Genomic DNA, 59,981 nt, shown 5'->3' on the forward strand with positions numbered 1-59,981 from the left:
AGCCTTGGATTGTGCACAGGGGTATTGGACCATAAAGGTGAGTGAGGAAGACCAATACAAACTGGCCTTCAGTTTTGGGAATCGACAATATTGTTGGGTGAGAATGCCTTTCGGATTCATAAATTCCGGACATGAATTTGCTGTGTTCATGCACAAGGCCATGCCAGACGCCTTCGAAAGGGGGACGTTGGCATATGTGGACGATATCCTGATCAAAAGTACGGATATGGCCAAACACATTACAGAACTTCAGCATGTCCTGGGCCAATTAAAAGCAGCAGGAGTTAAACTGTCCTTACAAAAAGCCCAGTGGTGTCGCACGAAGGTAAACTTCCTAGGCCATGAAGTTACTGCTGAAGGTTTGAACCCACAAAAGAAGAAGGTTGAGGCGGTTCTGAACTGTAAAGTCCCTACTAACCTTAAAGAATTGAGATCATTCCTAGGTATGGTAAACTACTCGCGTAAGTTTATTGATAATTACGCCGAGATAAGCAAGCCACTGCTTCACCTACTGAAGAAGGATGTCGAATGGTCGTGGGGTAAAAATTTCTATCTAGAGACAGGGTTTACGCAGGTAAGTATGAGTTCTGTTCTTTACCAGAAACGTGATGATGTCAGTAAGGTGATTGCCTATGCCAGTAAAACTTTGTCCCCGGTTGAAGTAAAGTTCAGTGACTGTGAAAAAGCTCTATTGTCTACCGTGTGGGCATTACAGAATTTTCGCAGTTACATTCAGGGAGAGAGAATCATTGTTGAAACGGCACACCAGCCTTTACAGTATTTAAAGAGTGAACGTATCAAGGGAGGAAATGTGTCTAATAGCCGCATCACTGCTTGGACTTTGTCTTTGCAAGGGTGGCCTCTTGAAATTCGGTACAAACAGAACAAGGAAAGTCCAGTAGCCCAGGGCCTAGCCGAGCTCCATGATTGTTCCGCAACTACGCCTGCTATGGAGGGCCCGGACACTGACTTTCTGGAAGAACAACTGTTCTCTCCCTACAAGGTTTACGATGAAGAATACTGTAAACAGCTGCCGTGTGTATATGTGGATGGTTGTGCTTTTCATCACAAGGATGGGGAACAGCTCCAACTAGTGGCAGGTATTGGAATCGTTTGGACCCAAGGTGTCACCCCAATTTCTGTGGGATACAAACTTGGACCAAAAAGCAGTCAGGTTGCTGAACTTACTGCAATCCTTAGAGCAGTTGAGATGGCTATAGAGTTCAGCATTAAAGAGTGTGCCATCATAACCGATTCCAATTATGTCAGGAATAGTTTTGTGGAGTATTTCCCTAGGTGGAAGTGAAACAACATGAACAAGAGTAATCACAAACCCGTGAAACATGGTAAGCTCTTTTGTCACATCGATGAACTGGTAAGGTCCAATGATCTCACCCTGCACTTCAAGAAGACCAAAGGCCACTCCAAGGTTCTAGGTGCCGAGAAAGAAGGGAACGATCTGGCCGATTCTCTAGCCAAGGAAGGGGCAATCACCGGTGAACTGTTAGACATTGATCAATTTTTAGGTACCGTACAGGTTGAAGCGGTCACCAGGCAACAGGCCAGAACAGCTGGTGATCCAAATGCATTACAGTGGAGTCACGATTCTCCTAGTGAGGATTTAATTACTGCCCAAAAAGAAGACCCAATAATTGGCTTGTTTTATAGTCATATAGAAGATCCCAACCAAAATCCCATAAATAAGGAAGTATGTAGTGGGAAGGAGGATTTACGTATCTTAATGAAATCCAAATCCCAATTCTCTTTATACCAGGGATTGTTGATACGAGCCTCAAAGGGTGGCGTACAACAATGGGTCGTCCCACTTAAATTTAGAGGTTTGATGCTACAGCATGCCCATGATGCTCCCACTTCCGGTCATCGTGGAGAAAAGATCACGTATGAGATCCTGCGGGATTATGCCTACTGGCCTCATCTGTTACGTGATGTGAAGGAATACTGCCAAGGTTGCCTAATATGTCCCCAATTTCAACCTACCAAGCCAACTCACAGAGCACCTCTCCAGAAGAGGGGGATATGTATGCCTTGGTCAGACCTTCAGATGGATTTTATTGGGCCCGTAACAAAATCTTCACGAGGAAATCGGTATATGTTAACAGTTACATGTTTATTCACCAAGTATGTCGAATGTATACCAGCACCAAATAATAGCTCCGAGACATGTGCTGCATTGCTAATAAATCATGTATTTTCTCGTTTTGGTCTCCCACAGAGGATAGAGTCTGATAGAGGATCGCACTTCACTAGCGAAGTGATGGCCAAATTGTGGAAAATTTTGGGGGTTAAAAGGAAATTGCATATCGCCTATCGGCCAGCCTCTAGTGGTGGTGTAGAACGATACAATCAGACCATCGTTAACGTCCTTAAGAAATTTGTTAAGGAAACAGGCAAAGATTGGGATGTCAAACTCCCGCTGGTCCTGATGGCGTTGAGGGCTACTCCGAATACAGTTACAAAAATGTCATCTTTTGAACTGATGACAGGTAGACGGATGGTACTGCCCCAGCACTTATTGTATCGCACTACAGATCAAAATTTGATCAATGCCACCACCACACACCAGTACATAGAGGATTTACGTAAACATCTGCAATATGCTTTTGCCTTTGCCCAGCGAAATTTGGAAAGAGCTGCAACTAGTGCTAAGACATACTATGATCTCAAAACCTCCAAGAAGGAATATGAGATTGGTGACAAGGTCTATCTATACAACTTTGCAAGAGACCAGATCAAGGAACGGAAACTCCTTCCATCTTGGAAAGGTCCGTTCTCTATCATTGATAAAATCTCTCCGGTCGCATATAAATTGCAGGTTACCCGGTATGGTGAAATCAGTGATAGATGGGTGCACATCAATCAATTACGTGCTTGCCATCCAAAGTCTCAATTGCAGTTGTTGGAAGACTAACCCACCAGTTCCTATCTGGAGATATTGAGATCATTATTAAATTTCCTTTGAACATATTACTCATCTTTTGCCTTACAGGATCCAGTAATATAATTTTATGTATATCCAATACTTAAACTGTTCATTTTAATAATTTAGAAAGGAAGGCCCAGACAATGACCATACCGGCGATCGGAGGTGTCAATGACCAGACCCTAGAAGGAAGCTATAATATCCTGTGGGAAAGACCAGATGCCAGAGATCGATCCGGAGACGATAACCTGACGTCCCAGGCCACCAAGGGCCAGTCCAGAGGAAAAGACCCGCCTAGGAGACCGTCTAAGAGACCTGTCGTGCGGAGGACCCATGGACCCCAAGGTGGATGTGCCAGGCCAGGCCGGCCTCATCACAAGACCAGGATCGTCATCAGAAGTGTCCATCTAAAGATGCCGAGTCAAGTTGAGGACCAACCAGCATCACCGCTGCCATTTTATTATAAAAAAAAAAAAAAATTATTTTTTTTTATAATTTCATTCACTTCAGCGGAGAAGACGAACGATCACTCTAGCCAAAAGTCCCACTCATGTTTTTCGATACAGACACCCCTCTACACGTGCCTGTACCCCAAAAAAAGGGGGGATTTGTTGTGGACCTTTTGAATTATGTCTCAAAAATATGACTTTATCAAGACATAATATTATATGACAAACAGCTCAGTATAGCCGGATGCTAAGAGTTAATTTTGTCTTGGTTGAACCATCAAGGATTCTAGTTAAAGAAATGGAGAGAATGGGGGAAGTAAGACTTTTCCAAGACAATAAGACTGTTTGGACTGTCAACAAGGACTATTTGTATATTGAGGTTGAGAAGAATGCATATACAGAAAGTCAAACAAATAGCCAGATAGGACTTCGACTTTCAAACATTTTAACAATAATGAGACGGGAACTCAACTGGTTGAAAGCTTAACCAAAACTTGCAGAGTGTGATGAACTAACAGACCTCTGAAACTATTACAATATACTATTGTTCACCAAGGGTGAAAGCATTAACAGTTGTTTACCATGAGTCCAACACAAGAGCCAGGCAAACAGAAAGTTTTTTTTTCCTACACATAGAAAATGTTGATTCTAAAACAAAGAGGTGAAATTCAGGACATTTAAGTCTAAAAGTTGACTGTATATAATTACAAAGATATATTACAAAAACATATTATAAATGAGATGTTATGGATTTTACACACCACTAAATATTCAGAAATGGGAACTATATATCACTAACTTGAGTATTGAGATGATGGGAAGTAAGATGTATTATAAACTAGCATTAGTTACATGTCTTATCAGGAAACAAACAGGATGGTATTTCAAGAAGGAATAACTGAATATACACCTATATTCCATGGTCCCTATTTAGAATATTATAGGTATGATCACTTATATCTGGAAAAAGACGTATATTTGATTCCTGAAATTACCTTAAGATTCCACCCAAGGTATGAGTCATCTCAAATACTCAAATTGTTCTGTGATACATGACCGCCACCTGGCGGGCAGGTGAGAAATAGCTTATGTACACACATTTCTCAACTAGCCAATCAGGAAGCCTGGTGGGAAGGTATCTTAGAACAATGGATTAGTGGATATAAAAGCCCTTGTACCTTTAACGAAAAGAAACCTCATCAAGAAAAAGCTCAAGAAGAGACCTCATCAAAAGAAGACCCTGACATCTGAAGAAGATCTCTGCTGAATAACTACTCTTCCATCCTTTCAAACTTCCTAAAACTTTAACTAAATTTCTAAACCTCTAACCTTATAACTTCCTACATTCTCCCCTACTGAATATCTATCACTTGCCCTATAATATCAGTCTAAAGGCGTTCCACTGCCAGCTAAATCCACAGGAGAGTTGCCTAGTCTGAATGCCGGGTGCGGTGAGATTGTTTATTTGATTTTGTATTACCTATTTTCTCTGTTGTGTGGAATCATAAAATTACCTTAGTGTATCACAACAATATTGGGTAGTTAGATATATGTAGAGAGATCCTGTTTTACTGTTAAAAATTGTTTGTTGCCATATTATAAATTTTTTTCATATTTCATAATTTATTGAATATTAATAACCAGAGTATCATATATCAAGGGCTTGCTTCTTGCAATCCTATGGCCACGGCTTGTGAGAATATAACCTTTGAGATATTCGAAATTATTAATTATTAATAAATTTATTAAATAATCAGATCATTTAAAATTGTGATATTGATGAAATTAGTTAGAAACCTTATTATTGTGTCTTACATTGGTAGGATATATTTTTGATTGTGTGTACCAATATTCATTTATCACCAGTCTTTTGCGTTTTGTGTTAATATATATATAATTTTTGTACATAAATAAATTTTTATATTTATCTATTATAAGGCAAATTTTGTGTGTATGGTACGAAATCATATTGGCTAAAAGAATTCAAGGTATAATAATAAGTGGTGATCAAATTATCAAGGTGTCCAAATTATTGGTTTACTAAATATTTGCCGTATTTTAACGGCTGGAGGCACTGTAATATTTCATCTAAGGGAAAGGGACACGCCCTTTATAAATAATATATATCCTTACATAAACCACCACAGTCCGACTATTCTCCCCAACCGCCCTGAAGATTGCTGTGATATACCGGCCTCCTGGATCCATACCCCGCTTCCTGGATGACTTCTCCTCCTGGCTACCCTTCTTCCTCTCCTCTGAGCTACCCACCATCATCCTTGGGGATTTCAACATCCCTGTCAACCTCGACAACCCGGACACAGCCCCTCTCCTCCACTTAACCTCCTCCTTTGCACTTGCACAGTGCATACAATCCGCCACCCACTCTGACGGTAATATCCTTGATCTTGTCTTCTCCAACCGCTGCGATCCCCACAACCTCACTAACACCCTTTCCCTCTCTTTGACCACAACCTGATTACCTTCTCTATCTCCTCGTCCTCCAACGCCTACCCCTCCAAATGTCACATTACTACCAGCCGTGACCTCCGCAACCTTAACCCTGCCTCCCTCCACTCTGCAGCTGATCAACTCCACGACCGCATCCTCCCCCTGTCCTGCCCCGACTTGGCTATGACCGCCTACAAGAACGCGCTCTCAACAGCCCTTGACTCACTAGAGCCTTTAACCACACGCAACATCAGACCCCGACCGCTCCAGCCCTGGCAGACTGATCACACCAAAACCCTCAAACGACAGTCGTGCCCTGGAGCGACTATGGCGCAAAACCAAATCTCAACAAGCCTTCACCCGCTACAAATCTGCCTTCCACACCTACACCTCCTCCCTCCATGCTGCCAAACAAGCCTACTTCCTGACCCTCATCAAGGCCCTCTCCTCCAATCCTCGCCGACTCTTCTCCACCTTCAACTCTCTACTCTCTCCACCCCCACCTCCACCCAGCACCTCACTCACCGCCCTTGAGATTGCCAATCACTTCAAAAACAAGATTGACACAATTCGCAAGGACATTGCCACAACTCACACGCCCTCTCAACCCGTCCCCTCTCACACAGCTACCCCCTCATCCCCCCTCCCCCTCGACATTACCCGCAGGGACTTCGTCACTGCTCAAACTCCCTCCAACCCCGTTCCCCCTCACTCAGCTACCCCCTCATCACCCCTCTCCCACGGCCCCACCACTGCTCTGACCTCCACTTCCACCCCACCCTACATTCCTCATACTGAAGCTCCCCCAACAATCCACACCTTTGACCTTACTACCATCGAGGAAGTCTCCAAGATCCTCTCTGATGCCCGCCTCACCACCTGCCCCCTCGACCCTATTCCCTCACAATTCCTATGACCTCCCTCCCCCTCCATCCTACGCTCCCTCACCCACATCTTTAATCTCTCCCTCTCCTCTGGCACTTTCCCCTCCCCACTGAAGCATGCACACATCACCCCCATACTTAAAAAGCCCTCCCTGGACCCCAATGACCCGAACAACCTCAGACCCATCTCCCTGCTCCCACTTACATCTAAACTCCTCGAGCGCCTTGTCTACACCCGCCTATGCTCTCACCTCAACGACAACAACCTCCTCGATCCCCTACAGTCTGGCTTCCGTCCCCTACACTCCACCGAAACCGCCTTACTCAAACTCTCCAACGACCTTCTAACCACCAAAGCTAATGGCCACTATTCAGTGCTCCTACTCCTTGACCTCTCTGCGGCCTTCGACACAGTTGACCACCCCCTCCTCCTCAAAATACTACACTTCCTCGGCCTCAGAGATTCTGCTCTCTCCTGGCTCTCATCCTACCTGTCACAACGCTCTTTCAGCGTTACCTATAATGCTACCACCTCCCCCTCACTCCCCCTCTCTGTTGGGGTCCCTAAAGGCTCTGTCCTTGGGCCCCTTCACACAAATCTATCTCTCAACCCCCCACCTCACCCCCTCGGTCTCTGCCCGAATCACACACCTACTGAGCGACATATCAGATTGGATGTCACTCCACTTCCTTAAACTGAATCTCTCCAAAACCGAGTTTCTTGTCTTCCCCCCCCCGCCCGAACCCCACCCCCCATTGACTTCTCCATCACATCCAACAACGCCAATATCAAACCCGCCCTGCAGGCCACTGTACTTGGTGTCATTCTGGACTCCAACCTATCCTTCCAGCCCCAAGTCCAATCTTTAACAAACTCGTGCAAACTCCACCTCCGCAACATCGCCAAAATACGCACGTTCCTAACCCCAGAAACCACTAAACAGCTCATCCACTCCCTCATCATATCACGACTCGACTACTGCAACTCCCTCCTCACTGGCCTGCCTTGCCGCTGGCTATCCCCGCTTCAGTCGATCCTGAATACGGCTGCCAGACTCATTCACCTTTCCAACCGCTCCGTTTCCGCCACCCCCCTCTGCCAATCCCTCCACTGGCTTCCGATTGCGCAACGGATCAAATTTAAAATCCTAACACTGACGTACAAAGCTGTCCACCATACTGCCCCGAACTACATCACCGACCTAATATCCAAGTACTGCCCAGCACGCACACTCCGCTCCTCACAAGACCTCCTTCTCTCTAGTTCCCTGGTCTACTCCTCTCATGCCCGCCTCCAGGACTTCTCCAGGGTGTCACCCATCCTCTGGAACTCCCTTCCCCAACCCATCAGATTATCACCTCCTCTCCTTTAGGCGCACCCTGAAAACCCATCTCTTCAGGGAAGCCTACCCCCTGCTAACTTGACCGACCTCCTCCACTCTTCCTACCACTCCATCCCCCACAGCTATCTCCTCCTGTACCACTATCCCGTCCCTTCTAGATTGTAAGCTCGAAAGAGCAGGGCCCTCGATCCCCTCATGTTTTGCAACGTATTGGTATTGTTCTGTCACAGGTTCTGTCCCCCTTTGTAATGTACAGCGCTGAGTGAACTATCGGCGCTTTATAAATACTGTATAATAATAATAATAATAAAATAATAATCTGTTCACTGTAATCACTGTCCTGCTGGAAACAAATAGATAGACTTTTAGTTCCCACTTCTGTGTCTTCCTATTATAACAGGAAGTAGTTCTGCCCTCTTGTGATGATACAATAAAAATTCAATCATGAATATCTTCTATTGACAAAGATAGATTACTGTTATATTAGGTATTAGGCTTTGGATTTTAATTTTATGGGGCTGCCTATTTTCTACAACTCTTACAATGACAGGTTTACACCATGCCCAGAGCTGAATTGCACAAGAAAGCGCTCTGCATTCCTGTGCGGTGTGAATTCAAGGCCATGAATTGTGAATGGGCTAAAGTCGCCTTGCACTGTGCCACACTGGGGTATATTTACTAAAGCTTGGGAGTGCAAAATCAGGCTCACTTCTGCATAGAAACCAATCAGCTTCTAACCTCAGATTGTTAAATTAAGGTTTGGCATTAAAACCTGGAAGCAGACTGGTTTTTATGCAGAAGTCAGCCTGATTTTGCACTCCCCAGCTTTAATAAATAAGCCCCACTGTAACCAGATCACATGGTACAAACGTACCATGCAATCTGGTGCGCGCAAACGCACTTCATTTGCGACCGGCACTTGGGGTGTCATTAAATTTCTATTGACACCCGCTGCAGATTGCAAAAGATGTATGTTTTGCATCTAGGTTTAATTGCAAAGGAAAGCACAGCACATTCCTGCGTGATTCAGATGTGGGCATGTGAGAACCGGCCTTAATAGCCTGTTTTTGGTGTATAATATGTATAAATTCTAGGTCAGCCGGACAGTAATGGTTATTACCTGTACAGAAAGGTCAGTGCGGTAACGCACGTTTGATGTTACAGTTAGAGATGAGGGCTTCTCAAAAAAGGCAAAAGCAAAATTCACAAATATGGTCACATACAGGATCCTTAAAAAGTAAGCAATAATAGATAATAAAATAAAGAAATACAACTTTACAGCAGAGATGTGTTATTCATTGGAGGGATTAGATAAAAGTCAAATGTCCCCAGACATCCCAGGATGTAGAAAACACCTCCAGAGGCTTTGCTTCTGGTATTTAAAATAAAATCCAAGGACAGGCAGAAGAGGCAGTTCTACCTTCAACCATGGACTGCACTACAGGGTTTTCAACTCCAGTTACTGGAAATATCCCACTTTTTATCAAATAAAATAAGAGTTAAAAGGCAAACGTTACCTGTGTCTTTTGACAGATATACCCAGTAAATATTTTACCATTGCAGTACCTCTAGCATCTCCCCTGCAACCTTCATACAGTCTATGGCCCCTTTAGAGTCTCCCTGCCTGCCACCCACAGATTATAGCCCCTCTAGTATCTCCCTTCGTGCCACCTACACCCCTATATACTCTCTAGCATCTCCCTCCATGCTCCATACACCCTCTATATACTCTCTAGCATCTCCCTGCCAACCCACCACCTTCAGGGAAGTTTGCCTGTCATTCTAAACCCGGGCCACTCTGCACTTCCTTCCCACCACCACCTACAGGAGGTCACACAGAGGATGGCTCTCTGATCCAGTTTGCCGTTGTGTTTTGCACTGCAGACCCTATGCAAATCCAGGTCTGCCAGGATTGCCTCCATGTAACAGGATTTGAGAATGGTGACTCGCTCATGATAGCAAATAATGCCTTGTGGGAAGGCAGGGGGTATAGCAATGGGTTTTTATACCTGGAAGTACTGGGATTTTCACTGGTGTGGATATGGGAGGTGGACAGGAACAAGGAAGGTAATTAACCACTTCCTGTACCGGCCCATGTATATAAATGGCCAGACAGGAGCAGTGCAGGGGTGGGTGGCCGATTATAAACGTCCTCCCCGCTCCCTGCTTGTGTGCACGCAGCACCGCGATCTTTGTACGGGACATCTGTGTGAGGTCCCGATCATGTGATCACTGATTGGCCACTTCTGACATCATTGCTTACTTTGACATCACTGCTTACTATGTGTAAAATCTGTGAATGATCACAGAGGTCACATGGCACAAGGCTATTCACAACAGCCTTGTACCATGTGACAAGCTGTGACCAATCACAGCTCACACAGTATTTCTCAATGGCTGCAAGAATGCAGCCAGAGAAGAGTAGAAATGATTGCTTTTACAGCCTTTATGGGTGTAAAAGCAATCAGTGTAAAAAAAAAAAAAAATTCAATTTTTCACCCCCCCCCCCCCCCCACAAGTAGTACAGTGTCACCATAGTGACACTGTACTATTTGTACTATTTGTGGAGGGTGATGAAGATTTTTTTTTTTTACTGCTAGGGTGACAGTATGTTGAAAAAAAACAAAAAAAACATACATAATAAATATAAAAAAATAACATAAAAATGTAAAAAATTTTTTTTAAAAAGGTATAATAATTTTTATTTTTTTTTTACTAAAAAGAAAACTGAATACATTTTGGCCAAGATTAATGAAGAAAGATTATTTATTTTTTCAAAATTTTTGGACTTTTTCATTTATATAGCAAAAAAAATAAAAATCCCAGTGGTGAAAAAACACCACCAAAATAAATTTTTATTTGTCTCAAAAAAAACTAAAAAATTCATATGGGTACAGTGTTGCATGACCGCGCAATTGTCATTCAAAGTGTGATAGCACTGAAAGCTTAAAATTGGCCTGGACAGGAAGGGGGTAAAAGTGTCCAGACTTGAAGTGGTTAAAAGGCATTTACCAGAATTTTTTTTTACTATTTAACTATTTTAAACTAGGAAAAAGTGTTACTCCTGCCAAAACCTTTTTTCCAAAGAAGGTGGGATGCAGTTAGGATCTCTGTCTGTGCCCACTGCAGGGGAGATTCCTCCACAATACATGTTCAAAGGAACAGGAAGTGAACGGAATCTCTCTAGGTACGCATCAGCAAATAAAACAACTTTATTCATAGAAGGGGAAGTGTTAGAACCTCTGTGATTTTTTTTTCTCTTGCCCTTCATATAGTATAAACGTTAGCTGGGTACACACATTTTTTTTTTAAGCAACCAGCTGGTTTAATGGGAAAAAACAAACAAACAAAAGGAAAACCAAAAGCCAAAAACCAACTTCCCAAATCCCACATGCACACAAGTGAGGGATACACACGTACTGAGATATGGGCAGTTCCTGCTGGACAGGAGGAATTTCAATACGCATATACCCTGCTTTACTCTCCTCATTTCCTATGTGGGTTAAGTGAAATTTCCTTGATAAATGTCAATAGAAACTCAACAGATGTCCTAACACTTCCACTTGCAAAAACAATAGAAAAAATGATTTTGTTGAAGATTCATCTAAAATCCATCTCATTTATTACTGTGCCGGAACCCACAGCCCACAGAGGATGCCAGTGACTAATGGAGATGTGGACATGGAAGGATTGTGTACCATGTATTGCCTATAGCCAACACACAAGTATTTATACAGCAATAAATGAAAAATAAAAGCTTACTTACTACTGGCACAGATCAGAATAATCCCAGCAATAGAGCTGCAGAGAATACAGATCAACACGATGGTCTATGGAGCGATTCTGCGAACAGAAAGAACACAGCCAGGTCATAAAATAAAGACTAACAAAGCATTCCCATTCCACCAATACAAAAGCAGTTACTCATACACATTCTTATAACCACTCAATGCCGTCATCTTTCTCATCATCTTAAAATATTTAGGGATGGTTACCTGCAAAAGACACCTGGCAATTAGACCCCTGATGTCTCCCCTGCCCTTCACTGAAGCCAATGAAGCGCAGATCACGCAGTGCGAGTCAGAGGTTCAAAGGTGGAAAACTGGAACCCGGGAAACATAGTGGGAGGTGGTAGGGGAATTGGATGGTGCATTAACGGGGGCCCATGAAAGTGATCCATCAGCTGTACATCCACCAGATCGCTTCCACCTGAAATTCGACTTGTTAAAGATACATGCTACAGCACCTGGGAAACTGTGTGTAAAACCCTCTGCTGCTGCAGACATATGCCATACATCAGTGGAAGCAATAGGATTCAATAAAGTCCTAAAAGGCTACGTTCACCTTTCTGACCAGATTTCATATTACAACTATATTTAACCACTTGCCCTCCTGAGGATTTACCCCCCTTCCTGACCAGGCCTCTTTTTGCTACTCGGAGCTGCACTAATTCAACTCATAATTGCGCGGTCATGCAATGCTGCACCCAAACAAAATTTACGTCCTTTTTTTCGCACAAATAGAGCTTTCTTTCGGTGGTATTTGATCACCTGTGCGCTTTTTATTTTCCACGCTATAAGACAAAAAAAGACCAAAAATTTTGAAGAAAAACAATATTTTTTACTTTCAGCTATAAAAAATATATAGTAAACTCAAAGTTAGTTATAAATTTAGGCCAAAATGTATTCTGCTACATGTTTTTGGTAAAAAAAATCCCAATAAGTGTATATTGATTGCTTTGTGTGAAGGTTATAGCGTCTACAAACTATGGTATAGATACTGCAATTTACGCCATTTTGTTGCTATACAGAGCTGTGCTAGTTTAGCGGACAATTGCGCGGTCATGCAATACGGTACATAAATGAAATTTACATCCTTTTTTTCCCACAAATTGAGCTTTCTTTCGGTGGTATTTGATTGCCTGTGCATTTTTTATTTTTTGCGCTATAAAAGAAAAAGGCTGACAATTTTGAGAAAAAAAACAATATTTTGGACTTTTTGCTATAAAACATGTTCCATGTTCAGTACAAAAAAAGGAAAATCAAATTTAGTCATAAATTTCTGCCAAAATGTCTTTGCTTAAAAAAAATCCCAATACGTGTAAATTAATTGGTTTACGTGAAAGTTATGGCATCTACAAATGGCAGGAAAGATACTGGGATTTTTTTTTTTATTATACTAATAATGGCGGTAATCAGCGACTTATGGCGGTGATCAGATTTATGACAGTGATCAGCGACTTATGGCGGGACTGCGGCGGACATTTTGACACTGGGGGGAACTGACTTGGGGTCACTGACATCATCAGTGACACCAATACAGTGATCAGTGCAAAAAAAAAAACACTGGGGAGGAAGGGGTTAACTTTTATTAGGTAAAGAAAGGGTTAACTGTGTGGGGGGAGAGTTTTACTAGGGGGCGGGGGTGTGTACTTCACAGGAACACGCTGATCCCCAGAGATAAAGTCTTCTCTCAGGTTCAGCGTGCTCTGAACTGACAGATAGCACGGCTGCATTGTTTACATTGCAGTTCTGCTATCTCTCAGTGATTACTGCACCCGCCGGGAGCCGGTGACGGACACCGGTGACGATCGGTAGGGCGGGCACGCGCCTCGCGTGCGCCCCCTACCTGTTTTGCACAGCGACATTAAAAGACGGTGCTGTGCGCACAGGTGCCGCCCTGCCGCAGTAAAAACACTGCGGCGGGTCGGCAAGCGGTTAAGGTGTAACATAACACATGGTCACATTCTCCAGCCCCCCCATCCTGAAACTGCACCCCACGTCACTGGAACCACAGGGTGCTTCTACCTGCACAAATAAAAACAAAGATACAAATATCCAGTGATTGTGTTTCCAAGCGCAATTAACACAATACTACGCACCTTACATTTCGGGGGGAGGGGCTCTAAGTTATTAAGGCAAAACATTTGTTTTTATACATTTTGGATAGGGTAAGGGAGGGTTATAATCCCTTTCAGATTGTTTTGCCATCATTGTCCAATTGGGGAGATTTCCCTTCACTCCCTGTCCCATAGCCAAAACAGGAATGAAAAGAAATATCTCCAAAATTAAGGGATTCCCTGGTTGCCACCAGAACTGGCTTCCCCTTTAAAATATGCCCCTCTACTATGTTCTGGGGACAACTCTTTCCCTTTCAGTGATAACCATAAATATGAGGATAAATAGAAAGGGTAAACCCTCTTAATGTAGGCACAGATGTCAGTAAAAACCTGACAGGTGTTCTAATCCCTAACCACTTTTTTTTTTTTTTTAAGTCTGCAAATGTGCAACTATAACGAAAAAAACCCGTAAGTGTTCACAAAAAAAGTGCAAGTGCAAAACACCACACGAAAAAGTGCACTTAGGGGTGTGCTTTTGTCCTACCCCTAAAGGGGCTGGACCGCTACCCTGATCCCCCGGGGCACGAAGCTCCTGACAGGGACAAGGTTCCCATTTGGTCCTCCTGGCCAAAAGGCCTGGTGGACCACCATTCCTTGTGTCCAGCTGAAGCTAGACACCCAGTACTTGGTCAGGGGGCTCTCCCGAAGAGAAAACCCCCTAGGGATCAGGGGAGGAAGGAACCAAAAGGCCACACATCCTCCCCCTAGACTTCAGGGCAGGCCCGAGGACCCACACCCTCCATCCTGTGGAAAACACACACAAAAGTAAGAAAAAGTGACAAAACGTGGGAGTGTAAATAAATTAAATAAATAAAGAAAATAAAAAAGTGGCCATCCCAAATTGTGCACAGACCAGGCCCTGAGGCCTGTAGCAAAAATTGCCCTGGTCCTAGCCAAAAGGCCTGGTCCTAAGGGCGCTTGTGCAAAAAGAGTGAAAAACAGTGACCTTGTGCCATCTTCACACTGTGGGGTCCCACACCCAGGTGTTACTAGTGGCACCCCTGAGGGTGTCTACTCAGGGGGCACTGGTTTGCGGACTTTCTGCCTTCCCGACCCCTGGCCAGACAAGGTAGATCCGTCCAAATCAGGAGGTACTGGGTCCTTCCGGTCTTCTCGGGGGAATTACTCACGGGCCTCAGCTTCTACTCGTGGGCACCACGCTTTCTGTCCCCCCGGTACTAGCCTTCCAGACCCCCATCATACCAGTGAGGGTACTATACAACAGCCATCCCCGCAAAAATAGAATGGCTGGGAGCACCCCCACTGGACACTGATAAGAACAGATACTACACTTGATCTTAGCCAAAAGGCCGAGAAGCGATCTAATCCCCAACCACTATAACGGGAAAAAGGGGGTTTTAAATACTTTTCTAGTTATAATTTAAATAGCTTCTAAACAAATTGGGTTTTTTTCAGTTTTCCTGAAACCCCATGGAGAGTCCTCTGGGTGATTAAAAGAAATAGACCAAGACTGCATGAGTGATGGTCAGTTTTACAGTCATTCATTTTACGGTATTTTAAAAAGTATCATTTTAGTTCATCATTAAAGTCCATTTTAGTGTAAAGTGATGGTAGGTAATGCAAACACTTAAGCTTACCGTATTTTCCGGCGTATAAGACGACCCCCTACTTTTCCTGTTAAAATATAGGGTTTGAGCTATACTCGCCGTATAAGACTACCCCTCTTCCAACACACACCAAATAAAAATGAAAAAACATCAGATTTGATTTCAATATGGTATGCTATTTCAGTATGGTATTCCAATGATGGGGTGCTATTCCTCCCACTGACACCAATGATGGAGCACTATTCCTCCCACTGACACCAATGATGGGACACTATTCCTCCCACTGACACTAATGATGGGACACTATTCCTCCCACTGACACCAATGATGAGGCACTACTCCTCTCACTGACACCAATGATGGGGCACTATTTCATCCACTGACACCAATGATGGGGCACTATTCCTCCCACTGATATCAATGATGGGGCACTATTCCTCCCACTGATACCAATGATGGGACACTATTCCTCCCACTGACACCAATGATGGTGCCCCATCATTAGTGTGAGTGTGTGAGGAATAGTGCCCCATCATTAGTCAGTGGGAGGAATAGTGCCCCATCATTAGTCAGTGGGAGGAATAGTGCCCCATCATTGGTGTCAGTGGGAAGAATCGTGCCCCATCATTGGTGTCAGTGGGAGGAATAGTGTCCCATCATTAGTGTCAGTGGGAGGAATAGTGTCCCATCATTGGTGTCAGTGGGAGGAATAGTGCTCCATCATTGGTGTCAGTGGGAGGAATAGCGGCCCATCATTGGTATCAGTGGGAGGAATAGCACCCCATCATTGGTGTCAGTGGGAGGAATAGCGCCCCATCATTGGTGTCAGTGGGAGGAATAGCGCCCCATCATTGGTGTCAGTGGGAGGAATAGTGTCCCATCATTAGTGTCAGTGGGAGGAATAGTGTCCCATCATTGGTGTCAGTGGGAGGAATAGTGCTCCATCATTGGTGTCAGTGGGAGGAATAGCGGCCCATCATTGGTATCAGTGGGAGGAATAGCACCCCATCATTGGTGTCAGTGGGAGGAATAGCGCCCCATCATTGGTGTCAGTGGGAGGAATAGCGCCCCATGATTGGTATCAGTGGCAGGAATTGCGCCCCATCATTGGTGTCAGTGGGAGGAATTGCGCCCCATCATTGGTGTCAGTGGGAGGAATTGCGCCCCATCATTGGTATCAGTGGGGAGAATAGTGCCCCATCATTGGTGTCAGTGGGGAGAATAGTGCCCCATCGTTGGTGTCAGTGGGGAGGAGGAATAGTGCCCCATCGTTGGTGTCAGTGGGGGGGAGAATAGTGCCCCATCGTTGGTATCAGTGGGAGGAATAGTGCCCCATCGTTGGTATCAGTGGTAGGAATAGTGCCCCATCATTGGTATCAGTGGGAGGAATAGTGCCCCATCGTTGGTGTCAGTGGGAGGAATAGTGCCCCATCATTGGTGTCAGTGGGGGAGGAATAGTGCCCCATCATTGGTGTCAGTGGGGGAGGAAAAGTGCCCCATCATTGGTATCAGTGGGGGGAATAGTGCCCCATCGTTGGTATCAGTGGGAGGAATAGTGCCCCATCATTGGTGTCAGTGGGGGAGGAATAGTGCCCCATCGTTGGTATCAGTGGGGAGAATAGTGCCCCATCGTTGGTATCAGTGGGAGGAATAGTGCCCCATCATTGGTGTCAGTGGGGGAGGAATAGTGCCCCATCATTGGTATCAGTGGGGAGAATAGTGCCCCATCGTTGGTATCAGTGGGAAGAATAGTGCCCCATCATTGGTGTCAGTGGGGGAGGAATAGTGCCCCATCATTGGTATCAGTGGGGAGAATAGTGCTCCATCGTTGGTATCAGTGGGAGGAATAGTGCCCCATCATTGGTGTCAGTGGGGAGGAGGAATAGTGCCCCATCATTGGTATCAGTGGGGAGAACAGTGCCTCATCGTTGGTGTCAGTGGGGGAGGAACAGTGCCTCATCGTTGGTGTCAGTGGGGGAGAACAGCGCCTCATCGTTGGTGTCAGTGGGGGAGAACAGTGCCTCATCATTGGTGTCAGTGGGGGAGGAACAGTGCCTCATCGTTGGTGTCAGTGTGGAGAAGGAATAGTGCCCCATCGTTAGTGTCAGTGGGGGAGAGAAGCAGCTGCTCCTTCTTCCAGTTCGGCCGCTCGATTTTCGCAGGGCCGCTCGGCTCCGCCTCCTCGCCGGTGATTGGTCGCCTGTGTGCCTTTCCAGTGCTGGCCCCCGACCCCCGACTTTTCAGATGATTTTCAGGGGTTGAAAAGTCGTCTTATACGCCGGAAAATACGGTAAGTTAAATATTTAAATACACTTAACTTATACAGTCATGGCCGAAATTGTTGGCACCCTTGATATTTCTCCAGGAAATCATGTATTTCTCACGAAACGTATTGCATTAACACATGTTTTGCTATACACATGTTTATTCCCTTTGTGTGTATTGGGACAAAACAAAAAAAGGGAGGAAAGAAAGCAAATTCGACATAATGTCACACAAACCTCCAAAAATGGGCTGGACAAAAGTATTGGCACCCTTTCACAACTGCGGATAAATAAGAATGTTACAAGCATGTGATGCTCCTGTAAACTCACCTGGGGCAAGTAACAGGTGTGGGCAATATAGAAATCACACCTGAAAGCAGATAAAAAGGAGAGACGTTCACTTAACCTTTGCATTGTGTGTCTGTCTGTGCCACACTAAGCATGGACAACAGAAAGAGGAGACGAGAACTGTCTGAGGACCTGAGAACCAAAATTGTGGCAAAATATCAACAATCTCAAGGTTACAAGTCCATCTCCAGAGAACTAGATTTGCCTTTGTCCACAGTGCGCAACATTATCAAGAAGTTTGCAACCCATGGCACTGTAGCTAATCTCCCTGGTCGTGGACGGATGAGGAAAATTGATGAAAGATTGCAACGCAGAATAGTCCGGATGGTGGATAAGCAGCCCCAAACATGTTCCAAAGACATTCAAGCTGTCCTGCAGGCTCAGGGAGCATCAGTGTCAGCGCGAACTATCCGTCGACATTTAAATGAAATGAAACGCTATGGCAGGAGACCCAGGAGGACCCCACTGCTGACACAGAGACATAAAAAAGCAAGACTACAGTTTGCCAAAATGTACTTGAGTAAGCCAAAAGCCTTCTGGGAAAACGTCTTGTGGACAGATGAGACCAAGATAGAGCTTTTCGGTAAAGCACATCATTCTACTGTTTACCGAAAACGGAATGAGGCCTACAAAGAACAAAACACAGTACCTACGGTAAAATATGGTGGAGGTTCAATGATGTTTTGGGGTTGTTTTGCTGCCTCTGGCACTGGGTGCCTTGACTGTGTGCAAGGCATCATGAAATCTGAGGATTACCAAAGGATTTTGGGTCGCACTGTAGGGCCCAGTGTCAGAAAGCTGGGTTTGCGTCCAAGATCCTGGGTCTTCCAGCAGGACAATGACCCCAAACATACGTCAAAAAGCACTCAGAAATGGATGGCAAAGAAGCGCTGGAGAGTTCTGAAGTGGCCAGCAATGAGCCCAGATCTAAATCCCATTGAACACCTGTGGAGAGATCTTAAAATTGCTGTTGGGAAAAGGTGTCCTTCCAATAAGAGAGACCTGGAGCTGTTTGCAAAGGAAGAGTGGTCCAAAATTCCGGGTGAGAGGTGTCAGAAGCTTATTGATGGTTATAGGAAGCGACTGATTTCAGTTATGTTTTCCAAAGGGTGTGCAACCAAATATTAAGTTAAGGGTGCCAATACTTTTGTCCAGCCCATTTTTGGGGTTTTGTGTGACATTATGTCATATTTGCTTTTCTGCCTCTGTTTTATATTTGTTCCAATACATACAAAGGGAATAAACATGTGTATAGCAAAACATGTGTTAATGCAATACCTTTTTTGTGTGAAATACTTGATTTTCAGGAAAAATATCAAGGGTGCCAACAATTTCGGCCATGACTGTATATTTAACCAAAATAAATTTCAAACAATGTTTCTACAGCTGGTGTTAATGAACACTTTCTAGGTTGTAGCAAAAAGAACCATACACCAAGGGTTACGTATCTGAGTGTAAAAGCCCCAGAGGACCCAGGTAGATGGGGAATTACAGCTCACCCATCCATCTCCTTCTTTGTAAAAACAGAGTGGAGCATAAGGAGCCTGAAGATCCCAATGACTACTTTTGGCAATGCTCTGTCTTGTGTATCAGCTTCTGTTTTCAAGCAAATGTGTGCACAATCCCTTTAAGGTTCAACAAGCCCTTCATGCACCTGCCGGGAGCTCATTATACTTGTTGCAGGTAGAGCTGGAGAAAGACAGAACCTGTGGCTGTCAGGTGAACTCTTGTGTATACGAGCCTTCTATTAGGAACATTGTGTATCCTATGAATAAACACTTTCAAACCTTTCTAGTTAAGCTGGCCATACACTAGTGGATTTCCAATTATGTATCAATAAAATTGTTTGAGTTATCAGCAAGTGCTGAGTGCCTAAAAAGTCCATGTGAGGACTTCTATCCATTTTTTGGTATTAATGCTCTTGAATTAGGACATGGCACTGTTTATGCATGTACAGGTCTCCACATGAACCACCCTTTGTGGTCTATTACTTATAGGGAATGCAGGGTCCTGGGTTTAGTAACACTTTATCTGGTCTCCCACAGTACACACAACATGGAAATGCAATTATTTTAGTAAATATAAAACTGCTAAATACCTTTCCTCATCAGCAGTATATAGCAGTCTTGTGACTTCAGCAGAGCTCTAGTTAAAGCACGTGGGAGTTTTCTTTCTGCTCTAGGAGGATGTGAAAGTTCTGACCCTCTGTCTGGACAGTGCTGATTGGCCCTGTGCTGATCACATGCATTCTCTAAAGATAAAAAAAAAAACCCTCTAGCAATACACACCAAACTGAGCATGTGCATGTGACTATGGATTCAATCTGTATCAGGTGGTTATTTCAACAAGAGGAGGGGCAGAGAAGTCAGGATCACACAGCCTTTTTACACAATGTAGAGGATTAACCCCTTAGGTTCCACAGTGAGTATAACAAGCATGCTTTACTGCATATACAGACTAATTTTACTCTTCTGGGTTTAGTAACACTTTAAATGAATATTTAATTTGCTTTTACAGCGGTAGAGAAATCATTAAAAAAAAAGTCCCCCGGCAAGATAAAGGCATAATGTGCTAGTATGTACCACATACTGTACTAGCACATTATGACAGACTTACCTGTAAAAGGGATCCCTCCAGCGGTGCTCTGTCACTGCTGACAGGGCTTCCATCTTCAGCCGGCCATTTGAATGGCTGAGCCATGAGGATGTTACACCCGCACATGCACACGGGAGTCACCATCGCGGCACAGCACCCTGGATTGACAGCACATTCAGTGTGCCCTCAGTTCAGAGCTCAAGTCAGGGCCTGGACTGAGCGAAGTATAAGGGAGGGCCAGCATGACTGGGGCGTGCAGACGAGGCAGAGAGTGTAATTTGGGTGGAGTATAGGCAAGGAAATGGGGATGGGGGGGGGTTACTTACTTGATTGGTGTAGGCAGCATTGTGGGTGGTCTTGCAGGTTTTGAATTGGGGGGTTGTGTCTTGTCGGAGTCAGTCGGAGCTTGTGCCATCACGGAGGTGGTTTATTTTTTTGCTGGTACCTGCGGCGGGAAAAAATACTAGGCCATGAGTGACTTGGACGGGATGCTATCCCAATTGCGGGCGGCAGCTGAAGCCAATGGCTTTGGGTGGTTACGGGAGAGGCTGTCTGACATGCTGCAAGGCCCCAGGCCCGCGTCACCAGGCCCTTCTACTGGGCGCACACGTGCTCGGCGGTCTGTGCCTCCGGTGCGCTTTAGCCCAGAGGTGACAGCTAGGGTTCTGCGCCGTTCTGGGAGCCCCTTAGGGGACCCTCCAGCTCCGCCGGTGAAGCGTCGGCCTGCTTCTCCGGGGAGGGCTGGGAGGAATCCTCGTCGCTGGCGGACCCCTGGCAGGAGCACATCTACCACCACCCGCTCCCCAGCCAACTCACCTCTTATTCTGGACCATGCGGCTGGCCCTGCAGGCTCCGGGCCTACAGCGGTGGCAGCCCGGCGTGGGAGGAGTGGCGGGCGGCCTTCGGCGGGGACTGGGTCAGCGTCCCCTAGGAGCAGTGGATCGGGCTCTCCGGTTTCGCGGCGGGCCCAGGAGGGTGCCGCCTCGTCACAGGACGGGACCACGAGGTCGGAGCCATCTTTACGTGCGGATCGAGCACGTAGTGGGCGGGGCTTAGCGGCTCGGAGCTCTGGGCCGACAGCCGGTGATGACATGGCCCCTGTTTGCGGCCCGGGCTTTGGAGCCGGGGATCCACGTCTCCCTCACCGGCCTGCGGCTGCTGGGCTCCCCTCTGCCGCCCAGCGGGCCTCCCTGAAGTCAGCGGTGCGGAGCGAGAGGTGGGCGGGGCCTGTTGACGTCACTCCCGGGCGCCATCTGGGCTCGGGAGCTGGGAGGAGACCTTCTGCCAGAAATCAGCCTGCGGCTGCTGGGCGTGTCTCGGTGACCCAGCGAGCCTCTCGAAGGGGGGCGGGGGGTGCTGAGGTCACCCCTCTGCGCCGCAATGCTTCAGGAGCAGGAGAAGGCACCCTGTCGGTTGGGGCTTCGGCTGCTTCCCAGCGAGCCCAGCGTGGGAGGAATGATCCGGCGGCTCTGGGCTCTGGTGCGGTGGATGCTGCCAGCCGTTCAGTGTGCCGACCGGACCCAGGAGCCGGTGAAGAGCCCGGAGCGAGGCCTGGTGCGGCCTGGGATCCGGTGGATGCGGAGAGAAGATCCGAAGGGGAGCTCAGCGGTTCTGAGGAAGATGCGGTCCATTCATCTCTGCCTGGATCTGGATTGGCGGCTGTGGGTCCCGGCGAACGACTGCAGCCTGGTGAGTTAAATTCAGGGGCTGTTTCTTTGTCTTCTTTAGTCTCTCTGTTTGAGGGGTTTCGGGACCAGGGGAGTGGCGTTTCTGTTTTGGCGGAGAGGGGGTTTGGGGCTGCAGGGCTTAACGTGGGGTCTTTGGGGGGTTCCCCGGGGGCTGATGGTGTTGTCGGTTTGATGTCCGGTTTCAGGGAAGTGTTGGCTCGTTGTGAGGCGGGGTTGGTCGCTAGGACTTTGGCGCCACCTTTGGCTGCTTGGTCGGGAATGCAAGGTGCGGCATCAGGGAGCGGTGTCGGCCCAGGGGGTGTTAGATACGAAGCTGCTGGGGTCCCCCCGCAGGTGTTTACGGTGGCTGGGCCGCAGGTCTCTGGAGTCGCGGCCGCAGTGCGATCGGCGGTGGGGGGTTCTGTTAGCTCTGGTTCTGAGGCTCTGAGGGGGGAAGCGGCGGCGGATCACGCTGGGGTTGACGGCGGAGATAAAGGGGTTACGGGGTGTGATGGTGTGCGTTTGGCAGACGCTGCAAAATGCGAGGTTTATGTGTGCTTCGAGGGGCCCTTGGGGGCTCATCTGAAGCTGGAGGTGAAGGAGCGCATTTGGGGGGGCGAGTATGTGGAAATATTTTCTTTATTACCGTTGGAGAAATTCAACTTAGATAAAGTTCGGCCAGATGAGAGTAAGAGGGAGGAGGAAGAAAAGCGGCGATATCGTTTGATTCCCCGCTCGTTCTCTAATTGGCTTCAGGCATTTGCCATTTTGGCAAGCGTTATTGGTGAGAGGACGCCGGAGCATTGTTCCTCACTTTTTTGTTACTTGGATGCCATAGGGGAAGCTCAGAGGGTTTATGGGGGCATCGCGTGGTTACGTTATGACGAGCAGTTTCGTCAGCGTATGGCGGTTAGGCCATCTTTGCGGTGGGACCATAAAGATATCGGGCTGTGGATGAAACTCATGACTCCCGTGAGGACCACGGCTCATCCCTTTCAGGGGGGGGCCGGAAGTGCAGCTACGGTTGCGCAGCCGGCCGTGCTTAGAAAGGGCTATTGCTGGCAGTTTAATGAGGGATCGTGCAGGTTTGGATCCGGCTGCCGATTCCGTCATGAGTGCTCGGGTTGTGGGGGGGCCCATACATTGTCCCGGTGTTTCAAGCAAGGGCGGGGGAGAGGTGGTGAAACTGGAAAAAGGGAAGTCGCCGGTGAGGGTAGGAAGGATGTTGCCGTTTTTAAAGCGGTACCCTGATCAGGCGGCGGCGACCCTGTTACGGCGGGGTTTTTCGGAAGGTTTTTTGATCCCGTCTATTGGCGGTAGTTCCTCCTGCGGCGGATAATTTGAAGTCGGCGCGGTTGCATCCGGAGGTTATCAGGGCAAAAATTGACAAGGAAGTGTCCTTGGGCCGCATGGCTGGCCCGTTTGTGGACCCCCCTATGCCTAATTTGGTAATTTCGCCGCTGGGTGTTGTTCCCAAAAAAGAGCCTAATAAATATAGACTCATTCATCACCTGTCTCATCCGCGGGGGGGTTCGGTCAATGATGCTATTGACCCAGGTTTGTGTTCTGTTTCCTACACTTCTTTTGACGCGGCGATTTCCTGGGTGAGGCGGTTTGGTCGGGGTGCCCTGTTGGCAAAAACTGATATTGAGGCGGCGTTTCGCCTTTTGCCGGTGCATCCTAGTTGTCTCCGATTGCTGGGTTGCAAATGGGAAGGGTGCATTTTTGTTGATCGTTGCTTGCCTATGGGCTGCGCCATTTCTTGTTCTCTATTTGAGACTTTTAGTTCTTTTCTTGAATGGGCGGTTAGGGATGTTTCTGGGCTCGCATCTGTCATCCATTATTTGGATGATTTTTTGTGTATTGGCCCTCCGGGTAGTTCCATTTGTGCGTCACTACTGAGTACGGTGGAACATGTGTTTGAGCATTTTGGCGTTCCTTTGGCTTCGGATAAGACGGTGGGTCCGACAACGGAATTGTGTTTTTTGGGAATTATTGTTGATACTGAGGCCATGGAATGTCGTTTGCCGCAGGATAAACTGGAGGAGCTCCGGGGGTTGGTGAGTTCGGTGGGTCAGTGCAGGAAGATTCGGCTTCGGGAATTGCAGTCGTTACTAGGCAAGTTAAATTTCGCTTGTCGCATCATGCCCATGGGGCGTATATTTTCCAGGCGTTTGGCGGCGGCCACGGCTGGTGTGGCGGCCCCGCATCACAGGGTTCGGCTGCGAGGTGAGCTACGGGATGATTTGGGGGTATGGAGGTCGTTTCTCGATTCCTATAATGGAAGATCACTTTGGTTGGATGGGGTCGTGTCCAATTTTGATTTGGAACTCTTTACGGATGCGGCGGGCTCGGCCGGTTTTGGGGCCTATTTTCAGGGTCAGTGGTGTGCGGGTTCGTGGCCTTTGCAATGGCGGGAGGAGGGTCTGTTGCGTAATCTGACTTTACTGGAGCTTTTCCCCATCGTTTTAGCTGTTTCTTTGTGGGGTGCTGTTTTCCGGAATAAACGGATTCGTTTTCATTGTGATAATTTGAGCGTGGTTCATGCCATTAATCGTGTTTCGGCCACGTCTCGGCCGGTGGTTCGTATGTTGCAGCGGTTGGTTTTGGACTGTTTGGGTCTCAATTGTTTTATTTCGGCTGTACATGTTCCGGGCGTGGATAACTCCGTTGCTGATGCTCTATCTCGTTTTCAGTGGGACAGATTCCGTCGGTTGGCACCAGAAGCGGAGCAACGCGGTATCGATTGTCCGGATCACTTGTGGAGCATTGCCTTGCCTCTTCAGCGGCCTTGATTCAGACGTCAGTTTGCGCGTCCACTTGGGTTTTCTATGAGAAGGTGTGGCGGGAATGGCTGGAGCTGGTGAGTGCGGTGGGGGGTGGTTTCGGGGTGGATGATGCCCTATGCCTCCTGCTTTATTTCATCGGCAGGAATTTTGAAAGGGGTGTTTCCGCAACTTTGATGTCTCGTAAGCTGGCGGGGTTGGCTTTTCATTTAAAACTGGCGGGGGGTCGTGACGTGACAAAGGATTTCCTTGTTCGGCAGGCTATGCGGGGGTACAGAAAAGGCCGTTCCATCCCTGATTCTAGACGGCCGGTGTCTTTTGAGGTTCTTCAAGTGGTGGTTGGCCAGTTGGATTGTATTTGTTCCTCGTTGTATGAGGCGATTTTGTTCCGTGCGGCTTTTGTGCTGGCATTTTTTGGGGGCCTTTCGGGTTGGGGAGCTGGTGAGTCGGACTAAGTGGGGGGAGGGTGGTTTGGCCGTAGATGAGGTGGTCTTGTTGGGTAGTGGGGTGCGAATTTTTCTGCGCAAGTCAAAAACGGACCGTTTGGGTCGGGGTACCTGGGTGGAATTGGCTGAGATTCCGAGTTCTCGGATTTGTCCGGTACGGGCGGTTAGGGATTTTCTCGAGGTGAGACCTGACCTTCCTGGGGTTTTCTTTTTGCATACGAATGGGATGGCTCTGTCTCGATTCCAATTTGGGGCAGTGTTTAAACGGTGTTTGCAGTCTGCCGGGTTGGGTGTGGAACATTACTCGTCTCATTCGTTTCGCATTGGGGCAGCTACGGAGGCCGCCCGCTGGGGGTTAGGTGATCAAGTGGTTCGTCGGATTGGGCGTTGGGATTCGGATAGGTTCAAGCTGTATGTGCGTCCTCAGTTCTTGTGAGTTAAAAAAAAAAAAAAAAATAAGAGTTTTTGGTGTTGTTGTGTTGGTCTCTGTGGTACTTGTATTTTGTTACCTTTGTGTTTTTGTTTGTTTTGTGGGGGCCTTTGTGGTGAAGGTTCTACCTCCTCCCTTCTTTTGTGTGTTTCTTTGCAGGTTCCGAACGCTGCTTGGTATGGATCTTGGGCCATTCTTATGTTTTTTGGGGGGCTAAGAGGGCGGATGTTCGTCCAGAGGGTCGGCAACTGGGATTTGAGAGGGGGGAGGCGAGGCTTCGTTGGCTTGGAGTGCCGGGAATGTTGTGGTCCAGGGTGGTCCCGGAAATTCATCACTATTCCCGTTTGGACCGGCCTCCAGATGTTTTGGTATTACATGTGGGGGGTAATGATCTCGGGTTGCGCTCCATGCGGGAGGTTATCCGGGACATTAAGTTTGATTTTTTGCGGATTCGGTCTTTTTTCCCGGACACAGTGCTGGTATGGTCGGACATAGTGGCCCGTGCTTATTGGCGTATGGCCCGCTCCGTGGAAAAAATTAATAGGGCTCGAGTTAAGGTGAATAAGGAGGTGGCGCGTTTTGTGGTGAGGAATGGTGGCCTAGCAGTCCGTCATAGGGAGTTGGAGGAGGAGTCCTGGCGGTATTTGCGCTCGGATGGGGTGCATCTTAATGCAGTTGGGATTGATCTGTGGTCCTTGGGCCTGCAGGATGGTATCCAACGTGGATTACGTGTGTGGCGGGCTACACGAGTGTAAGGGTTCACACTCGTGTGCTGTGGCAGGGGTCGATGGGTCTTTGAAGGCGGTGGTGGAGTGACAAGTTGAGGAATTATGGGTTGGGCCCATCGTAGGTATGGGTGTCCCTTCCCAATAAAAGGTCATATTGGTAATGTGGGAGTTCATTTGGCTGTATCTGGGTTAAGTAACAGTAGTATTGTCCCCGAGGCGGTGTAGTAGCGGCTGGGGGCCTTTCATGGAGTAATAGATACAGCCGAGTTGGTGATGGGAGTAATGGTGCCTTCAGAGACCTCAGACCCGGGTGGTAATGTACTAAAATATTATGTTGAGTTATGTTAAATAAATGGCTGCTATGGCCGGTTTACACCAAAAGTGAGTTGCGTGTTTATTTGGGGGGAGGGAAGGTTTTGAAGGGGGGTGGTGTTTTAAAGGGGGTAGGTAAGTATTAGCCTCGGGATTCTGCAAGTCCAACAGTCAAGTCAGGGCCTGGACTGAGCGAAGTATAAGGGAGGGCCAGCATGACTGGGGCGTGCAGACGAGGCAGAGAGTGTAATTTGGGTGGAGTATAGGCAAGGAAATGGGGATGGGGGGGGGTTACTTACTTGATTGGTGTAGGCAGCATTGTGGGTGGTCTTGCAGGTTTTGAATTGGGGGGTTGTGTCTTGTCGGAGTCAGTCGGAGCTTGTGCCATCACGGAGGTGGTTTATCCCGCCCTCCCGCCCTGAAGTTGGTTTGTATTCTGTTTGTTGTGTTGGTTATAGTTCTGTCATTGTGTTTGTTCTGGTGTTGTTTTTTGTTGTTTGGTGGTTGTTCGTGGTGTTTGTTTTATGTGGGTTCATGGCGTTTGTTCAAGGTTCAGGATGACTGTTGTGTCCTGAAGTGTTTGTTCGTTTGTCATGGCAGCTGGCAGGGGTCGATGGGTCTTTGAAGGCGGTGGTGGAGTGACAAGTTGAGGAATTATGGGTTGGGCCCATCGTAGGTATGGGTGTCCCTTCCCAATAAAAGGTCATATTGGTAATGTGGGAGTTCATTTGGCTGTATCTGGGTTAAGTAACAGTAGTATTGTCCCCGAGGCGGTGTAGTAGCGGCTGGGGGCCTTTCATGGAGTAATAGATACAGCCGAGTTGGTGATGGGAGTAATGGTGCCTTCAGAGACCTCAGACCCGGGTGGTAATGTACTAAAATATTATGTTGAGTTATGTTAAATAAATGGCTGCTATGGCCGGTTTACACCAAAAGTGAGTTGCGTGTTTATTTGGGGGGAGGGAAGGTTTTGAAGGGGGGTGGTGTTTTAAAGGGGGTAGGTAAGTATTAGCCTCGGGATTCTGCAAGTCCAACAGTCATGTGCTGGTGATGTCATTAACTGCAGAAATTGTGAATATCTCCTTAACCACTTCAAGTCCGGACACTTTCACTTCCTTCCTGTCCAGGCCAATTGTCAGCTTTCAGTGCTGTCACACCTTGAATGACAATTGCGCGGTCGAGCAACACTGTACCCATATGAATTTTTTAGCATTGTTTTGAGACAGATAAAACTTTATTTTGATAGTAATTATTCACCACTGGGATTTTCATAAATCTTGGCCAAAATTTATTCAGTTATCTTTTTAATAAAAAACAAAATAACCCAAATTAGTTGCAGCCATTGAGAAATACTGTGTGAGCTGTGATTGGTCACAGCTTGTCACATGGTACAAGGCTGTTGTGAATAGCCTTGTACCATGTGACCTCTGTGATCATTCACAGATTTCACACGTAGTAAGCAATGATGTCAGAAGTGACATCTTGCTAACTACTATTCATGTGACCACTGATTGGCCAATGGGGAGGACTGACCATTTGGAAAGTCGGGCACTGCCCGAGGGCCCGGGGTCAGCAGGGGGCCCCATGAGATGCCCCTGGTACCTTTTTCAGAGGCTTGAGTTTGGGCAAGGACACAGGGGCCCCATGATCCCCTATTGCCCGGGGGCCCCATGAGTTGTCAGTCCACCCCTGCCTACAGGTAAGATTTATTATAAGCATACCTGTAGGTACAATTGACCAAGCGGAGTTTACTACAACTTTATCATTTGATTTAGGAATGAATGTCATTTATCAAATGTAAACTACACATAAGTGGAAATTTGTTTGTTCAAGACAAATTATCCATCTTATTCCTTAAAAATTTGTTCATGGCTATAGTTGACAACCAACGTTGATTTCACCTCACTAAATTTTAGAAAATCGACTAAATGTCACTGCTCTTTTCACATTGTCCCTTACAATGTGATTCCTAGAAAACTCAAATAAAGAAAAAAGAGTTGTTCTTTTCTTTACGCTTCCATGAGGAATGATAAAGACAGCAATGTGATACTTACAGTCAATGTGAGTTTCCTTTGAGCACAACACTCCATAGATAAGACAGGTAACCACAAGCAGCAATACATTGCGCACTGAGCTGTGTGGGAGCATCTTGCTGCACTGACCACTGACACATGGACCTGTAGACAAGGCTACGTTGTCATATATAGTTCAGTACACATTGGATTCCAGTTCTCCCCTCCGCCTTCTAAGAGGCCGAGTACAAGTTGCAGCACTGAAAGGAAATTCTTTAAAGGAAAATAAAAACTGAATCAGAAAATTCTCAGCTGTTTACGTCACATTCAGATTCCCTTCTCAGTGAATAATGACACTGAACCCTGGCTCACACTGATACAGTGCAGAATTTGCTGCGTTTTCTGTGAGAATTCCGCACCGCTTCAGAAACGCACCCTGTTCATGCGAACCGCTGCGTGTGTGTATGTTAACAACAGCCCGGAAGCGGTCTGAAAAACGCAGTGCAATGTGCAGAATCGTGATCACCAAGTGGGATAACTAAATGCTCATTACTGACATAGGCCTAAATGGTGAGGAAATCAGCATGTGCACAGCAAAATGTATAGAGTCCTTAATGCACACACAACACTGCAACCGATACACACAGGAAAGTCCAGTGATCCGTGTCACATTCCTCTTAGGCATGCAAGATAGGGGAATGTGTATAAACCCACACACCCTCGAATGTGATCCAAGAATGGCTAGAATGGCCTCTCACCTCCAGCCTGCGACCCTGCAGGGCCACAGCGCATTGAGTAAAATACCACCACAAGGACTAGGGTGCACTCCTCTCGATACTGTATCTTGGGGATATATCTACAGCTTCCACCTCTCCTCTGATGTCCTTGCGGGCCAGTAAGCCAGATGAATCCCAGCTCAGATCCCCATAAAACAAAAAAACATATCCTCCATAGTGCAAACTGTTTATTCAAGTATTAAAAAGAAACGAAGAACACACTCACATGGGCAGAGTCACATCCAGCGTTTTCCCCATATGCTGGGTGTAAGCATAGACCTCAAAAGGTGTTCCAAGATGGCGCCACGCCGGAAGTGCGTCACCACGTCAAGCCGTCGACGCGTTGCGTCACGTGACCTCGTGACTTCATCAGGACTAACGTGATTGGCCTATCGCACTTCCTTAAATAGGTCTGTATTAGCACCAATGAGAGTCCATTGGGCGGGATCACGGCGGCCATATTCCTGTAGCCCGTTGTTAACAACCGCAACACACAGGATCCAGGACATAAAATACCCGGGACTGGATAAGACTATGTCGAAGCTATGCCAAACTAAGCTGCAACCAAACAGTAAATGCCCCGAATACTGGAAACTGTATACCAAAGCCCCCAAAAAAAGAATCCTCATTGTGTATATTGATACCAACCCAGTACCACTTATAAAAAAACAATTTATTATTAAAACCTAAATGGTGTATAAAACACCATATATAGTATGTCATAATACTATGATCAGTCATTGAAACCCAAAATGAGATCAATAGGATATATCTAGGTCAAAAGTATATATATATAGTTCCAACCAACCATAAAAATGGCATTTACATATAAAACACATAAACAATAAAAAACTATAAAAAATAAAATATAAAATTAAAATATCAATAAAACTGATTGACCACCTTTAAGCGTAAGCTCATCACCCCTCATATTTACAGATAATATACCAGAAAATATAATAGTACTCAAAATATACGAAAGGTCAAAATTACATGGATAATACAGATATAATGTCAACATTGAAACAATAAATAAATTCAAAAATCGCTGATAAAACAATTTAAATCAAATTCAATATTGAGTCCTTTCGGTACCTGTGTATCCATATTAAAAATCCACTTTGACTCTGTTTGACTCAATACCCTGACCTTGTGACTCCCTCTCCAGTGTCTACGGTATTTCTCCACTCCCCAAAAGGAGAGACTTGCCGGATCTTTATTATGATATTGCAAAAAATGTTTGGAGACACTGTGTTTCGGAAAACCTTTTCGGATGTTTTGGACATGTTCTCTAAGTCTGACCCACAATGGCCTTTTTGTCCGTCCTACGTATTGGAGGCCGCAACCGCATTGCAACACGTATACCACCCCCTCCGTCCTACAGGATATAAAATCCTTAATCTGGAATTCTTTTTGGTTACTGGTGGAGATGAAGGACTTACGTCTGGGGTTAGGGACTTTAATAGCTCGACATGCGTAGCACGTTTTACAAGGGAAAAACCCCTTTTGATCCAAAAACGTACCTTTCTTGTTATTACTAGGTGGATCCAAAACATTATGTACTAATGTGGATCTCAATGTGGGTGCTTTCCTATATATAAATTTTGGGGCTGATGGTAACATTTTACAAAATACAGGGTCAGTGAGTAGAATCGACCAGTGTTTTTTAAAAACATTCTCTATTTTCCTATAATTAACCGTAAAATCTAACACAATAGCCAATTGGTTATCAAATTCCGTGGTCTTTTGCTTGTCCACTAGAAGACGACTCCTATCCATATCACCTACTTCGGTGATTTTATTTTGTATAATATCTCGTTGGTATCCTTTATCCACAAACCTCTTTTCCATAATTTCAGCCTGCTTCATGTACTCTTCTTTTACAGTACAATTCCTCCTTAGTCTAATCAGCTGACCTTTTGGGATGTTCAAAAGCCATGGGGGGTAATGGCAACTATCCAATGGGATGTAACCATTACAATCTACTTTCTTAAAGAAAGTTTTTGTACACAACTTCCCCTCATGTGTATAAACACATAGGTCCAAAAAATTTATAGATAGCTGATTAACCTCCCATGAGAATTTGATATTACCATTCAGCTGATTAAGAAATGACAATAGGTTATCTTCTGTACCATCCCAGACGATAAAAACATCGTCGATGTATCTTTTGTACAGAATTAATTGTTGTGGGGATTGATGGTATACTGCATCCTCCTCCCAGTGGGCCATAAAGAGATTGGCCACACTGGGAGCGAATCTAGCCCCCATAGCAACACCCCTGGTTTGCTTATAGAATACATTTGAATACCAAACTAATAATTCCTCAGTGGTCAATTTGATCTTACTCAGATTAAAAACCTTTCCTATGACTCTCTTTTTCTTTTGGATCTGGCGGCCTCCTCTACATCCCCTCCTCTGTTGGGGCTTCTGAGGAATTATTAGTCCTAGATAAGGGACTCAAATATGCACCCCCTAAAACAGGTAATGGGTTCAATATTTATGTTGACACTTTTAGATATGCCAGAAAATTAAATATCAAAAAGTTCTTCTCGGGATTACCGGGAGCGAAAAATACGATATCTAATGTGCCTGCCAATGATATTGTTCATTCAGGATTGAGAAACAAATCTTTATTCAACCCTCAGCTGAATAGCAATAGTCAGGTTGAGGTTTTTAAAAAAATGATAGATATGGACATGAAGAAATTAAAACTTACGAAAGGAACACAAAATAGAGCCTTGTCAATTGGCATTAATAGACTAAAGAAGAGAAATGATATAATTATCAGGCCGGCGGATAAAGGTGGGGGAATAGTGATACTGACTAAAGAGTACTACGAAAAAGAAATGGATACGCACCTAAGTGATGTGACCACTTACTTAGCCCTACCTAAGAATCCGACTAATGTATACAAAAAAGACCTTATGAAGCTTATTAAAAAAGGAAAAGATAAGAAACTATTAAATAAAAAAGAGGCACAATATTTAAATCCAGAAGTATGCAGAACACCAGTCATATATATGATACCTAAGATTCATAAGGATTCGGAGAATCCACCAGGGAGGCCCATAGTGAATGGGATAGATTCCGTAATGTCAAGAATGGGACAGTATGTGGATTTTTTCCTCCAACCTTTAGTCAGCAATACTAAAGCCTATTTGAGAGATACCAAGCATCTCATTCAGGTGCTGGATAATATAAAGGGGAGTAATCAATTGGTTTTTGCGAGTGCTGATGTATCGGCCTTATATACAATAATTAACCATGAGGATGCAGTCAACTCAGTCAATTGGGGTCTAAGAGAGTTTAGTCAATTCAATTGGACGCAGAGGAGATATATTACAGAATGTTTGGACTATTGCCTATCTCACAATTATTTTTGGTATAAAAATGTATTCTATAAGCAAACCAGGGGTGTTGCCATGGGGGCTAGATTCGCTCCCAGTGTGGCCAATCTCTTTATGGCCCACTGGGAGGAGGAGGCAGTATACCATCAATCCCCACAACAATAATTCTGTACAAAAGATACATCGACGATGTTTTTATCGTCTGGGATGGTACAGAAGATGACCTATTGTCATTTCTTAATCAGCTGAATGGTAATAACCGGAATATCAAATTCTCATGGGAGGTTAATCAGCTATCTATAAATTTTTTGGACCTATGTGTTTATACACATGAGGGGAAGTTGTGTACAAAAACTTTCTTTAAGAAAGTAGATTGTAATGGTTACATCCCATTGGATAGTTGCCATTACCCCCCATGGCTTCTGAACATCCCAAAAGGTCAGCTGATTAGACTAAGGAGGAATTGTACTGTAAAAGAAGAGTACATGAAGCAGGCTGAAATTATGGAAAAGAGGTTTGTGGATAAAGGATACCAACGAGATATTATACAAAATAAAATCACCGAAGTAGGTGATATGGATAGGAGTCGTCTTCTAGTGGACAAGCAAAAGACCACGGAATTTGATAACCAATTGGCTATTGTGTTAGATTTTACGGTTAATTATAGGAAAATAGAGAATGTTTTTAAAAAACACTGGTCGATTCTACTCACTGACCCTGTATTGTGTAAAATGTTACCATCAGCCCCAAAATTTATATATAGGAAAGCACCCACATTGAGATCCACATTAGTACATAATGTTTTGGATCCACCTAGTAATAACAAGAAAGGTACGTTTTTGGATCAAAAGGGGTTTTTCCCTTGTAAAACGTGCTACGCATGTCGAGCTATCAAAGTCCCTAACCCCAGACGTAAGTCCTTCATCTCCACCAGTAACCAAAAAGAATTCCAGATTAAGGATTTTATATCCTGTAGGACGGAGGGGGTGGTATACGTGTTGCAATGCGGTTGCGGCCTCCAATACGTAGGACGGACAAAAAGGCCATTGTGGGTCAGACTTAGAGAACATGTCCAAAACATCCGAAAAGGTTTTCCGAAACACAGTGTCTCCAAACATTTTTTGCAATATCATAATAAAGATCCGGCAAGTCTCTCCTTTTGGGGAGTGGAGAAATACCGTAGACACTGGAGAGGGAGTCACAAGGTCAGGGTATTTAGTCAAACAGAGTCAAAGTGGATTTTTAATATGGATACACAGGTACCGAAAGGACTCAATATTGAATTTGATTTAAATTGTTTTATCAGCGATTTTTGAATTTATTTATTGTTTCAATGTTGACATTATATCTGTATTATCCATGTAATTTTGACCTTTCGTATATTTTGAGTACTATTATATTTTCTGGTATATTATCTGTAAATATGAGGGGTGATGAGCATACGCCTAAAGGTGGTCAATCAGTTTTATTGATATTTTAATTTTATATTTTATTTTTTATAGTTTTTTATTGTTTATGTGTTTTATATGTAAATGCCATTTTTATGGTTGGTTGGAACTATATATATATACTTTTGACCTAGATATATCCTATTGATCTCATTTTGGGTTTCAATGACTGATCATAGTATTATGACATACTATATATGGTGTTTTATACACCATTTAGGTTTTAATAATAAATTGTTTTTTTATAAGTGGTACTGGGTTGGTATCAATATACACAATGAGGATTATTTTTTTGGGGGCTTTGGCATACAGTTTCCAGTATTCGGGGCATTTACTGTTTGGTTGCAGCTTAGTTTGGCATAGCTTCGACATAGTCTTATCCAGTCCCGGGTATTTTATGTCCTGGATCCTGTGTGTTGCGGTTGTTAACAACGGGCTACAGGAATATGGCCGCCGTGATCCCGCCCAATGGACTCTCATTGGTGCTAATACAGACCTATTTAAGGAAGTGCGATAGGCCAATCACGTTAGTCCTGATGAAGTCACGAGGTCACGTGACGCAACGCGTCGACGGCTTGACGTGGTGACGCACTTCCGGCGTGGCGCCATCTTGGAACACCTTTTGAGGTCTATGCTTACACCCAGCATATGGGGAAAACGCTGGATGTGACTTTGCCCATGTGAGTGTGTTCTTTGTTTCTTTTTAATACTTGAATAAACAGTTTGCACTATGGAGGATATGTTTTTTTGTTTTATGGGGATCTGAACTGGGATTCATCTGGCTTACTGGCCCGCAAGGACATCAGAGGAGAGGTGGAAGCTGTAGATATATCCCCAAGATACAGTATCGAGAGGAGTGCACCCTAGTCCTTGTGGTGGTATTTTACTCAATGCGCTGTGGCCCTGCAGGGTCGCAGGCTGGAGGTGAGAGGCCATTCTAGCCATTCTTGGATCACATTCGAGGGTGTGTGGGTTTATACACATTCCCCTATCTTGCATGCCTAAGAGGAATGTGACACGGATCACTGGACTTTCCTGTGTGTATCGGTTGCAGTGTTGTGTGTGCATTAAGGACTCTATACATTTTGCTGTGCACATGCTGATTTCCTCACCATTTAGGCCTATGTCAGTAATGAGCATTTAGTTATCCCACTTGGTGATCACTATAATATATTGTATTTATGCTTAAGCGCTACATCATTTATTTACATGTATGTTATTATTCTCTGCTCGGTATAGGATTGGATGTTAGCAGCTGCAGAATATTTGGTGTATGCCAGATGTAATTGGTTTTTGTCTTCATAAGAGCGCAAAAGGATTTTTGTGTTATAATGTGCAGAATCGGATCGCATAGGTGTGAATACTCATGTGATCTGATTCTATTGTGGACCCAGAAAAAGGGTCCTGCACCTTTCTGGTGCGGCGCGATTAGAGCCATACAAAATGTATGGCTCCAATCGCACCGCACACAAATTGTATGTGATTTGCACAGGAATGCAGTGCGGTTCCTGTGTGAATCACATGCAATATACCGCACTGCATGTATGTGAACCCAGGCTCAAAAATGCTCATTAGTCCAGAATGACTGTTCTAGTTTCCTTTTCTATGTACATTTAGTGCTGGTTCACACCATGCCAGCATCTGCATCGCACAGGAACTCACTGTGCATTCCTGTGTGACTCAACCTCATGTAAAACGCACTGCTTTTGCGATCTATAGTGCATGTCAATAAAAATGTAATGACACGCCAACTGCAGGTTGCAATCTAAGTGCTTTTCCCACACTGGATTGCATGGTACTTTTGTAACATGTGATCAGGTTACAGTGCGGGAATGAATGATTGGGAATGAAATTGCACGGCACTGAACAACCGTATGTGAATTGCACAGGAAAGCAACACGCATTCCTGTGTGATTCATCTCCGGACATGGTGTGAATTGTATTGTCAATTTCTTTATGTTGACCTTGACCATTGTGGATGGCTACTTAGACAAGAATATCTCTTATGTGTACAACAAAGTGATTGTCTCTATTTCTGTCTACAAACGGAAGAAAAATGTAGGCCAGTGGTGGGTACTGTACTAAATACAGAGGTCCTTAGGGATGGCCTTGACAACCAAAGAGTCGCATTCATCGTTTTGATTCCTGAAAGTTGTTTTTGTTGTTGTATCAAACTGCATTAGCTTATTATTATTTTTTTGTAGTTTGGAGTGCCCCCTTACAGGCACTGTGCCTATCGGTTTGCCCTTCTGCATGGACTGTTCTCATCGGAGTGCCCCCTTACATGGATTGATCCCATCGGAGTGCTCCCTTACATGGACTGATCCCATCGGAGTGCCCCCTTACATGCACTGTGCCTATCGGTTTGCCCTTCTGCATGGACTGTTCTCATCGGAGTGCCCCCTTAAATGGATTGATCCCATCGGAGTGCCCCCTTACATGGACTGATCCCATCGGAGTGCCCCCTCTAATGGACTGATCCCATCGGAGTGTCCTCTCACATGGACTGATCCCATCGGAGTGTCCTCTCACATGGACTGATCCCATCGGAGTGGCCCCTTACATGGACTGATCGCATCGGAGTGCCCCTTCACATGGACTGATCCCATCGGAGTGCCCCCTCACATGGACTGATCCCATCGGAGTGCCCCCTTACATGGACTGTTTCGATTGGAGTGCCTTTTTACATGGACTCATCCCATCGGAGTGCCCCCTTACATGCATTGTTCCCATCGGTTTGCGCCTCTGCATGGACTGTTCTCATCGGAGTGCCCCTTTACATGGACTGATCCCATCGGAGTGCCCCCTCACATGGACTGATCCCATCGGAGTGTCCTCTCACATGGACCGATCCCATCGGAGTGTCCCCTCACATGGACTGATCCCATCGGAGTGCCCCCTTACATGGACTGATCCCATCGGAGTGCCCCCTCACATGGACTGATCCCATCGGAGTGCCCCCTTACATGGACTGTTTCGATTGGAGTGCCTTTTTACATGGACTCATCCCATCGGAGTGCCCCCTTACATGCATTGTTCCCATCGGTTTGCGCCTCTGCATGGACTGTTCTCATCGGAGTGCCCCTTTACATGGACTGATCCCATCGGAGTGCCCCCTCACATGGACTGATCCCATCGGAGTGTCCTCTCACATGGACCGATCCCATCGGAGTGTCCCCTCACATGGACTGATCCCATCGGAGTGCCCCCTTACATGGACTGATCCCATCGGAGTGTCCTCTCACGTGGACTGATCCCATCGGAGTGTCCTCTCACATGGACTGATCCCATCGGAATGTACTCTCACATGGACTGATCCCATCAGAGTGTCCTCTCACTTGGAAATTTTGCATTTCCTAGACCTTTGTGGTAATATTGTGCGACATAAAGAATTTGAACTACCCCTATTTCATTCTTTAGGGTGTCTGCTTTCAAAAAATGTATAATGTTTGGAGGTTTTGTGTAATCTTCAGGCCTAAAATGATTTTGTAAACTTGTTCAAAAAAATGCAAAAACGGTTCTGGCAGCAAAAGGGCTAAAATTGTTCAGAATAGCTTGCAGTCTGCCCAAAGACCAAACAAACATCTAAAAAATAGTAAGATTTATTTTTTGTTTTAAACAAGGGTTTTAGATTTGCTTTGTCATTGGGAACCCATAGTAAACATATAGTGGGGGTTTCACAAATGTGACTGCAAATGTAGAACTAGACTTTAGACCTCATGCAAACTTGGTGATTAGCCCCAGTGTATGAGGCTTCTGTGTTTAGGTGTCGACAGGTTTCAGAGGTGCACTGTCCAACCTCGCTGCAAGCAGTCCGCGTTACGAGCATTCGTCTCTGGGCGCTCACTGCCCTTTCGGCCCTCGAAGCTAAAACATCTGCATACTGGGACTGTATGTACTGTATACAAGTCAGCAATTCAGTTCTAAAAACATTCAAGTATGGTGGCTATGGAGGACAAGATAGGCAACCAGTATTGGATCTGGGACTAAGCTGGGCCTCAGCAGGGTCATAGTTCTGTATGAGTCTCTTAGACTTTTTTCTTAATTACAAGCATGCAGGTAATAGACAGAAAATAGTGACAGAGGGTCTTACCTTGCAGAAGGCAAGCAGTGCCTCCCTAGGTGGCTCATTCTCTGGGTGACATGCTGCAGATAAGTAAATTACACATTTTAGACCAATTTTAAGTACATAGGAGACATAAACAGATGAGTAAAGCCTGTAGAAATGACTGAAGATGCCATAACCCATAAGGTCAGTCCACCCAAGGGTGATATTGTTGTTGTGGGTTGAGCCTTGTTGCATGAATCAGCCCCTGGCCTCGTATATTTATTTTATGGGTGTTCCTGCTCCTTCTGTTACATTTTCCATAGTATAAAATAGAAGAGTGGAGACCCCTCATAATGGGCACTGCAGGGTATAGACCCAGGACTTCACAGGTCTCATCTTTAGAGCCCTTAAAGTAGAAATAAAGGCAAAACTTTTTATTTTTAATTTCCAATAGGGTAAAGGAGGGTTTTAACACTTGTCAGTTTTATTTTGGTCATCTGTGTCCCATTGGGGAGATTTCCTTTCATTTCCTATCCCATGGCCAAAAAAGGAAGTGAAAGGAAACCCATCCAAAGTGAAGGAATCCCTGGCTGTCATCAAAACTAGTGTCCCCCTTGGAAGATTTCCCCTCTATTCCTGTTCTGGTCACAAAACTAAATTTGGAATTTTCTTTTACTTTCGGTGATAATACTAAACCGGTCAAATAGAGAGGGTGAATCTCCCTAAAGGGGACAGAGGGGCGGACTGACAACTCATGGGGCCCCCGGGCAATAGGGGATCATGGGGCCCCTGTGTCCTTGCCCAAACTCAAAAAAGCCTATGAAAAAGGTACCAGAGGCATCTCAGGGGGCCCCCTACTGACCCCGGGCCCTCGGGCAGTGCCCGAGTTTCCAAATGGTCAGTCCGCCCCTGGGGGACACAGACAGCAATAAAAACCTGAGAGGTGTTCTAAACCCTCTCCACCCAATTCAAAACTACAAAGTTTTGCCTGTAGGTATACTTTAAGAGATACACAGAACCGCCAGGTGATCTCTCTTTAGCATAAACCCAAACTTTACGGGTGGAAAGATCTTTCAATAACACATGTGAATAAATAGGATCGATAATAAATAAATAAAGATTTAGACTTCGTTCACACCGGCGTACTGCCGCTTTTAGCCACAGGTGTTCATGCATCCCCATGGGGGCAGTCCCATTCATGTCAATTGGGACACAGAGCTGCATGGACACAGCCACTGCTCTCAATCTGACAGCTGTGTGGGTGTACAGCCCCAAACGCACACTTCTGCATTTCGGACTGCACCCCCGCATCTGCATGGCACCCACCTGAACACCTGGGCATCCCCCTGTGGTCATACATGGCCCTCTCACAGGTATACACTGCAGCACACCCATGTGAACGAGGCATAGAAAGTAAAAAGATTTTTTGTTACAACATCCAAGTGAAAGATAGAACACCAACAGGTCAGAAAAAGAATTGACAAAGTCAAAAACAGATTCACCGAGTTGGAAAAAGGATCACCCGCTTGTGTCAGTGTTTTGTTGAATCAATTTTTGCTTTAATCACTCGCCTTCCAGAAGATTTACCCCCCTTCCTAAGCAGGCCATTTTTTACGATACAGCGCTGCGTTATTTTAACTGGCAATTGTGCAGTCATGCAACGCTGAACATAAATGAAATTTATGTCATTTTTTTCCCCACAAATAGGTATTTGATCACCTCTGCGATTTTTATTTTTTGTGCTATAAAGAAAACAAAATACTGACAATTTTGAAAAAGCAAAACAACAATATTTTTGACTTTTTGCTATAAAACATATTATTACAAAAATATAAATACATTTCATCATAAATTTAGGCCAAAATGTATTCTGCTACATGTCTTGCTAAAAAAAAATCCCAATAAGTGTATATTAATTGGTTTACGTGAAAGTTATAGCATCTACAAAATGGCGGCACATACGTATAATGAATTTTTTTTATATGTTGGTAAGGGCGGTGATCAGCGACTTATAGCGGAAATGTGGGACTGCAGTGGGCAATCTAACACTGGGGGAGACTAACTGCCACTGACCAGTGACACTAATACAGTGATTAGGGCTAATCAAAAGCACTGACACTGTACTAATGACACTGGGCAGGAAGGGGTTAACATCTGGGGCGATCAAAGGGTTAACTGTGGGATGGGAGTGATTTTTTTGTGTACTATGTTGTGTTTTACTAAGCAAACCTGCTGCTTTCTAGATCTGTGCTGTGCAGCATGTCAATGCTGACAGGAGAGAGATCTGTGTTGTTTACACATAGGTCTCTCCCCTCTCAGCTTTGCAGATGATCACCTAGTCCTGGCCAAAAATCACCAGCCAGGACCTGGTGATTGACATCCTCAGGAGCCAATAGCAGAACGGGTAGGGCACCGCACACGAAAGCCCCCTACCTGGAACTACAAAATCACATATATTTACGTGATTTTGCAAAGCTGCCCTGTAGCAGTATATCTGCTATGGGGCGGCAGGCAAGCGGATAATTAAAGCCATTAGTCTGTTGGGATAGGTCTCCACTAACTTTGCACATCTAGACTTGCCAATATTTGCCCGCTCTTCTTTGCAGAACTGCTCAAGTTCACTTTAATTTGACGGTGACTGTTTGTGGACTGCAGTCTTAAATCATTCCACAGAGTTTCAAAGGGGTTTAAGTCTGGGCTCTGACTAGGCCATGCAAGGACGTTCACCTTTTTCTCCTCCAACCACTGTGTGCCCATTTTTGCTGTGTGCTTTGGGTCATTATCATGTTGGAAGGTAAACCTTCTCACTGACAACTTTCTGGCAGAAGGCAGCACATTTTCCTCAAGAATTTGATGGTTTTTCACCCCATCCATCTTTCCTTCTATCCTGACAAGAGCTCCAATCCCTGCTGCACAGAAGTCCCCCATAACAGGATATTACCACCTCCATGCTTTACTGTAGGAACGGTGGTATTTGTATGGTGAGATGTATTGGATTTCCGTCAGACACATTTTATCCTTCTAGTCAAGTAAAAACTGAGGCAAAGGCTCTGCGGTGCCAGGTAGGGCTACACAGTGAAGATCCCGAAGTAGGGCTGAAGGATGTTCCCTTCACGTAACCTTTTGCCAACCATGTAGCCCATATATGCAATAGCAAGAAAAAGTGGGCCTCAGCACCCCGCGTCGGCACATATGCACCCACAACAGCAATTAGCAAGCTCACTGCACATTACCTGAGCCGTCAAAGACAGCTCTCAGTCACAGCTTTTGACAAGGAGCCAGTGGGATGGGTTCCCAATCATGTATCCACTGTGACAACCAACTTTAGTGGGCTCATGATAGTGAAGCTGTGCCACCTCCCAGCCATTAACCAAAAAGTGCCATTAACCACCTCCCATCTGGCTGTTGTATATAAACGGCCGGACAGTGGCAGTGCAGGGTCGGGTGGCCGTTTTTAAACAGCCTCCCCGCACCCTGCTTGTGCGCGCTCCCTGGCAGCACGCAGGACCACAATCCGGTGCCCGCTGTGTCCTCCGGACACAGTGAAACACCAATCGTCGGACGGGACCTCTGTGTGAGGTCCCGATCATGTGATCACTGATTGGCCAGTCAGTGATCACATGCAGAATAGTAAGCAAGATGTTACTTTTGACATCATTGCTTACTATGTGTGAAATCTGTGAATGATCACAGAGGTCACATGGTACAAGGCTATTCACAACAGCCTTGTACCCTGTGACAAGCTGTGACCAATCACAGCTCACACAGTAGTTCTTAATGGCTGCAAGAATGCAGCTAGTGAGAAGGAGAAATGATTGCTTTTACAGTCTTTACGGGTGTAAAGGCAATCAGTGTAAAAAAAAAAATTTTCATCACCCCCCACAAGTAGTACAGTGTCACCATGGTGACACTGTACTGCTAGGGTGACAGTATGTAAAAAAAAAAAAAGTAAAAAAAGTTTAAATTTATAATTTTTAGCTTTAAACTAATTTGGGTTATTTTTTTTTTACTAAAAAGATAACAGAATACATTTTGGCCAAGATTTATACTGAAATACTATTTATTTCCAAAATTTTATAAGAAAAACACTGTTTTTCTAAATTTTTGGACTTTTTCATTTACATAGCAAAAAAAATAAAAATCCCAGTGGTGAATAAATACCACCAAAATAAAGCTTTATCTGTCTCAAAAAAATGCTAAAAAATTCATATGAGTACAGTGTTGCATGACTGCGCAATTGTCATTCAAAGTGTGATAGCACTGAAAGCTGAAAATTGGCCTGGACAGGACGGGGGTAAAAGTGTCCAGACTGGAAGTGGGAAAGGGAGTTCAAGTTCTCCTTTAGGCATGCATGATGACGTGGATCATATTTAAACATCATAAATCACAACTTACCTTGTGCTCACACTTCTAGTCAACAGGACGTTTCAACCATTCACTTTCATCCCCCATGTTGATTTCCCTTTCTCTGTTTAAGTGCTAAAATGGTGAGCTAGAAAAACAAGATAAATAGCAGGTGAATGTGTTATTACAGATGTGGATCTCCAAGATAAAATGAATGATCAAAAAAGAGAAAAAAAAACAAGGAGAAAATCATTAGAGGCACAAATAGCAGATCTTCACCCAACCCAGCTTTACATCTATATCAATGTCCCAACCACTCCAGACTCTGGCTGAAAGTTTTCAGAGAAGGAAATCCATTCATGCATTCAATTCCAAAGTGAGCGACTGCCTTTATTCTGAATGTCCTGTTTTAGGATAGGGAGGGGTAACATTCACAAGTCTTACACCAATAGAACATATCCAAAACATCCAACTACCATTAAAAACATTGTTGCAAATTTTATTCCGGGGATAATACAATTTTTTAAAATATATTTTTATAAACACACACACGTACACATACACTTATTTACACACACTGCTGTGCAAACATTTTAGGCCGGTGTAAAAAATGCTGTAAATTACAGTGGGGGAAAAAAGTATTTAGTCAGCCACCAATTGAGCAAGTTCTCCCACTTAAAAAGGTGAAAGAGGCCTGTAATTGGCATCATAGGTAGACCTCAACTATGAGAGACTAAATGAGAAAAAAAATCCAATCACATTGGCTGATTTGGAAAGAATTTATTTGCAAATTATGGTGGAAAATAAGTATTTGGTCACCTACAACCAAGCAAGATTTCTATCTCTCACAGACCTGTACCTTCTTCTTTAAGAGGCTCCTCTGTCCTGCACTCATTACCTATATCAATGGCACCTGTTTGAACTTGTTATCAGTATAAAAGACACCTGTCCACAACCTCAAACAGTCACACTCCAAACTCCACTATGGTGAAGACCAAAAAGCTGTCGAAGGACACCAGAAACAAAATTGTAGACCTGCACCAGGCTGTTGATAGCTGTGCTGCTGAGAGGACACAGACACCTGTAGCTCCAGGATCTCTGTGGATTTCTGTGGATTTCAGCAAGTTTTCAGTGTTTCTGCTATCATGATGGCCAAAGACTTCGACTGGGGATCAGCAGACCCTCTTCTGCTTCTGGGATTTGCATCATCGGACTCCACCGGGAAGGATAGAGAGGAGGACATCATGGCCGCTGTGACTTACCTGCAGGGAGGAAAGGCTGAGAAGACTGAGGCCCTGGGACAGCTTCTGGACATGGCTACTAGCTTCACCATGGCTCCCATCTTCCACTATCCAGTGAGGTTCCCAAAGACATCTGGGAAGAGGGCTGAAGATGGAAAGGCCCTCAAGGTGAAGAGGAGGGACATCACCACCAGCTTGGCATCCCAGGAGCCTACAACCAGCACCCAGCGATGCTCTTCCCGAGCAAGCAAAGGGGCTAAATACAAAGAGCTGGTAGCTGAAGGTCTCCTGGATGCCCTGAACTCCAAAGAGCCCAAAAGAAAGGCAGCGTACAGCAAGCCTCAAGGAGCCAAAAGACCCAGGGCCGAATGAGGTAAGTAACATCAGGTAAGGACCGAATGAGGTAAGTAACATCAGGCAAGTATGGGTTTTTTATGTTTACAGCCCATCTTTCTTACCTCCCCCTAATTACTGGCTTAAAGGGGAAAAAAAAGTCCATTTTTTAGCCATAGCTCTCTCTAGACTGTGTGTTTCTGATTCTGACATCTTCCCTGTCTCCTGAATCTGTCCTTTTCTCCTCACTTTGTTTGGAAAAAATTTTTTTTAAAAATTACAAAATTTTTTTTAAAAATTACAAAAAAAAAACAAATTAGATTTTAGTTTTTAAACATAGATAAAATAGTGGTAAGTTAATGTAAGATATTATGGTGTGTTTCTGACTTCATGTAACATCCTCTTTAACCCTTGAACCTCTCCTTTTCTGCTCATTTCTATTTAAAAAAAAAATTATATATATAATATTATATTTTATGTATACAAACTGCGAAACCCACCACCTGTCACCCACAGCTGGCAGTTGGATTACAAAAAATGGAGATCTGGAGCAGAAAAAGTTACTTTTTTGGGTTATTGTATAGATTTTTTTTAGAACATCTTAACTTTAACATCTTACAAAAAAGGAGAGGATTGGCTGGCTATAGGGGTGGAGGAGGCCAGATTTTTTTTTATGTTTGTGACACTAAACAATATCCCTATTATTCAGAAAAAAAAACCAAAACACATCAGCTAGTTACTGTCCCTGTAATCTATTTTTCAGGAAATCATTTCTTACTGTGTTTTTCTAGTTCCTTGTAACATCCTCCATGAGATTCCACACCTTCCCTCCAACTTCTATTTGAAAATGAAACTCCTTGTGACATCCTACATTAACTCCCAAACCTCTCCTTTTCACCACTTCTCTTTGTTTGAAAACAGCAGTGAATATTAGTTGTAGCCATGTACACTGCTCTATACACACTGCACGCCCCATCACCCATCGCCCAGGGCCCATATCAGGAAGTTGGATCACAAATTAAAAAAAGTAAAAATGGAGATTTGGAGGGTCTGAGAGCACTAATGGCTTTTTTTGGCTTAAGAACACATAATTGAGTTGGATATATTTTTTCAACCAGAGTTTAGTGTCACTTCTTTAACATCTTACTAAAAAGGAGAGGATTGGTCGGCTGTAAGGGGAAGGAGGAGGCCGGATTTTTTTGTGACACTAAACAATATCCTTATCATTCAGAAAAAATCCAATACACATCCTCTAGTTCATAAAACATACAGTGCTGCGCTTTTAGTATGTGATAGCAAACAAATTATGTTATAATACAGTGAACATATGTGAAAAAAGAAAAAGTGAACCTATGTGAAAAAAAGTCTCCAAGTATAATGTTTTTCTTCAACTTGAAACAAACTTCACAATTTCATATCTTCATGCAATATCAATCCTCCACCACAAACGCCAGATGTTCCCTCAACAGGGTTTTTCACCTCACATATAGTTTGGTCAAAAAACGCATGTGTCCCTTGAGGTGGACATAAATGGTCAGATGTATCCTGAAAATGGAATCTTCCTCCAAAGATCACCGATCCCTTTAATCTTTCCTCTTCCATTCAGCATACATGATAAAAAAACAAGTAAAACACAATAGTGCTTTATCCTTTAAAACACATTACTTTATTAAAAGCATAACAAAGGAAACTCGTCCTTACAACCACATTGTTACATTTGAGGAGTGGAGTTTCCTTTGATTGCTCATACAAGAGTATTGCAGGTTTTAAATGCACATATATCTGGTGCGATCTAGTACCTGTACCATGTGACTAGCCAGTTTTTATGCTTTTAATAAAGTAATGTGTTTTAAAGCTTAAAGCACTATTGTGTTTTACTCGTTTTTTGACATGTATGCTGAATGGAAGAGGAAAGATCACCGATCCCTTTAATCTTTGGAGGAAGATTCCATTTTCAGGATACATCTGACCATTTATGTCCACCTAAAGGAACACAAGCGGTTTTTGAACAAACTATATGTGAGGTTGAAAACCCCTGGTGAGGGCACATCTGGCATTCGTGGTGGAGGATTTATATTGCATGAAGATATGAAATTGTGAAGTTTGTTTCAAGTTGAAGAAAAACTTTATACTTTTTTTCACATATGTTCACTGTTTTATAACATAATTTGCTCTCACATACTAAAAGAGAACGCTGCACTGTGTGTTTTATGTATTAAAATGCACGTACATGTCATGAGTATGTGTTAGTGTGAACTGCTTTCTGATATATAGTTTTGTATTTGACACAAGAAGGGAATATTTTTAGTAGCATTTGTGACTGTGTGAGAATTTGTTGTTTATAATTGTACACATCCACTAATTAATGGCCCTGTAATAAACTATTTTTCATTAAACAATTTATTACTGTGTTTTTCTCCTTCCTGGTAACATCCTTCATGAGCTCCCACACTTATGCTTCCCCCCCCACTTGTTTGTTTGAAATGAGCACACTAGTTGTGATCATACGCCTGTTCTATGCACACTGGAGTGTCACTTTAACATCTTGCAAGAAAAGAACGTGATAGCCTGGCTATTAGGGGAGGAGGAGGTCAGATATTTTTTTGTTAAACTAAATGATATCTTAATTTAACAAAAAAAAACAATCTATTTTTCAAGAAATTTTGTCTTACTAATATATCATTTACTAAGAATATTAGTGAAGAAACAGTGGATTTTTTGGATTTGACAATATATAAGGAAGTTGATAGGTTTTGTACTAAAACACATTTCAAACAAGTTGACAGGAATGGGTACATTCCAAATTATAGTTGTCATCATAGAAACTGGCTGAGATCCATCCCGAAGAGTCAGTTGATTAGAATAATATGTAACTGTGATGATGAATATATTTTTTTGGAACAATCTGAGTTGTTGTTGCAAAGATTTAGGGAAAAGGGGTATGGAGAAGAAAATCTGGCTGTTTCACTGGAGCAGGTTAAAAATATGAATAGAGAAGATCTCTTAAAGAAAAAAGACAATGTGAAAAAGCTAGGTGATCTGGCTTTTATTACGGGGTATTCAAAGCACTACAAATTGGTTGAGGACATCATTAAAAAATATTGGACAATTTTAAAAAGGGATGAAACCCTGGGAAAAGTGCTACCTGTGAAGCCGATATTTATTTATAGAAAGCCACCGACTTTAAGAACACGGCTTGTGAAAAATGTTACAGATGTACCTAGGAAAGTGGCAACTTTTCTTGATAGGGTAGGTTTTTTCAAATGTAGGAGGTGTATAGCTTGTAAATCTCTTAAGGGAGATAATAAAAGATACTATGAGGATTTTCAATCCTGTTATAATGGTGCATCCTATAAAATTAATACATTTATATCATGTGATAGTACGTATGTCACCTATTTGCTGGAGTGCTCTTGCAAACTCCAGTATATAGGGAGAACAACAAGAAAACTCTCTGTTAGGTTGGGAGAACATATTAGAAACATTAAGAAGGGATTTAAACATCATAGTTTGTTGTATCATTTTAGAACACACCATAGTAGGGATCCGGCATTGTTAAACTTTTGTGGGATAGATAGAGTAGAGATTCCTTGGAGAGGGGGTAATATGGTAAAAAGTGTTTCTCATAACGAAACGAAATGGATATATCAGATGGGGACATTGAATCCTAATGGGTTAAACGCAGATATAGATATAAAGTGCTTCTTGTCAAACTGGTAGACTATAGGTAGTAATATCCGGAATGCTGTTTTCATGATTAGGGGATATTTTAATTTTATTTTTATTTTTAAGGATTTACATTTTGTTTTTTGTTTTTTTTCCTATCCTTATGGTTATAGGGTACATATAATAAATTAAAAATTAAAACTAAAAGAATATTGTGGTAAAGAAGATGATGTAAAAAACAAAATATATATTTATATATTTTTTATGAAATATATATTTTCTAGTATTTAGACTGATTTATTTTATTTTTATTATTATTTTTATTTATTTTTTATTTTTAATTTTATTTTTATTTATTTTTATTTTAATATTTATATTTATTTTTATTTTTTTTATTTTTATTTTTAATTTTATCTTTTTTATTTTTATTTATATTTTAAATTTTATGTTCATTTTTATTTTCAATTGTTATTTAATTTTTATTATTATTTTTTATTTATTTATATATATATTTTTTAATATATTTTTTCTTATTCATTTATTTAAATTAAGTATTATGTACTGGAAAAATAAATTAAAGTTGGTATTCATAACTAATTATAGGGAGAATATAAAAGAAATATGTTTTTATATGATTTGGGTAAGGTTGATTGAATAATTGGTTTGCTTAATTGTGAAGGGACCTCACGGTGCGTAGACAGGGGGATGACAGGCTATAGAGGTAGGCAGAGTCTTTTTGTTATTTTGTTTCCAGGGTAATGAGGGGGAGGGATCTCCCATTGCTTTAAAAGCGGCCTAGCAAAGGTAAAGAGCGTCCTGTGGGTGGGGCGAAACGCGTTGACGTATTTCCGGCTGGCCGTCCCGGCGTCCGACGTCATTTCCGGTGAAGTGGAACGCACGCTGAACGGTGCGTTCCAGGGGCCATCTTGCCTAGTGGAGGAAGCTGATTCTGAGGTCTGTCATCCTGCTGGGTTACCTGGCTGTGGGGTCTTATTGGAAGATTTATGGAAAATCGTTATTATAACAATAAAATGCTGGTTATTATCCTTATAAATGTGAGTGGTCTGGTTTTAGGGTATTGGGATTGAAAGTCATAACGGTATCACGCTATTTGGCCATACAAAGCAGTGTACAGGAGCTGACAGGGGAGAGAACTGTATTGTTTACATACAATACAGTTCTCTCCCCAGTCGGTAATGCTCGGCGATCACTGGGTGCTGTAATCACTGACTGGGACCCAGTGATCGACAGCCGAGGCTGCAAATAGTGGCGAGGGTAGGGGCGCACGTCCTCTACCCAGAAATGCAAAATCACACATACATATACACACACAATATATATATATATATGTCTGTACGTGTGTAGGTGAATTGGATCCTGTCTAATTTGACCTTAGTATGTGTATGTATGATTGTGAGTTAGGGACCTTAGATTGTACGCCCCTTGAGGGTTAGGGACTGATGTGAATGTACAATATATATGTAAAGCGCTGCGTAAATTGACGCTATATAAGTACCTGAAATAAATACATACATACACACACATGATTTTGCGCACCGCTGCTAGAGATATTTTTTGGTGGTATTTGCATTTTTTTATTTTTGCGCTATAAAAAAAAAAAAGACTGACAATTTAAAGAAAAACAAAAAAAGCAATATTTTTTAATTTTTGCTAGGTGAAGGTGAGGGCACACAGTTGTGGTCTGACCCCATTGAACATGACGTGTTGTTTAACCACTTGCCCTCCAGGGGATTTACCCCCCTTCCTGACCAGGCAATTTTTAACGATACGGCGCTGCGTTGCTTTAACTGACAATTGCGCAGTTATGCAACACTGCACCCAAATGAAATGTATGTCCTTTTTTCCCCCACAAATTGAGCTTTCTTTCGGTGGTATTTGATCTTTTACTTTTTGCTATAAAACATACCCAATAAAAAAAAATTAAAAAATAAAATTTCTTCATAAATTTAGGCCAAAATGTATTCTGCTACGTCTTTACTAAATAAAATCCCAATAACTGTATATTTGGTTTACGTGGAAGTTATAGCATCTACAAACGATGGTATATATATGCTGGAATTTATATTTTTTTTATGCTAGTAATGGCGGCGATAGGTGACTTATAGCGGGACTTCGTGGGCATTCTGATACGGGTGGGAACTGAATAACTGCCACTGACATCTCCAGTGACACTAATACAGTGAACAGTGCTAATAAAAAGCACTGACACTGTACTAATGACACTGGGCAGGAAGGGGTTAACATCTGGGGCGATCAAATGGTTAACTGTGTGCTGTGTGTGTTTTACTACGCATGCTGTGTTTTTTACTTGGGAAACATGCTGCTTTGTATCTCTCTGCTGTGCAGAGAGATACAAAGCAGCTAGTCCATATTGACAGGAGAGAGATCTGTGTTTACACACAGATCTCTCCCCTCTCAGCCCTGCTGACAATCACCAAGTCCCAGCTAGGAATCGCCGGTTGGGAACCAGTGATTGACATATCCAGCAGCCAATGACCTCCTTTATTGTATACTCTTTGTAAAATCAATGACAGTGCAGCAGGATGAAAGACTACCCCTAACATGTTTTATGCCAACCAGCGCTCTATGAGTAAGCGTTGGTTGGCGTGAAGCAAGCTAGAGTAGTCTTGTTCATCCTGCTGCATTGTAATTCATTTATGAAGAGTCTACAATCAAAGTTAATGTTGTTTACCGGTCATGCAGTCATCTGATTTTCTCCATGCCTCAAGTTTACAGTGGAGAACTGGATTAGCAGCTGGGATTTTGGGCAGAGAGAGGTGGATGGACCCGGAGCAGGATTGTATAGTAAATATGGGAGCGCTGTGTAGAATATGAGCCCTGTTTACATTAGGTGAACAGAAGCTTGCTGGTGGGTGAAAGTGAAAAAAAGTTTAATTCGGCTTTAACGTTCCAGCATACAAAGACATTTTAGACAATGGTGTGCTTCCAGCTTTGTGATAACAGTTTGAGGAAGGCCCTTTCGGTTCCAGAAAGACTGTGGCCCTGTGTACAAAGTCAGCTCCATGAAGGCCTGGTGTGATGAGTTTGCTGTGGGGACACCCTGGAGTGTCCTTTATAGAGCCCTGACTGAACACCTTGAGGATGAACTGTAATGGTAATTGTGAGCTTGGTCTTCTCATCCAACATCACTACCTGACCTTCCGCATGCTCTTTTGACCTAACAGGCCCAATGAAATTCCCAATGAAACAAACATGTCTATACTTATCTGCTCTGTGCAATAGAATTCCACAAAGCGGCCCGATCCTCCCTTCTCGGGTTCCCCACCGGTGCTCCAGGAGCCTGCTCTCTTGCTGGTGACCCCAATAGAAAGCAGATTTCCATGGGGGCGCTCACAGGCTTACTTTCGAGTCCCGCTGCTGTGTCCATTGACACAGACAGCAGAACCTGGCCCCACACTCCCTCATCACATGAGTTGACTGACAGGAGCAAGAGTCAATGGCTCCCACTGCTACCAATCTGCCCAGTGAAGAGGGACAAAGAAAGGAGAGCCACAGCTCTTATGCACAATGCTGGATCACAACGGGGATCAGGTAAGTATAAGGGAAGGTGACAGTCTGTTACACAAAAGGTTTTTTACCTTAAAGCGGAGCTCCACCTAAAAGGGGAAGTCCTGCTTTAAGGACTGCTCCCCTGTTCCTCATTAAAGTTTGGCAGCTTTGTGGGGGGGTCAGTACCCGAATTTGACAGGTACCAGTTCCCACTTCCGGTCCGATCGCCTAGGCGATCGGAAGCAGAAGGTGTCCTTCCTCCCTGTAGTCTTTTGGGACATGTGACAGGTCCCAGAAGATTACAGGTCCATTCATGAAGCACAGCGCTACTCGCAAATGTATAGTGGGAACCCGGCTGTGAAACCACAAGCTGTCACAGCCGGGTTCCCACACTGAAGATGGCGGCACCTGGAACACAGGATGGCCAGTGAAATGGGCTGCGGAGGACACACTGTGGGACCGAGGGACAGGTAAGTGGCTGTTTTTTAAAAGTCAGCAGCTATAGTCTTTGTAGCTGCTGACTTATTTTTGGACAGGGTGAGTGGAAATCCACTTTAATGCATAAAATCCATTAAGTTAAAAACCCTTGAGGATTTAGAAGTACTTTAATGCCTGAACTCAGCTGCTGCAACTAGAAAATGAGACAGAACACTGCACATGCACGTAGATTGAACCTTGTAGCACCCATGCCACAACTGTGCGCCCACTAAAAACCTGGAAGCAGATTGGTTTCTATGCAGAAGTCAGCCTGATTTTGCACTCCCCAGCTATAATAAATAAGCCCCACTGTAACCAGATCACATGGTACAAAAGTACCATGCAATCTGGTGCGGGCAAACGCACTGCATTTGCGACCGACACTTGGGGTGTCATTAAATTTCTATTGACACCCGCTGCAGATTGCAAAAGCTGTATGTTTTGCATCTAGGTTTAACTGCAAAGGAAAGCACAGCACGCTCCTGCGTGATTCAGATGTGGGCATGTGAGAACCGGCCTTAATAGCCTGTTTTTGGTGTAAAATACGTATAAATTCTAGGTCAGCCGGACAGTAATGGTTATTACCTGTACAGAAAGGTCAGTAATAAATATAAGAAAACTCACAAATTCCACACTTTCCTTCAGTCTTCAGGGTGGCTCCCAGGCTGCTTTGCGGTAACGCACGTCTGATGTTACAGTTAGAGATGAGGGCTTCTCAAAAAAGGCAAAAGCAAAATTCACAAATATGGTGACATACAGGATCCTTAAAAGTAAGCAATAATAGATAATAAAATAAAGAAATACAACTTTACAGCAGAGATGTGTTATTCATTGGAGGGATTAGATAAAAGTCAAATGTCCCCAGACATCCCAGGATGTAGAAAACACCTCCAGAGGCTTTGCTTCTGGTATTTCAAATTAAAATCCAAGGACAGGCAGAAGAGGCAGTTCTACCTTCAACCATGGACTGCACTACAGGGTTTTCAACTCCAGTTACTGGAAATATCCCACTTTTTAACAAATAAAATAAGAGTTAAAAGGCAAACGTTACCTGTGTCTTTTGACAGATATACCCAGTAAATATTTTACCATTGCAGTACCTCTAGCATCTCCCCTGCAACCTTCATACAGTCTATAGCCCCTTTACAGTCTCCCTGCCTGCCAGCTACAGATTATAGCCCCTCTAGTATCTCCCTTCGTGCCACCTACACCCTCTATATTCTCTCTAGTATCTCCCTCCATGCCCCATACACCCTCTATATTCTCTCTAGTATCTCCCTGCCAACCCACCACCTTCAGGGAAGTTTGCCTGTCATTCTAGAACCGTGGCCACTCTGCACCTCCTTCCCACCACCACCTACAGGAGGTCACACAGAGGATGGCTCTCTGATCCAGTTTGCCATTGTGTTTTGCACTGCAGACCCTATGCAAATCCAGGTCTGCCAGGATTGCCTCCATGTAACAGGATTTGAGACTGGTGACTCGCTCATGATAGCAAATAATGCATTGTGGGAAGGCAGGGGGTATAGTCATGTGTTTTTATACCTGGAAGTACTGGGATTTTCACTGGTGTGGATATGGGAGGTAGACAGGAACTAGGAAGGCAATTAATCACTTCCCGTGCGGCCCATGTATATAGATGGCCAGACGGGAGCAGTGCAGGGGCGGGTGGCGGATTATAATCGTCCTCCCCGCTTCCTGCTTGTGTGAGCGCAGCACCGCGGTAGTTGTACGGGACGTCTGTGTGAGGTCCCGATCATGTGATCACTGAGTATACTTCTGACATCATTGCTTACTACGTGTGAAATCTGTTAATGATCACAGAGGTCACATAGCATAAGGCTATTCACAACAGCCTTGTACCATGTGACAAGCTGTGACCGATCACAGCTCACACAGTATTTCTCAATGGCTGCAAGAATGCAGCCAGAGAGAAGTAAAAATTATTGCTTTTACAGCCTATATAGGTAAAAAAGCAATCAGTGTAAAAAAAAAAAAATCTTCACCACCCCCCACAAGTAGTACAGTAGTACCATAGTGACACTGTAGTACTTGGGGGGGGGGGGGGTGATGAAGATTTTTTTTTTTACTGCTCTGGTGACAGTATGTTGATAAAAAAACAAAAAAAAAATTAAAAAAAAAAAAAATGTAAAAAAAAGTTTTGAAAATTTATAATAATTTTTGGTTATAAACTAATTTTGGTTATTTTTTTTTTTTACTAAAAAGATAACTGAATAAATTTTGGCCAAGATTTATGGAGAAAGATTATTTATTTTTTCAAAATTTTGGACTTTTTCATTTATATAGCAAAAAAAATAAAAATCCCAGTGGTGAATAAACACCACCAAAATAAAAAGTTTTATTCGTTTAAAAAAATGCTAAAAAATTCATATGGGTACAGTGTTGCATGACCGCGCAATTGTCATTCAAAGTGTGATAGCACTGAAAGCTGAAAATTGGCCTGGACAGGAAGGGGGTAAAAGTGTCCAGACTTGAAGTGGTTAAAAGGCATTTACCAGAATCTTTTTTTTACTATTTAACTATTTTAAACTAGGAAAAAGTGTTATTCCTGCCAAAACTTTTTTCCAAAGAAGGTGGGATGCAGTTAGGATCTCTGTCTGTGCCCACTGCAGGGGAGATTCCTCCACAATACATGTTCAAAGGAACAGGAAGTGAACGGAATCTCTCTAGGTACGCATCAGCAAATAAAACCACTTTATTCATAGAAGGGGAAGTGTTAGAACCTCTGTGATTTTTTTTCTTGCCTTTCATATAGTATAAACGTTAGCTGGGTATACACAGTCTTTTTTCAAGCAACCAGCTGGTTGAATGGGAAAAAAAAAGAAAAGGAAAAAAAAAAAACCAAAAACCAACTTCCCAAATCCCACATGCACACGTACTGAGATATGGGCAGTTCCTGCTGGATAGGAAGAATTTCAATACGCATACACCCTGCTTTACTTTCCTCATTTCCTTTGTGGGTTAAGTGAAATTTCCTTGATAAATGTCAATAGAAACTCAACAGATGTCCTAACACTTCTACTTGCAAAAACAATAGAAAAAATGATTTTGTTTGAAGATTCACCAAAAATCCGTCTCATTTATTACTGTGCCAGAGCCAACAGAGGATGCCAGTGAATAATGAAGATGTGAACATGGAAGGATTGTGTACCATGTATTGCCTATAGCCAACACACAAGTATTTATACAGCAATAAATGAAAAATAAAAGCTTACTTACTACTGGCACAGATCAGAATAATCCCAGCAATAGAGCTGCAGAGAATACAGATCAACACGATGGTCTATGGAGCGATTCTGCGAACAGAAAGAACACAGCCAGGTCATAAAATAAAGACTAACAAAGCATTCCCATTCCACCAATACAAAAGCAGTTACTCATACACATTCTTATAACCACTCAATGCCGTCATCTTTCTCATCATCTTAAAATATTTAGGGATGGTTACCTGCAAAAGACACCTGGCAATTAGACCCCTGATGTCTCCCCTGCCCTTCACTGAAGCCAATGAAGCGCAGATCACGCAGTGCGAGTCAGAGGTTCAAAGGTGGAAAACTGGAACCCGGGAAACATAGTGGGAGGTGGTAGGGGAATTGGATGGTGCATTAACGGGGGCCCATGAAAGTGATCCATCAGCTGTACATCCACCAGATCGCTGCCACCTGAAATTCGACTCGTTAAAGATACATGCTACAGCACCTGGGAAACTGTGTAAAACCCTCTGCTGCTGCAGACATATGCCATACATCAGTGGAAGCAATAGGATTCAATAAAGTCCTAAAAGGCTACGTTCACCTTTCTGACCAGATTTCATATTACAACTATATTTAACCACTTGCCCTCCTGAGGATTTACCCCCCTTAATGACCAGGCCTCTTTTTGCTACTCGGCGCTGCACTAATCCAACTGATAAATGAGCGGTCATGCAATGCTGCATCCAAAATAATTTACGTCCTTCTTTTCACGCGAATAGAGCTTTCTTTTGGTGGTATTCGATCACTTGTGTGCTTTTAATTTTTCACGCTATAAACAAACAAAGACCAAAACGTTTGAAGAAAAACTATATTTTTTACTTTCAGCTATAAAAAATATATAGTAATACGGTACATAAATTAAATTTACATCCTTTTTTTCCCACAAATTGAGCTTTCTTTCGGTGGTATTTGATTGCCTGTGCATTTTTTATTTTTTGCGCTATAAAAGAAAAGCCTGACAATTTTGAGAAAAAAAAACAATATTTTGGACTTTTTGCTATAAAACATGTCCAGTAAAAAATATAAAACTCAAATTTAGTCATAAATTTCTGCCAAAATGTATTCTGCGACATGTCTTTGCTTAAATAAAATCCCAATACGTGTAAATTAATTGGTTTACGTGAAAGTTATAGCGTCTACAAATGGCAGGAAAGATACTGGGATTTTTTTTTTATTATACTAATAATTGGCGGCAATCAGCGACTTATGGCAGTGATCAGCAATTTATGACAGTGATCAGCGACTTATGGCGGAACTGCGGCGGACATTTTGACACTGGGGGGGAAAATGACTTGGGGTCACTGACATCATCAGTGACACCAATACAGTGATCAGTGCAAAAAAAAAAAACCACTGACATTGTACTAATGGCGCTGGGGAGGAAGGGGTTAACTTTTATTAGGGAAAGATAGGGTTAACTGTGTGAGGGGAGTGTTTTACTAGGGGACCGGGGTGTGTACTTCACAGGAACACGCTGATCCCGAGAAATAAAGTCTTCTCCCAGGTTCAGCGTGCTCTGAACTGACAGATAGCATGGCTGCATTGTTTACATTGCAGCTCTGCTATTTGTCAGTGATTACTTGTAATCGCCGGCACCCGGCGGGAAATGACGGACGCCTCTCGCACGGCCCATACCTGTTTTGCACAGCGATGTTAAAAGACGGTTCTGTGTGCACTGGTGCTGCACTGCCGCAGTAACAACACTGCGGCGGGTCGGCAAGCTGTTAAGGTGTACCATAACACATCGTCACATTCTCCAACCCCCCCATCCTGAAACTGCACCCCACGTCACTGGAACCACAGGGTGCTTCTACCTGCACAAATAAAAACAAAGATACAAATATCCAGTGATTGTGTTTCCAAGTGCAATTAACACAATACTACGCACCTTACATTTCGGGGGGAGGGGCTCTAAGTTATTAAGGCAAAACATTTTTTTTTAAACATTTTGGATAGGGTAAGGGAGGGTTATAATCCCTTTCAGATTGTTTTGCCATCATTGTCCAATTGGGGAGATTTCCCTTCACTCCGTCCCATAGCCAAAACAGGAATGAAAAGAAATATCTCCAAAATTAAGGGATTCCCTGGTTGCCACCAGAACTGGCTTCCCCTTTAAAATATGCCCCCTCTACTATGTTCTGGGGACAACTCTTTCCCTTTCAGTGATAACCATAAACATGAGGAGAAATAGAAAGGGTAAACCCTCTTAATGTAGGCACAGATATCAGTAAAAACCTGACAGATGTTCTAATCCCTAACCGGGAAAAAAGGGGGTTTTAAATACTTTTTTAGCTATAATTTAAATAGCTTCTAAACAAATTGGTTTTTTTTCAGTTTTCCTGAAAACCCCATGGAGAGTCCTTTGGGTGATTAAAAGAAATAGACCAAGACTGCATGAGTGATGGTCAGTTTTACAGTCATTCATTTTACATTATTTTAAAAAGTATCATTTTAGTTCATTATTAAAGTCCATTTTAGTGTAAAGTGATGGTAGGTAATGCAAACACTTAAGCTTAAGTTAAATATTTAAATACACTTAATTTAAATAGTCTTGTGACTTCAGCAGAGCTCTAGTTAAAGCACGTAGGAGTCACCATCGCGGCACAGCACCCTGGATTGACAGCACATTCAGTGTGCCCTCAGTTCAGAGCTCATGTGCTGGTGACGTCATTAGCTGCAGAAATTGTGAATATCTCCTTAACCACTTCAAGTTCGGACACTTTCACTTCCTTCCTGTCCAGGCCAATTGTCAGCTTTCAGTGCTGTCACACTTTGAATGACAATTGCGCGGTCGAGCAACACTGTACCCATATGAATTTTTTAGCATTGTTTTGAGACAGATAAAACTGTATTTTGATGGTATTTATTCACCACTGGGATTTTTATTTTTTTTTGCTATATAAATGAAAAAAAGTGTTTTTCTTATGAAATTTTGCAAATAACTAATCTTTCTTCATAAATCTTGGCCAAAATTTATTCAGTTATCTTTTTAGTAAAAAACAAAATAACCCAAATTAGTTGCAGCCATTGAGAAATACTGTGTGAGCTGTGATTGGTCACAGCTTGTCACAGGGTACAAGGCTGTTGTGAATAGCCTTGTACCATGTGACCTCCAAGATCATTGACAGATTTCACACGTAGTAAGCAATGATGTCAGAAGTGACATCTTGCTAACTACTATTCATGTGATCGCTGATTGGCCAATCAGTGATCACATGATCTGGACCTCACACAGAGGTCCTGTACAGCGATCAGTGCGATCCGGACAGAGCGGGCACCGTATCATGGTGCTGTGTGCTCCCGGGGAGCGTGCACAGGCTAAAATGGCGGGCGGCGTTTATGAACGGCAACTCACCCCTACACTGCTCCCGTCCGGCCCATGTATATAAACGGCCGGACGGGAAGTGGTTAATAGCGCATGTTTAGGAGAAATTCATTGTGCCTACAGGCAGGGGAGGACTGACCATTTGGAAACTCGGGCACTGCCTGAGGGCCCGGGGTCAGTAGAGGGCCCCATGAGATGCCCCTGGTTCCTTCTTTCAAAGGCTTTTTTGAGTTTGGGCAAGGACACAGGGGCCCCATGATCCCCTATTGCCCGGGGGCCCCATGAGTTGTCAGTCCACCCCTGCCTACAGGTAAGATTTATTATAAGCATACCTGTAGGTACAATTGACCAAGCGGAGTTTACTACAACTTTATCATTTGATTTAGGAATGGATGTCATTTATCAAATGTAAACTACACATAAGTGGAAATTTGTTTGTTCAAGACAAATTATCCATCTTATTCCTTAAAAATTTGTTCATGGCTATAGTGGACAACAAACGTTGATTTCACCTCACTAAATTTTAGAAAATCGAGTAAAAGTCACTGCTCTTTTCACATTGTCCCTTACAATGTGATTCCTAGAAAACTCCATCAGGAATGATAAAGACAGCAATGTGATACTTACAGTCAATGTGAGTTTCCTTTGAACACAACACTCCATAGATAAGACAGGTAACCACAAGCAGCAATACATTGCGCACTGAGCTGTGTGGGAGCATCTTGCTGCACTGACCACTGACACATGGACCTGTAGACAAGGCTACGTTGTCATATATAGTTCAGTACACATTGGATTCCAGTTCTCCCCTCCGCCTTCTAAGAGGCCGAGTACAAGTTGCAGCACTGAAAGGAAATTCTTTAAAGGAAAATAAAAACTGAATCAGAAAATTCTCAGCTGTTTACGTTACATTCAGATTCCCTTCTCAGTGAATAATGACACTGAACCCTGGCTCACACTGATGCAGTGCAGAATTTGCTGCGTTTTCTGTGAGAATTCCGCACCGCTTCAGAAACGCACCCTGCGAACAGCTGCATGTGTGTA

The 59,981-nt window shown here is 43.7% G+C and overlaps 1 protein-coding gene and 1 pseudogene across 1 annotated transcript; one reads left to right on the forward strand and one right to left on the reverse strand.

Annotated features, from left to right (window-relative positions):
- Window positions 1-15,173: 15,173 nt before the first annotated feature.
- On the reverse strand, window positions 15,174-15,289 carry LOC149467724 (U2 spliceosomal RNA; annotated as a pseudogene).
- A 10,082-nt stretch (window positions 15,290-25,371) lies between these two features.
- LOC149467725 (uncharacterized) lies at window positions 25,372-27,069 on the forward strand. The gene is made up of 2 exons (XM_089671263.1): window positions 25,372-25,636; window positions 26,231-27,069. Exons 1-2 carry the CDS (start codon window positions 25,372-25,374, stop codon window positions 26,824-26,826), a joined length of 861 nt encoding a protein of 286 aa, XP_089527389.1. The 3' UTR covers window positions 26,827-27,069.
- The last annotated feature ends 32,912 nt before the right edge of the window (window positions 27,070-59,981 follow it).

This window comes from Staurois parvus, unplaced genomic scaffold, assembly GCF_062004578.1.
Source record: "Staurois parvus isolate SC_StPar_1 unplaced genomic scaffold, SC_StPar_1.0 ptg000102l, whole genome shotgun sequence".
In the NCBI taxonomy this organism is placed as follows: domain Eukaryota; kingdom Metazoa; phylum Chordata; class Amphibia; order Anura; family Ranidae; genus Staurois; species Staurois parvus.

What these genes read in the sequence shown, in the direction of transcription:
- LOC149467725 (XM_089671263.1), top strand. Translation starts at nt 25,372, where the DNA reads ATGTCTCGTAAGCTGGCGGGGTTGGCTTTTCATTTAAAACTGGCGGGG. An exon ending in CCTTTCGGGTTGGGGAGCTG is followed by an intron (nt 25,637 to 26,230) that starts GTGAGTCGGACT and finishes GTTTCTTTGCAG; the next exon opens with GTTCCGAACGCTGCTTGGTA.